The sequence below is a fragment of the Argiope bruennichi genome, chromosome 2 (assembly GCF_947563725.1).
Source record: "Argiope bruennichi chromosome 2, qqArgBrue1.1, whole genome shotgun sequence".
NCBI lineage: Eukaryota > Metazoa > Arthropoda > Arachnida > Araneae > Araneidae > Argiope > Argiope bruennichi.
The window spans coordinates 101,593,635-101,665,723 of NC_079152.1; the positions used below are offsets into that span (position 1 = coordinate 101,593,635).

At 27.4% G+C, this 72,089-nt stretch overlaps 2 protein-coding genes across 4 annotated transcripts in view; one reads left to right on the top strand and one right to left on the bottom strand.

Annotated features, from left to right (window-relative positions):
* Nucleotides 1-11,682: 11,682 nt before the first annotated feature.
* On the top strand, nt 11,683-43,348 carry LOC129961849 (ras-related protein Rap-1-like). Its single transcript, XM_056075440.1, has 2 exons — nt 11,683-11,790; nt 39,524-43,348. Exon 2 carries the CDS (start codon nt 39,647-39,649, stop codon nt 40,331-40,333), a length of 687 nt encoding a protein of 228 aa, XP_055931415.1. The 5' UTR covers nt 11,683-11,790; nt 39,524-39,646; the 3' UTR covers nt 40,334-43,348.
* A 13,278-nt stretch (nt 43,349-56,626) lies between these two features.
* Nucleotides 56,627-72,089, bottom strand: part of LOC129957675 (transmembrane protein 184B-like) — a 25,398-nt gene continuing 9,935 nt past the window's right edge. For 2 of the 3 annotated variants that reach the window (XM_056070135.1, XM_056070127.1), the window contains exons 4-10: nt 69,527-69,617; nt 67,960-68,035; nt 66,031-66,122; nt 64,821-64,990; nt 61,583-61,809; nt 60,211-60,477; nt 56,627-58,591 (exon numbers count right to left, since the gene is read on the bottom strand). In XM_056070135.1, coding sequence (XP_055926110.1) covers nt 60,220-60,477; nt 61,583-61,809; nt 64,821-64,990; nt 66,031-66,122; nt 67,960-68,035; nt 69,527-69,617 — 914 coding nt within the window. In that variant the 3' untranslated portion in view covers nt 56,627-58,591; nt 60,211-60,219. The remainder of the gene's footprint in view (nt 58,592-60,210; nt 60,478-61,582; nt 61,810-64,820; nt 64,991-66,030; nt 66,123-67,959; nt 68,036-69,526; nt 69,618-72,089) is intronic. The other variant, XM_056070144.1, reaches the window with a different exon arrangement.

Genomic DNA, 72,089 nt, shown 5'->3' on the forward strand with positions numbered 1-72,089 from the left:
CAAAATACAATTTTGTTTATTAATAGAATTTAAAATAGGTAATTTCTTAAGGTGATATCAGCCGTAAAATTTAAGTATTCAGATGCTAGTAGAAAGAATAGCAATAATTTAAAAATATTTCCAGAAGATTAAAAAAAAGACCTTTAGACTAAATGGAATATAGTAATAGAAGAAATATATTTATAATCTACTTATTTCAAGAATTGAGCAGTACTTTGCGATCCATTTGAAGAAACATTTCTAAATTCTGAAAAGCTTTGCATGTTCTAGTAGTTTAGAAAAATAATTTCAAATACATTACGTTGAAGAAAATGTCAACTGTTAAAAATGGTTGGTAATTCAAAAAATGTTTTTTGCGATTATAAAATGCACTAGTAAAATGTGCATTTTAAGGTACTTATAAATTGTTTTTACATCAATCTGAAAAAAAAAGCAGCATTACATTACATCATTTGGTTTATTTTTCGAGACTGACAGTTTATCTCAGTTCATAAGATTTCGATTTCGCAGTAAATATATCTCTGATCTAATAATAGATCAGATTTAGGAAAAGTAAAAGCACTTTCATTGGAATTATAGTGTTTTATAATTCGGTTGGGTTTTTCTTACTTACTCTTAATCTTATGTAATGTTTAAAATCTTCTTGAATTCTTATTTTTTTTAGTTAAAACAAAAATCTTTTTTTTGGAAAAACCAGAGAATTTTCAACATCATTTGTTTTTAGAATTCCTCGGTTAGACTTTGACAATATATTTCTAAAGCGTATAACTAATTTAGAAAATTCCGTTCGAAATATTTTGAATTTAAAACTGTGTTATTAATCACATTATGTAACTATATTTGCGAAACAATGTCCTTTTTTAATTTTAAATTTAAAAATATTTACTCTTATATATTCTAAAATATTTTTAAAAGTTTTAAAATATTTTAAAATGTGTAAGTATAAGTCTAATTCTGGAACAAATCCGTCAAAGGATAAAATATATTTCTTCCGGTCCTTGTTGAAGGTTTTTGTAAATATTTTTTCATAAATTCTCAAATATTGAATGTTTTTAAGTGCTAAACTGTTTCTAGTTCATCTTTTTTCTTTCTACTACTTTCCTTCTCAAGCATTAACAAATTCATTGCTTTTTCTTTTTACTTTCTCATATATGTAGTATAGAGAAAGTATGGCAATCGTGAAAAAACTCTAACTCGAGATTTTTGACGAATTTTCATGTTTTAGATCTCTCTGAGTTTGAAAAACATATTTTTTGAAAATATACATCTGTCTATATGTCTCTTTGTGACAAAGATAACTCAAAAATGATTTAATCTAGACGACTGAAGTTTGATATACGGTCTTTATATTAAATATGTAGATTTCTATTACATTTTGAGCAAACTCCACCCAGTGGAAGTCTTTCCGTCCTGCTGTTCTAATATAATTTAACGAGGTAACTACAAAACGAAGAGAGTTAGACAGAAAATTCGATACTCAGAATTAACATGTATAGTCTTGACATCTGTCAAATTTTGAGTCAGATTCAACAAAGGGTTGACCGTCTGTCGGTCTGTACTTTTAGAAACATGCAAACGTGATACTCAAAGACGCAATGACTTAAATATATGAAATTTGGTATGTGATTTTGTGACTACAAGTGCCGTTTTGTGTCAAATTTTTGTTTCAATCAGTTGGGAAAAACGCGTCTAAGATAGAAATTTGATTTTTGGATGCTATTAATAGTATGCCAGAGATTAATCGATAAATAACTCGCCAAAGATGACACGATAAATTCAATAAAAATGCTACATTCAAGCCAAAAAATAATATTTCGTAACAATTGCCCGCAAATGCAATGCAAGGCATTCTATGGGATAACACTTTTAAGAGATTTAAGCGAGAAATCAGCCATTTAACTCTCCGACCCGCCACGAAGGCACACGGAGTTAAACCATAAAAACTGAATGACCGGAACGCCGCAAAAGCAACATTGCCAGGAACTGTGGTTGAGTCCTAAGGGCCGTCACCGGCCACGGCACAACCCTCCCCGAAGGAAGTACGTCCCGTCATCGATGGGAGGAGTCAGATCCCCCACCTATTAGTGTACCCTCCAGGGTGGCGAGATCCAACCACCATGCCGGAAGCATCTCATCCTCATTTCGAGGTGCCCCCCGGGGGGTAGATTTAAGCGAGAAAGTTTCGGGGAGGCAGTCCCCCTAGTTTGTAACTATACCAATTTTTGATTGCAAAACATATTTGCTTTTATACCTCAGATCCTTTACAATGCAACTCTTCTCATAACAGTTTCTTGTTTTCCATATAATGGAATGTTTCGAAGGAATTTCAACTTTTAGTCCATTTGAACGACTCATAACAAGTCACAAGTTCCGTGAGGAAAAAAACTTAGTGTCATATCTTTTTTTTTTCAATATGTAGGTCAGATCCTTAAAATTTAGCATCTAGACCAGACATAAAATAGGACATCAATAGGACATCAATATCAATATTGGAAGTTGCATTTTAGATGCAGTCAGTCAATTGGAAGATGATTAAACTGCAATTTTGAGTCATCACAGCAAGACAAATTTAAACACAATATCAACCATATCATATAAGTATTAGAGTATAAGTATTATATTTTCAGAGAAAATACTAGCTGATTTCATCCAATTGAAAAATTAAAAATATCTCCAAAATCCTTGAAGTACATAAAAAAAGTATTGGCGTTTACTTTTTTTTCTTCAAAATCTTTGAATAAATAAAACAATATGTACTTAGCATTGTAATCTATTTGACTTCGATAAATTTTATCTCATTTCTCAGTCTTTTTCCTATATATTTAATCCTAAATTTTAATATGTAATCATAATACATTACAAGAATTCGTTTTTTTTTAAGTTTCTTTTCGACAATTATTTTCTAATATATCTCAGATTTAATTTAAATATAAACCTTTGCCATTTAAAAATAATAATCCTTCATCATGAAAATTGTCGCTCGAGTTTTACTAAATTAAATCAATCAATTTACTACGAGGGAAGCAGACTTTGAAATAGATTGTATGCTACTGACTGAATTAAATTTTTGTCGTTGAAAAGAGAAATGAAAAGAAATTCTGGCAAGTTTCAAATGAAATTGATTTTGCTCCCTAGAGTATTTCAGCCGATAAAAGCTCTTGCTCTGAATTTGATATACTTAAAATTCGAACTCTTGATGGTAAAAGAAAGAAAAATAAATTATTTTCCAGTTTCATTTGCATAATTGCCATTTTAGTAATGAGCTTTAAATAATTCCAATGAGGGTTCTTTTTTTAAATTGTTTCTGACTTTAAATAGTGCGATGTAAATTCAGGAGGAATTCAAGAACTCCTATGCTATTTTAGTTTTAGCATTTTCACTTCTTCAAATATATTTTAAGTGAGAATTTTTTAGTTACCAATTTTAATTAAGAAAATTATATTTTTAACATTTTTATGTAACTTGATTTGTTTAATATTTGTGAAATTGATTTTTCTCTTACTTTCTGATTACTATAAATTTGAAACTTTAGAGATTTGTGTGTGATGAATATCAATGCGATGTTTTTCTGTCTTCTTAATTATGAATCTATCAATTAATTTAATTAAATTTTAATTATAAAATAGTGGTGAAGTTTGAGAAAAAAAAATGGTTACAACTTTCTATAATATTTATAACAGTGGTTTTTAACCTTTTTAAGCCGCTACCCAAATTTGAGAAATATGTTCATGTCGCGACCCAAAAAAAGTCAAAATGTTTTCATTGCTTTATTTTAGATCGGATTTTTAAAAAATCTTCAATCCTACAATGATGATTTTTTTTAACTTACAAATTTTTTATTTATTTTTTTAATAATAAAGATAAACAAAAGTACTTTTCGATCCAAGGAAAATTTAATTAATAATCAAGTGTTTTAATAATTTTTATTGACCAAATTAAAATATATTTATAACTTTTTGAAAATAATTGATATTTTAACTTATTCCTAAAAAAAGAAATATCAATGCATATGTTAAGTCTTTTAAATTTTAAATGCAAGTCATACAGTTTTAATGAGAACCTTGTACTTGAATACATTTTCAAAGATCTTCAAACCTCGGTTGAATGCTTGTCAAGGAGCACCTTATATCTATTTCAGGATTTAACTTGTTCCAGTAATTATTTTTGATTACACACAGAGCCGAAAAACCAGCCTCACACATATATGTTGTTGCAAAGGGCAATAATACTTTTAGGGCTTCTTTAACAATTATTGGCTTTTCGGTTTTTAATTTTAACCAGAAAGCACTTTGTATTTCTATTAATTGTTCTTGAAATTGATTAATATTAACAAATTCCTCATGCAAATCACTTACATCAAAATTAAATGGCATTCAAATATTTGGAGCGCTTCTCTTGTACGCCCTCGCCAGCTTTGTTCCATTTAGTTCTCACCGTTATTATCATCACACGTACTTTTTTTGCTCTCGCTTTTTTAATCAGCTGATATTTTTTGATCTTGTTAATCACATTCATTTTCGATTGTTGATATTTATTCAAGTCGTCATTTCTAAAATGTCTGAAATTTGGTGTATTACTAACTTTTTTGGTTCGACTCAGCGCGACCCAAGAAATATGCTTCGCGACCCATAGGTTAAGAACCGCTGATTTATAACAAAGAATTATAAATTAGAGACTGAAAAAATGGGGGAAAATAAAAATAAATAATTTTTTGCTTTTTAATATTCTTGAGAAAAGATGTTTTAAAAAAACTTTTTCCATGAAATGTAATATCTTTATATTTTATTTAATCTAAATATCAAATGTCTTACAGGAGCTTAAAAGCTGAAATATTTTTGCAGTAAAATAATCTCATACACAAACTTTCCAGTTTTTATCGGAAAAGATGTAATATTATACACTCTAATTTTTGGAAATCTAACCCTATTCAAAGAATTCGTTCTATGAAAGAAGTAAAAATAATTGGATCAAACCAAAAATATATATTTTTTTATAATGAACAATCGAAATACTTTTCTTTTTATAACTTACGTATTGTATGAAATCTTCTTATATATATATCCGATATTGCAAATCTTATAAGAGATTGGGAAATAAGACTCTTTTATACACTACCACATAAATAAAAGATGTATAGAATAGAAACCAAGATCAGAGTATAGATATAATGTAGATTTAATTATGTTACTGTAAATTTTTTTAATTTGTAAAAAAAAATTGCATTATTTTTAATTATGAAAAGATTTTTATCTTGAATATTCTTAAAATTGATATTAAATTTTCAGTTTAGTAGCATCATGTTCGTGAAGTATAGATTAAGTACTTCTTTATATACTTGGTACAGTGATTCGATTAAAATAAAAAATACGACTTCAAAAATTCGAATTACAAAATATTGGGTCTAACATTAGAGCAGAAGAGAAAATGATAATCTTTATACTGAAATTGGCATCAATGTTTTTTTTTAAAAATATTTCACAATTTTAATAAATAATATGTATTTATGAATATTAGATAATTTCAATAAATAATGCTAATTCGGGTCAGTAAAAAAAATGTTTGTTTAAAAGAACAATAATTCTATGCATACGTAAATTATTTTAATAAACAAACTGTTCAAAAACTTTGAAGACAGAAATTGTATTCAGTGTTATGAACAAATTTTAATTAAAAGCTAATACGGTTTGTAAACTTCAAAATGAATAATTATGTGAGAATATGAAGAATTTAAAGTATTTTTTAAAAGTTAAAATGTTTTGTTGTTTTTTTATCCTTTATTATATAAAAACAATAAATTTCTCCAATAAATTAGAAACCTTTAAACAAAATTTTCTTTTGCCATCACTTGGGATACAATGTTTGAAATTTAAATATAATTCAGACTTTGTGTTCCCAACCCAAGTGACGACAAGTAAAAATTTAAAAATTGACAATTTTGAAGTTTAAATTCGAAATATAGACGAAATTAAAAAAGAAGACAACAGATGAAATTCATGTAAGATAAAACAGATTCATGGAACCTGAGAAAAGCCAAGAATTTAAATTAAAAATTTTTGAATTAGACAAGTTCCATCTTATTATATAGTATTTCATCTTCAAAGACATAACCCCTGTGGCGTGGACTCTAGAAATGATATTTCTTAACCCTACCTATAATTCCATCACTTAACAAGCAACACCGCGTAGCAAATTTTACGAGAGAGGAAAAAAAGAGAACCGAATTTTTGGCAATCAATATCGAAAATCGAAGTTTTTTTTTCTTTTTCGTTTTTGGTATGAACGGGAGATCTTGCATAATATATCGACCATATTTGTTATTAGTTGTAAAAATATTCACTATTTTCCTCCTTCTTGTAAAATTTAGAATATTGTGATAGATAATGTTGTTTTCAAGTGACTATTTATTATAGGCATACAAATGCCAACTCATTGATGAAAACAATTTTAAAATGTTGAAAATGTACATTTTCCATCATCTTCCTTTAAATTCTGCAACAGTTTTGAAAACTCGCAAAATCATTTTTTTCATCTTATGAATCAAAATGTAATATAATGTAAATATGATTGATTCGTACAAATGTAAATAATTAATTCTTTTAAAAGTCTGACAACACAATTTGAATCCCTAAATCAATAAAAGTACATATATAATCTCCATTTATATCAGCCGAAAGTAAAATAATTCATTGTACTGTTTGTTGTACTTTATAGTACTTTCGTCTCCCTCCTGTATAGAAAACTTTAAGAAAGAAGTCATATACATTGGTAATTTATTAGAAGACAGATCACTAAAAATGCTTTTTTTAAATTTTTCCAGCAGTAAATCCTTTTGTTGACTTATATGATGCCTCTGCTTTTGTGTGTGATGTACGATTTTTTTTATTTTTCCTATACCAAGCAGGCAAAGAAGAAGCATTGCGATTGTTCAAAAAATATTGACAAAATTTCTTGTTTTAGACATCCCTTAATTCTAAAAACACATTTTTAGGCCGATTCTGCCTTCCTGTCAATAACGCAACTCAAAAGCAGAACAAGCGAGACATGTATTTAGTATGAGATTTTTACACTCAATTTAGGTAGTAAATTTCAGGCAAAATCTATCAACATCCAGTCTGTGTAAATTTTTCTCCATGTTCAAGTGAACAAAACGAAACAAAAAAACAGTGAACTAGATGAATGAAATTTGGATAACAACTTTATCCCCAGAATTTTAGCCATGTAACGAATTTTGGACTTAATCCTACAAAATATTTGATTTTCTATCCATTTATGTGCATGAAAACAGGTTGAAACAATATGTGATCTACAAATTCCTGAAATTGTGAACCTATCATATAACGAATTTCTGCTCGATTCTAGCATACCATATTAGGAAGAAAAACATGCAACTCATTTTACCATGTACATTTACGACGAAGTTGCAACGATAAATCTGCCACTGTTTTAACGAAGTACACTAAGCAAATAAATTTAATAGAAAAGATATTTTCTAGCAGAGCTGTTGAGGAATTGTATGGCCGTTTTTAGTGCAATTTCTAACTTTAAAGATACTTCTTTTTTTCTAATGCAGTTTAAATGATACAAGAATTAATTTTATACATGCCATACAAGAATTAATTTTATACATTATGCGATTAGAAAGATATTTATAGTTATTCATAATGTACATTTTAATTTTATTAAATCAATGACATTTTTGCTGGCTGGATGTTTTGTTTATCCCAATTCTCCAATTCAGTTCATGGACTTTCCATGTTTTTGACATTCCAACTTTAGCTGACTTAGATCATTGCCCCTCTGTAAAACTAAACGAGAATCATTTTTAGAAAGGGCTGCCTAATTTTAAACCGGAATCACCTAAAGAGAACAATATCTGAACCACCACTCTACTCTTAAAACTTGCACTCCAAGCCAATTTGAAGATGATTGGTCCATCATAACAGATTATCGCTTACAATATCGACGTAAACAACGAATGTTTGGCAGAACAGAGTATCAAACGCTAACAGAACGGCAACAAGGAAGTAGACTAGAATTTCATTTCACATATTCATTTTCTATACGTGAAATATTGAACATCCTTTTTGTTTTACATAAAATAATCAGCTAAATTTATTTAACTCGTTAATAATTTTTAAAAGTGAAAGAAACTAGTATTATATGAACTTTTACTTTTTTTCAATTCTAATAAGGAATCAATTGATCGTCATTCAAGGATGCAAAACGGCACATAAATGAAAAGGCTTTTAATCGAAATTTTAATGAATTACTATGATTCTTATAAATTAAGTTCTGCCTTTTCAAATTTGTCTAAAAGTAATAATTTTTAAGATTTTCATTTGATAGTTTCCTATATTACTTGATACCCTTAAAAATAATAAATAGAGTAATACTACTGGGGGTACTGGATCAGGGGTGATCGTTCTCTGATTCAGGTCTAAATTACGTACTGTGGTTGAGTGAATGAAATGCGTGAATAAAGTCCGCCCCGTAAAAAGGATCGTGACGTGTGTGTAGCTAAGTCGTTCTCTTGGCCCCAGATGGCGCTACTATAGAAACAAGAGGCGCTCCTTCTCAGGCTTAAATCGGCTGTTCTCGAACAGCGGGCTTGCCCATGGCAAGTGCCATAAGAAACAACAACAACAAAAATAATAAATAAATTTTAAGATGAAACATTTATCACAAAAGAGAGAAACTTCATACGCTTATTGTAAATCTTTACAACTAGTTACGCATACATAAATTTCAACTTTAACTTACTATAAAAGTGCTTTACGCTCTCAACATATTTTAGATTTATTTAAAAAAAAAACGACGATACTTGGGTACTCAAAATGTGGTGTTCAAGGCAAAATAATTAAAGAATCGCTTGTAAAACAGGCCAGTCTAAGAAAACGATCTTCCTCTTTTAGTACAAAGGTAGGCAATAAATACACATACATTTCAATACAGCGAAAAGCAGATAAACAGTCTTCTCTGTAGCAAAATTTGTTATCCATTTCCAATCTAAATATAAATCTATACTCCAAATTTGTCGTGTTTAACTCGTTTATTTCCAAGCGCTCAGACATATTCAAACCCTTTTTTTTTTTAAGGTATCGAGTGTGACCACAATGTGACTAAGGATTGCGAAGAAACTTGAAAACACAGTTCGAATCGTTTTCTTCTAAAATATTGGAACCAAATTTTGATACAAATCTATCATTTGAATGTTAAAATTATACCCCAAATTTCATTTATCTTGTCTGTTGTATTTTCTTTTTGTTTGCTGCTCCTCACGAAAAGATAGATAGTTAATTCTTTGGTGAATTTATTCCCAAATTTCGATACAAATCATTAATACGAGTGATAAAACTTTAAGCAAAATTTCATTATCCCAGCTTGTTGTGTTTGTCATTTACTGCATTTATATCCGCATGACTATATGAACAAAAGTAACAGAATACATTTTACATTTGAATTTACCAATATTTTTACCAAATTTTTTCAAAAAAATTGAGCCCTTAAACTTTGATTATGAAAAGAATATACTTGAATTCACATTTTTAATATGAAGATTCAGTCGGAGGTGAATTTAGAGGAATGATCAGAAAGTAATGAAGCATAAATTGATTTGGTCTCCCCCTAATATTGTAATTTGAAACTTTCAGTTTTTTTTTCTAAGAACAGTATTTAAACATATTTTTTGTAAAAATGACACAAAAAAGAGTATTCGAGAAAAAAACATCAAGTATCTTTTTAAATCCAAATTTTTTCCCATGTTTTTTTTTACTTATAACATATAAAACTTTCATATAAGCTATATGAAACTTATATTACGTTAAAATTAAAAGTAAATACGTTTCATAATCTTTAACTGTGCTTGCACTAAGCATAGCATTTTTTCTCTCTCATAATTCGATATCCAAGTATATTAAGTGATTTATATAAATTTACAATTTAATAACATTGAGATTCCGAAAGATATTATCTTGCTCTCTTAATGAACTAAGTAACTAAAGAATCGTAAAATTATAATTTTGTGGCAATTCCACAAAATTTTATTTTTTAAGCTCTAATAATCGATTATTGTAGTGAATTGTATAACAGTTGGAAATGTATTAAATTGTCTGGCATGCTTATAAATTAAATGACTAATTTAATTGCAGTAAGCCGTCATAAAAATTATAAATTTTATTACATTATTTGCACAGTCATCATAAGTGTAACATTACGTACTTGATATACCCTATGTAATTAAAAGCATGTGTTTATCTTAATGTTTAATTCACCTTCAAAATCAAAACATACGTTAATTTCTCCCAATAAAGGAATCTCAAAGAATACTGTAGAATGGATTACGATCTCAGCCATTATATCCATCAGTAACTGAGTTTGTAAGTTTTCTTTCTTTTTTGAGAAAAAATCGCAATTTCTTCAAAAATATCTTAGAAACTTGTGGATATACTTCCTCCGTTGCATAGCAGCTCTTATTTTATGGAAAAAGTATTTTCATGAAATGAGAGCTCTCAATCCCCACCACATATTAGCAATTGATCCGTTTGTAAGGTAAGCAACATTGAAAAATAATTAAAATTCATGATTATCAAATCAATAATAATTTTGGCAATGGAATTTAAGATTTGACTTCATTGGCCTTTCCCTAAAGGTTCCCGGATGCTTTCATTATACTTCAAATTTAGATAATGTTGCAATTCTGATACTAGCGCAAATAATGAGAATAACATAATAAAATTTATTTTTATTTATGATGCCTAAATAACCGAAATTCAGCCTTCTATTTTTCACTGTTAGTCATAAGCAGCAGGTGTTTTAAGTGGTAAAAGAAATCTGAAACTCGAAAATGTTTTATATGGTCATTATAATCATGATTTCAAACACAGATTCCTGAGTAATTATTAAAATAAATTTCTAAGAATTAATTAAATTAATTAAAACTCTGGAAAACATAAATATATTATACATATACAACTCATTTAGTATATGAATCCAAAAAAAATTTTACTACATTTTTTTTTATTATGGTATTGCCAATTTAACTTCTCAAAAATCCATTTTTTTCTAATCATGATATATAAAAAAAAAAATTTAGGATTGAAATAGGTTTATAAAAAGTTATTCATTTAGCTTATCAGATGGACTTTTTTGATTGATTAATTAATTTGGTTAATTAATAACTAAGCAGCAAAACAAAGCACGCCATTTTGTGTGAGATAAGGAACTGAATCATTCAAGCTTCAGTCTTATTGAAAATTATGTCAGTACTTATTCCAACTTACATAACTTCATACAAAAATTAATGAATTTGGCAGGAATCCTACTTCCCAAGGTTCTAGAAAGGGTTAAATGATTAAATTGCACACCTTATTTTATAAGTAAGTAAGGTCAGGGATTATTTTCTTTAATTTTGATGATTAAATGCATTCTCTTTGTATACAAATCAGTAAAAAAATCTTTTTGTATATGTTTCTTCACCGTTTGTGAATTGATAAATTAATAATCAAAGAAATCCTTGGTAAAGAGAAAGGAGCTCTCGAATCTCCTTTCTCCTCTTTAGGATGGGAAGAGACGACACCTGTTAGAGCGCAGGAGCTGTATTCTTCCGCGCACTTTGCTTCCTGATTGGTTCCCCATCCTGCCGTCGAGTTCGGTATTTAAGCGTGTTTTCTGAGCTTTGATATTAAAACGGAAAGCGGTGTTGGTCGGAGAAGTTCAACTAACAGAAGAAGCGTATCCTTGCAATATAAAGCGTCTTTGCACCATCTTTTAAAGCGCCACTTAATTGACGAGGTAAAGTGTTTAATTTTTTAATCAAATTGCTTAGTTAGAAAATATTTTAGTGGTGCACTCAAATATATTTAATTGTTTTTATCGCATATAATGGAAATTTTACAAATAATAATAATATTTATAAACATTAAGTATTTTTTTAAAAAGCACTGAATTGTTTTAGTAGCATATAAGTAAAATAACGCAATTTTTTCAAATACTGATATTAATATAAATGGACCTTAACTAATAATACGATGAAACTTATTTAATAGCATTTAGCAAAAATATTGTGTATTCGTTATGATGCACTTATTTAAATGAATATAAATTTTGCATTCAATAATATTGAAAAAAAATTGAAATATTTTTTTTAATAATTTAGATTAATTATTTTGAAATAATCATAAAAATAGTAATTAAATTATTTAATTTAATTTAAGAATTTAATTTCATTGCATAGAAAATTCGTACAATGATTTCCAGATGTGAAAATAATTTTTAAAAAAAGGATCATTCTGCAGCAAAAAAAATGCAAATTATGCTGAAATTTTTAAATATCAAATATGTGTTCAATGCATTATTAAAAGTAACTAATTTTAAAGGATTGAATTTAAATTTAAAATTCAATTTTCATTTAATAAACTGTTTGACTAAGACTGTTTGAAATAGAACATGCTTTTCATAACGAATAAATATATTTAAATTAATAATTAAAGAATTTAATAACAGAAAATATGTTAAATATTTATTACATGTTGTTAATAACTTCTATATGAAAGTGCTCTTAAAATCATTGGATAATCTGCATGAATATAAACTCTTTATCAAAGTGTTCAATAAAGTAAACCCATTTTCTCTTTTAAGCTTAAAAAGAGATGTAAATTTTATATCATTAGAAAATTTTAAACATTTTTTACTAGTTTGGTTCATATAATTTTAATACTGTTTAACCGAAATAATGCGTATTATAAGCTATTATCGTGATGCTCTATTCAATTGCAGATATATATTCACGGTTAACGGGGTTTATCTGTTATTATTAATAATAATAGTAAAAATTATTAATCGATTTATCACATTGACAGGTTATTATAAGTATTAGATGCATTTATTATTAATACTCACTTTGATTAATATTATTAATAATATTCGGTTATTCATATTGGCTGTAATGTATATATAGTTTAAGAATTTTATTTAACCTTCCATTGGGCGCAACTAATCTGTGAGATGAAGTCACGAAAAAAGTGTTTTGGAACAATTTCATGATTTGTTCAAATTTATCAATAAAAACAGCAAAGAAAAATTAAAATGTTATCTAAAAGCCTAAATATACTCAAATGTAAGTGAAAAGTTCTTTTTAATATGTTTTTTTAACATACATTCAAAAATTGCATTAATTGAGTACATTAATCTCTTAGATGAATTGCGCCGATCGTATTAGGATTTGCATTGCGCCCGACGGAAGGTTAAAAACTTTTCAACTAAAAAAAAAAAAATTGTGTTATGAATTTGATTTATAATTTAAAGGATTTAAAAAAACGCTAAAAAAATCGAATCTATAGAATATAGATGATTATGCATATACTAACCTCTTGAGTTATATTTTGACTTGGGATAAAAACATATAACAGCAATTTTCTTGCTTTATGTTACATGGTTAACCGTGCAAAGCAAATCAATATATTTACTCCCAGATATCGGACCAAATAAAAGAGAAATGCGGTAGGAGAAGTTGAAACTTCGGGAAGAGGGAGGATGCGTTAAAGAATATAAATATAGTAGCCTATTTTGAGCAGAAAAGCAACGCAAACGCAGCAACTTTTAAACAAAAAAAAAACTTATATTCTATATTTTATCCACATTTTAATATTTCCATAACAATTTTGATTGTATTAAGATGATGGGTTAAAATGTTTGAATAAGAGAGATAAAAATATTTATGCATAAATTGACAGATAAAAATTATCTCTCGTTTGCCATGGTAATACTTTATATGCTCTAATATTATTAAAAACAAATAATGGAGATTGTTGAATTTCCATGAAAAAATTTTTATATCATGAAACTTTTGCCAACTATAATTTTTCATATCAGATGTTTTGATTAATTTTTTTCATAATTTGTTAACGAAATCATTCCGGCGAGGGTTGTGGTACTTTTATTCTTAGCTGGTTCGTTGTGGTTTAATATTAAACAACAAATTATTAAAATTGAAATATTCATTATAAACAATTCCTAAGTGCAAACCAAATATATTCTTTTTGCTCGGAAGTCTAAAGAAAAAAAATTCATTTATCTTTATAATTTCCATATTTAATTTCACAAGAAACTATGATAACGAAAGAGATAAGAATAGAAAATAACTAGTAAAAACTTCCAACGAACGCATGCTAAGGTTAAGAAATAGTCGAAATTCGGTTTGATAATAACCTATTTTCTAAATGATTGTAGATATCGAAAAACTTTATGTGCAAAGGTTTTTCATTTTGCAATGAAGCAGTAATTTACCATATTCGCATTAATATTCGATCTTCAGTAATAAGGGAAATAGTGAAGGAATGCAAAAGTTTCCACTTTTTATCAATTGGAGGATTCATCTACGAATTAGATTAGGTTCTTCAGCTAGATGATTCATCTATGAGTTAGACTGACATTTGTATATAAATTTATATATCTTTAAACGGAGGTGAGGTATTATGAGCTTTCGGAAACATAATCGAACAAATAATGCAAAAATGTTTTGGAAAAGCTGGTGGGATCGATGAGAAACAATGCAATTAATAGTCTGCCTATAAGAAATCTAGCTGAAATTAATATTTTACTTTGCTAAATTTGGTAATGTTGTATCGGAAAGATTTATACAAAAGGCGTTGTACTTTTGAAAAAATAAATAAAATAAAAATATATGTATGTTGTTTCATCATACTGAGTGAGATAAATATTATTTATTACAATGATTTTTAGAGACCGGATTCGAAGAGACACATTTTTATTAAATGCATTAATTTATTTTTATAGTTTTTGATTAAATTACGATTATATTGTTAAGTTATATTCCATTACGATCACGATTATAACAACAAGACTGGAAGAAAATCATTTCCCTTACAACGATGATAATTTACAGTATAATTGAGCATGTTCTCGCTTCTTCTGTTAGTATAGTAATCATGCTTGTCTGTTTAACAGCTTTACCAGTATTGGCCGATCATTCCTCATATATGCATGCAGATAACACAGGAAACACTGCTAATGGAATTGATTTCGGTCAGCCTACAATTCCTATATTTCTTTTTTGTTGAGGTTCAGTTAGTCAAATTCACCGTAACGCTTCAAATCAGGAGAATAATTTTGTTCGCTTATTAATTTGCATTTTAAAAAAAGTTTATAGTTTAAATTAAAGCGATAAAACTAATTTCAGTTACGCTTGATATAAATAAATATCTTTACATGGTCTAAGAAAGACAACATTTTATTTTATTCATTCAAATTAAAAGGAACAAACAGAACTCTACTTACAAAATATTCAGATTAATTCAGAATATTTCACTTAGATTTCTTTATAAAATATTTTTAAAAATAATAAATGCCTTGCGAAAATTTATATAAGAAAAAACTATAATTCAAAAATTTCCTATTCTATCATTTTGATTTCGTTCTTAATAGTTAGCATTGTACCTTAGAGAAGGGGGGGGGAACCACTGTGTGCTTCTACTGTAATTCCATTACATCACCGGGAAGTGAACAAACTTCATGCGTCAGATACTTCTAAACATCGATATTTATTCAGTTACTCACTGAACATATTTAATTTCCAACAGCTGTTCCTGTTTCTGCTTGCATACCTGAATTTCTCTCCTATTTTCTCATAGATTTGAAAAATGCTAATTTTTTTTCCATTCATTTTTAGTTCCACACATACGGAGTATGAAAAGAAAAAGTGTTGTAATCGTTAAAAAATATTCAAACTCGATATTTCCGCAAAAATCCACATTTCAGACCTCTCAAAGTTTTTAAAAATACATTCTCATTTAATTATATTTATCTATTTGTTCTTGTGTGCTCAAAATTTCTTTGAGCTAGATGGATGAAATTTGGTTTTTGAATTTTACACCAAACCTTCTTTCTGACACATTTTGAAAGAAATCCTTTCAGAAAAAGTCTGTCTGGCGATACAAGTGAACGTGATAAATGCATAATGTAATAAGAAAGGCACACATACTTTATATCAAAAATTGCGAACCATCTGGGGTCTGTCGGAACACACTTTCGCGAGCATATGAACATGATAACTTGAAAACGAGACAATTTAAGATAAAAGAAATTTAATACACAAAGCACAAAACTCTTAAAATGAAACTCCGAGCATTCTTTGCGCTTTGCTCAAGATCCTCAATTTTATGCATAGAGACGATACCTTTAATCGAAAGTTAGCAAGAAAGTTTCGGAGAGACTGTTCCCATTTATTTGATTCCAATTATGCCTAATGTTAAACTTTTTACCAAACACAAAAAAAAACAGCTCAATTACGTCATGAATCAATTTTCAAAAACTGCAAAAACAGAAAAATATTTTTAGTTTGAGTCGTATTTTTGGAATCCCACTCAAGAGCATGTTTGTTGCATAATAGTAAATAATTGGTAAAAATTTCAGATCAATATTTGCATTATTTTTTTTAAAAAATACGACTTTGTTTAAGAAAGCAGGGTCGTCGAATAATGGCTGTACGTACTTTTCAGTCAATCAGAAATCGTGGACCAAAATATTAACGTATTTTAAAAATGATGTTCTTCCATTTCAAGTGATATTATATTAATCGATTTCAAAAAAAATTGTGAAAACTAAATTTCAAAAGCAAAATAAAAGTATTTTAGCATTTAAAGACTTAAAAATTAACTAGTAGTGTAAGCGAGTATAATGGTTATCGAAAAATTCGTTCAATTTTCACAATTGAGACAAACTGTTAATAGAGGTTTGATTGATTTGTATATGTTTGTATTGAGCGATTGTATGAAGAAAAGTTTTATATCTACATGGAAGAAGCTTTGGCCGGATAACGTTGTCGAACGCAACTCCGAGGAACTTGTGCAAGTGTCTGTCGAACCTTAATCGACCATATTGTGTTTCTGACGAACATAATGGAGCTAGATGTAGATAGTAATAGACAGACATAGATAGTAGTAGATGTAGATAACTTTTGTGCAATGATGTATTTCAAAGTTATGGCGGGAAAATGTAAAAACATTCTACCATCATTTCACGAATTTTTTTAATAGGACAATTAATCCCTATTAAAAAAGGCTAATTTGGCTAAAGGCTAATCCCTAGGCGAATTTGATTTTGTCAAGTAATGCGGAATGGTTAAAGAGATGGACAAATGACATTCAGTTTCATGTATATAAAGGCATCAAAAAATTTAAAAAAAAGAGATTATTATAAATTTTCCAATTATTGCAAATGTGACTCTTTAATATCGTCAGTAGATGTTTCTCAGGTTCACGGTTGCAGATTCGATTCCAGAATTGTCACAAACTGTACAAATGCTTTGCGTACTGGCCTTTTTTATTGTATTATAAGTTGAATGCCGTTTCTTTAAAAAGAGGAATTTAGAAATCCAGCGCATGTTTCATGCTCAACTTGTCATTGTGGTTTAGAACTAAGAATTCCGTCCCAAAATAGCTCTCATGCAAATTTATAAAGAAATAAATTCATCCACAATCTTTACTTACATTGGTGAGATATGTGACAGAGAGAATTATTGCCCATCTTTCATTTGAGGTCTAGAAGGAACTCTATATATAAAAAGAAAAAAATCTGGAAATATAAGCGTAAGCTATCCCAAAAGATATGTAAATGGTGAACATATTCCTCTGAAATGCCATCAGGTGAACCGTATATAATGCACATTTATATTTCTCCTCTCTGTGTAACCATAGCAACATGTCAAATGTGTTTTATCCACTCTACAATCATGAACCGTATAAATAACGTGTGCTGGCTTCTGAACATATGACTTCGCGAAATTTTATGTAGAAATTTAAAACTACATTACAAGTACATTTGACGGTAGTGCAGAAATAGTACGTGGTTATTGAAGATAAGGTGCGGAGTATGATGAAATCTCTCTTTTCCAAGAACTTCAGTGTGTTTTCAAAGAAGTATTTCAGAAAAATAAATTCACTAAATACCAACAAAAGATGTGTTCTGTGTATCAAGGACCAATATGCCGACATGAAAAATAAATGTAATGATACTGACACTACTAGCAAATATTTATCGTGAATTAATCATCAAACAAATAAAGGGTATCCCAAAATTAAAGCAAGATTTGAATATTGCCACCATTCATTCAGTAAAGTGTTGGCGAACCCTATTTTTTTTAAAAAAATCATTTGCCAGCTGATAGCTTAGGGTTAGTAAAAAAAAAGGGAGCGTTACACGATATCACAATGTATTAACGAAAGATTTGAAATAAACAAAAAACACAGGGGTTTTTTCTTTTAAGTTGTTATATTTCTATTGAATCATAAAGTACACAGAATACGTTATGTATGGCATTGCACATAGGGCAAATTGCCTCCACGGCTTTGCTGTCACATACGCACTCTTTTGTCGAAATTTCCCATGACCATTTTGCATAAATGTGGCTAAATTTCGTTGATGCAGCGTTGAATTTCATCATTCCATGCACGCTTGCATTTAGGCTTGTTATCATAGGCCTTTGACTTCAAATAACCCCTTAAAAAGAAATTCGATGGTGCTAAATTACACGATCTAGAGGGTGAATTGTCAAACTTTTGAACTGTGGCAGCCAGACTTTCATTATTTTTAAAATATTGTTCAACAATGAAAACACTCTGTTCTAACGCATTACGTTCCATTTTTACTAGCCGTAAACTATTAGATGTCGGACGGTTTTTAATAGGGTTGCCAACACTTTACTGCACGAATAATGGCAAATTCAAGTCTCTCCTTAATTTTGGGACGCCATTTAAAAATAATCAATTTTTTCCTGTCATCTCTACTATTAATGAAGACGAATGTGTATATCTGCGCGTGTACGTTGGCGCTCTTCAGTACAAATCTTTAGATTAATAACAACCAAATTGCGTACAGATATGCTTTGGAATGCGGGAATGAGCACATCGGAGCGATTTTTCGGAAATTTCATTTAAAAACTAAACTAATTTTTTAATTTTTCTGCTATTACCCCTAAAATTATTATTGTGCAAAAGTGGTTTTTACATAATTTTAAAATTTAAATAAAAGCTGTATTTTTAATGATAACAAATATAATAGGCTAGCAAATTTTTCTTTAATTTTGACAGTTTAAAAAAATCCGTAATTTCATTATTGAACTAAAATGCAAACTTTCATAATCTCATCAAATACTTCATTGCATGATTCATCACATGATTTTATTGCTGAAAACTCAGAAAGAATAATTATCTGTAATATCTGGGAGAAAGAATAAGGAAGTGCAGCTACAGTACCGCGAAATTTAGAAGATAGGTGAAACGCGCATTTACGATTTTAATAACAAATGACGTCACTGATTCCATTAGGAATAAAGAATATTCAAATAACATGACTTTAATGACTGCTATCATTTAATAATTAAAACTTGTTTTGGGAATAATTATGAACATCAAGCTATGCATAAGAAAGCATAATCACTATTCCTGGTGAACTAGCTGGTCGTCAAAGACGGCTAGTATATTTTATATCCAATGCTGTATTTCACCTTTCACTCTGTTTTAAACCAAATTTATTAGAGAGACTGAATATTTTCTTTGCAAGAAGGTTTAAAAATACCTTCATTTTTTTTTCTAGAAAAAATTTACTAATATTATTTTTTACAATATCTCCTAGCTATTTCCGAATAATTATATTAAATATACCTGCATAATTACATATAATCAAAAATTCAATGAATGCTAGAAAAGTCCTGTCATATTTTGTCTAGATTTCGTGAAAGTAACTATGAAATACCCAGAAAAAAATGAAACCCGGAAACTACAGATTAATCAAAAGAAAATCTGAATGAGACATAAGGAGAATATCAAGTACATGAAAGCTTCAGTACCATTTCACTCTCTGCAGAAACGACTTACGTGACTTGGTTGCAATGATTGCACTAACACAACTTCATAATCCTTAAATCTGTCTTATTTCGAGTGCTAACGTAGGAAAATAAGACATAAACATTTATTTGATGAAATAATTGAAAACCAAAAACTATCAGCTATTGTTATGCCAACTAACATCTGCAAGGAGGGTTTTTTCATCGAAGAAAATGAATAAATTTTTAGCTTAAATTTTATTAGCTACATTCTTTTCCAGAAGTTCACAGTGTTCTTATTCCTAAGTAGCATGTGTGTGTGTGTTGGCCTTTTGAAGGCCAATTTATTACTGTACTATTTTTAGTTGAATTGTTATTAAATGTTTTCAAAAAATTAATGCAAACGATTTTGAAATAAGAAAATATATAGGCACTCCTTTTCTAAGTAGCCTTGTAAGATTTTGAACTACTCTACTACTAATTTTTTAAAATTTATATTCCATTTAACACATAAATTTTTATGTTAATGTATTTTTTTAAAGAAGTGATTTAACGATGCCTGAAAGCAAGCATAAATTAGTCATTCAAACGAATGCAAGAATAGTAAAGCTTTTGCCAGCAAACGAAACAGGTGTTTGATGACAGCTGCAGCTTCAGCCTGTGAGGAGATGAAGCGATAACATTACAAGTAGTGATTCGGGAATTTTTAATTTACTGTTTCAAAACGTTCACTAAACTCTTCCTTATACTTAGCAAGATTCGCTGTATTAATATAACAAATAATAATAACTTATGAGATTAATAAGCTATCGATGGTTTTTAAAAATCGTCTCTTTCAACAGATATTTCAATTTTAATTTTTAAAAAACATTTTAGACAGTTAAAGGATTTTGCATATTGTAATATTTTATACAAAAGGAAATTTTACGTTAAAAATATTACACATGAAATCTTGAGCAACACCATATATATCAACTAGTTGAAAATAAAAAGCGAAAAAAGTCATAAAAACCAGATCATCCACGGATGGAATTTGCCCAAAATTCAATGCGCAATAATATTTCTGATGCTAAAACTATGCATCAACTTTCATCCTCCTTGTCCTTTGCATTTCTAATTTATCGTATTTTTATACATATGGACAGACAAATATTCTTTAGATTTCAAAAATTCACATAATTCTACAAATTTAGCATTAGGATCATATACTAAATTTCAACCATTTAGATTGTTTTTAATTGCTTCGATAAAGTAATTGTTAATATAACTAATTTAATACCCTTCATGCTACTAAATGGTACTTTTTCACAGAATAGATTATTTTAGAAATAATGAGGAACTATTCAAAAGTCGCATATGAGGTGGATATATTTTTATTCATTGTTTATTTGTCAGGAAATTAATGAATCTCAAAGATAAAATCTTTAATAACTAATTATAAAATTAAAAATCTCAAATCTCAATTGGTTAATAAAATCTTTAAAAAATTAATTATAATTGGTAATAATAGTTCTTAAAATATCTTATTTAATAATATCATTCGTTATTAATTGTTTGTAAACAAAATTCCACCATCAGATCATTCTAGTGCCACAGCAATTTAATTGTAATTTGTGAACAAATGTTCTAGAAATTTTAAAAATTCCACAGATTAAAGCTATGCTAAAACAGGCTTTCAATAATTAAATACATTTCAACCCTTGGTGAATAGAAAAATTTAATAAGTAACTTCTTGAACAATTTCGAGCATGAAATATTCATTAATTTTTACACACGCTGTATGTAGAAGCAGCGTATCATATAATTTTCTATTAACTTTTTTTTCCCTGTCGCCAAAAGATTTCTTCGAAAAGAGGAGAATGCATACACAGATTTTGGATAAATATGTTGGCAAGCAGGTGCAAAAAACACGAGCTTCCAGAGTGACGTTCTACGAATTAATTCCTATGCAGGAATGATTTCGAAAAACTGATGTTTACACCTTGAAGAAATACATTCAGTGAGGAAATAGAAACTGCGCATATTATGGTGGAATAAATTTGTTTCTCGGTTTTTAAAATGAGTAAACAAAAAAAAAATCACTTTCTAAAAATGCAGTTTTTTTAAAAGAATTCAAGCGAAAGGTGTGAGTCATGTAACGGAATTATTAATGAGTGAAAGTCCACAAACTGAAAATCTTTAAAACATGGAAAAATTTGAAAACATATTTTATTTTTTAGAGTTTGTCTTTATTAGCTTTATTGAAAACAGAAACTTCTTTTAAACAGAAGGTGTTTCCGCATTTTTTTAAACAAAATGCAATGAAGCGATTATTATTTTAAAGAATTGAATATCAATCCTGCTTTAATATGTTCCATTTCTTTCTATTTTATTCCAGTAAGACATAAATCATCAGAACATAGAATTTTAAAAATACAATTTTTTCCTGAAATTGAATATAAATACAACTTATGTGATTTTTATATAATTGCATACTTTTAATGTTATATATACGTAATAATGGTATATATTACATACGTTCTTAAAGTAAATAACTCCAGAATAGGAACATCACTAATTCAGTCCTTACATAGGAATACATTTGGTCTAAGATTAGCCGCTTTTAAAAGTGTTGATTCTTTTAATAAACACAAAAACTAAATAAGAGTAATTTTTATCTGTAGAAATCCTTTTAAATACATTTAAAAAACATAAATAATCAATTTCAAATGTGTAATATGATAATACTACTATGTGATTTCAACTATTCCTGAATAAACTCGATTTTAATAAAATAAATGTTATAATTCAATGGATAATATATTCATAAATAGGTTCATTTATTATTACTGAATTATTTCATTTATTATTAATATATATAGTAGCAAATTAATATTATTCATAACTAGAATCATAAATAAATGATGTGGGACCGAATATCTAGCCGAATTCAGAAGTCATAGGCTCACGATAAAATAGAAAGTGGTATCTTCTATTAGTCAGGGATATTCTGTTAGTTAAGCATCAACTGTAGTTCAAGATAAAGGATAAGCATTTTCTATTAGACAAAGATATCTTGAAACATCTAGATATCACTTAATATAGAAATTTGCTTCATTTTCTGAGGGGAAATTATAACCTGTTGGTCTTTCGGGGGAAACTGGTTTACATTTGCATTTCATCCGTGACCAAGTCAGAATAATCACCTGCAGCCATTTCAATTATAGTAAATAAATCATCCTTACCTAATTTTACATGCGATTTTCTGGGAGAATAAAAGTATCGCGAAAACACTGACAATCCGTGTATATCATTCATTCTTCCAATATGAATAAACAAAAATGTTTTTGAGAAAAAAAATCTTAAATAATTTATTGAAATTTTATTCATTTATTTGCATTTTCCTTAAATTTCTTTTTTTTTTATTCAATAAGTAAAAGAACTCGCAAAGAGTTGCTCGTGATATGATAAATGTCAGCGAAATCGAAATCGCAACATTAAAAAAAACTATGAAAAGGAAACAAAAATAAACAAAATTGATTTTGCACATTTATTTTCGTTTGTGACTATTATATTTTCTGGAGAACTTCAGATGTTAGAAATTTTCTGCTAAAATAATTGAAATAACTTAAAATGAAAACAGCTAAAAATAAGAGAACGAAGTTAGACAATTTTCTGCAAACGGGTTATTAAAGAAATAGATTTGATTTAGGAAGGTTGATAGGTTTAAACAATATGTTGAAAGTTTAGTTACTAAATTACTGATTTCATTATCATTTTACTTATAATAGGAATAAACAAATATATTTTGAGGAAAATAATCTTGTTTTCTAAAGATTATTCATTATCATCATTAATTTTTCTTTAAATTATGCCAAATCACATTAGTAATTTTATTAATGCTTTATTAATATGAATCCCCGTAAATGAAAGAAAAATTAATGGAAATTCAATTATTTTTAATATGCTAAGCTTTCGTATTTTTGAGCATCGACTGAGAGAAGTTTTAAAAGCCTTGATAATAAACATTTTAAATCAATTATTTTATCTCTCTGTTTGAACATTTTAATGGAATTTTGTTTCAGCGTTTTGAGAAAGAAAAAAATAGCATGCAAATTTTGCAAACGGTCATGCATAACAGCTTGCATTTTTCCTTTACATCGAGACAATAATGAATCTTTTTTTATTATTATTTCACCATTGCGTTATTTTAAATACTATGTAATAATGCAAGTTGTGCGAATTTTGGAGCTCAATTTTATCAGTCCACTTTTGATTTCTGAAAATTCTTTATTTAATTAAAAGCTAATTTTAGGTGCAATTGCTCATATTCGAAATAAATCTTTACGAAAGTAGTTAATTAACTGAAGCAATATTCATTAAGACACATAATTAATAATAAATTTTTAAAAAGTAGTCCCAAATATAAATGTTCATATATTTAATAATAAATATGTTCTATTCATAAATATTTATCTTAATAAATAATGTGAGTCATTTTAATTACTTTATTTTTTTTCTTGTCAAAAATACTTCATATAAATTTTTAAAGCTCTCTTTAGTTAATTAAGAACTTTATATTTCCGACGGAAATTGGAAAATAAGTGAACTGTTTATTCTATGATTGTTAAAATTCCTTAGAAAAGTTATAATATCACTAATACACGAGCATAATAAATCTTTGATAAGCCACCCATTTATGAAAACCCCATACAAGCAGTTAATCTTGCAGCCGTGTAACTGTATATCAATTAACAGTCTAACCGTTCTATCCAAATTCAAAGTACACTCAGATATCTGAAAAGAATGTTTACATGATAAACCGCCTTGGTCGGAGTACACTGGCACCAACATACCTGCATTTGCATCGTTTTCCACTATTAGGTCAATTTAATGTTAATAATGAAGTACCGAATTGGAGCCTTTGGCTATTTCATAGAGGCATACCGCATTAGAAAAATAAATTATTTTCTGCTTTTTTTTACTTTTTCATTTACGAAGTAGACAAAGAAAAAGTTTTGTAATCGTCAAAAAATTCGAAATAGAGATTTTGACAAATTTCTGCAAGTTGATGTAACAGCTGAAAATTTTGACTGGCATTTGTATATTTTTTGGCGCGTTCGAAATCGGTAGAAATTTTCAAAAATTCCATAAAAAGTTATTCGATGTGCGAAATTCACTTTCCTTTGTATTCATTAACGTATAAAGGCGTAAGATGCTCTTCAAAAAGGAAATGTAGAAAAAGGTAGCAGAAAAAAATGCTTTGATTGGAAGTGAGTTTTCAAATATTTTTAACATTAGTGATATTTTAAAAAGGCATTGAATTTCTTTATCTTTTTTTTCCTTAAGCTATTGTAAAATAATAAAAGTATAAGGCAATTACGAGTTTACAGTATTTACATTCACACTTTTAAATAACAAATGCTCACAAAGCTGGTAATTTTGTTCTTTGTATTTGGCTTATACTATTTTGAGTTGTAAAAATTTTAGATATCGTATAATTATTAAATATCTTTCTATGAAACCCAAATTAAAATTAATAATTTTTATCTTCATCCACTCATAAAAATTAAACTTGATTCCATAACAAAACATATGCGACTGTTTTTTTATTAACAATTATTGGTATGTAGTTTGGGCCTTAAATTGACAAAAATGTTTATTTTTTGCCATAACAGAGCAACATCTTTACAAACCAAATCTGAATCGGTGAAAATATGAACAAAATTATTTAAAATTCTGCCATTTTGAATTAATTTGTTCAAAATATAGATCTATATACTGAAAGCGAAAGCACCACTATATCAACCTTCATTAGTTCTAACTTGAATTAACACAGAAAAACGTTATTTGCTGTAATTTAAAATTTGATTACCCCGAATTTAGAATTGTGGTCTATTATTGTTTTTCTTTCAGTCGATTCATTTATGAAACAAGATTTCGATAGAAGATTTATCTTTAAACACAATAATCATCAGAATAAGAAGTTAAAAAAAAAGAGGGTAAAATCAGTTTATTTCTAAAAAGCATCATTTGACTTCTTTTCAGATATCAAAAGTTCATATCTCTCATTTTAGAAAATCTGTGCTTTTAACATGTAAACGATTCTCAATGACTGCATATTTATTCTTAATATATTCGGGACCAGATTTGTTTGATCAAAATTCCTGCTATGTCAATATTTAAAATATTCGCCCAAAAATTCAATTCAAAGTTTTCAAAAGTGACTCTTTGCATATTGTTTTGTTCTTTAATTTTCTTTAATATTGCAGAATCATGAAAGTGCCATTCATTTTATTCAAAAAAAAATAACTCTGAACCTGTCTAAATCAGTAAAATAGTATGGGGAACCGAGAAATTATTCTTTATTTCCTAAAGAACTTCCATCACTTTTGTAGCAGTCTATAAAGTATACTCATACACGGCAAAAATTCGATCTTTTTGCGAACGGATTATTTCCGCTTTTCATCTCGGAGAAGGCAAAATGAAAAATATGCGATGGAGTGCAAAATGAATTTTACACTTTCTATTTTTGAATTTTATGTTGAAAAAAAAGTGATGGTAGAATAGACGAAGTGAAACTGCCTATTTTTCTTACTTTCTTTCCCTGTATGTGATAGAATATCTTTGAGTGATATTCTAAGAAATTTTGATAGCCAATGCCACTATTTGATTTCATTTTGAAAAGATTCTTATTAATTTTTTTTTTTTTTACAATTTCGTAAGAATATATGCATAGGAAAATAGATGTGTGCAAATAGTACAGATAGAATATCTTTGAAATATAAAATAATAATACTTTAAACAAATTTTTGTCACGTACAATATTTGAATAATCATAAATGTAATGCAAATTAATGCGAGATTAATTATTCTAATTTCAACGTAGCATGTAAAAGTAATAGACATAAAAAATTATTATGATGCCAACTCAAATGTGGTAACCCTTTAATTCCAATACATTTTTCGATTTTTTTTTCAAGTATTAATTCATATTCTGCTTTATCGTTATAAGAATCAGTTTTTACAGTTTGATTAGTGATTCAAAAATCATTGAATCATTTTTAGAAAAAGCTGATTATTTTATGATTTTATAGCGGAAGGGTCATATTTACATATAATATATCCAATTAATTAAATAAAAGGCCAAAAATTTTAAAAATATTAAAACTAAAAAAAGCTATATTTATTAGTTTTCTAGCTTTTAGCATTATATCTCTACTTAAAATATAAATGAATGTCTATGCCTGTATGTGTGTATACACTTCTTATTTGATATAGAACCGTTTGACATAGAGCTACTATACATGGTACTTAAATACTTTAGAGGGTGGGAATGTACAGCTCGTAGAAATATTTTCAATTTTAATTAAATAAAATGTAAGCACACTTTTCGCGTTTTTTTAAACAATTTCTGAAAATATTACAGCACAAAATTAATTTTTACACCATTTTAAAATTTAAAAAAAATACCTTTTAGTGATACAAACCAATCTTATTAATCTTTTCTATTTTCTATTAATTTACGAAAATTATTTTAATTATATTTTCCGATAATATATTTCACTTAAAATAAAAATAAAATTGAAATTACACACGCATGTTACGCGTCCAAAAAAAATGTTTAGCCTTTATCAACATGTAGCTATTATGCCAAAGACATAAATTATTTCACTCTCACTAACTGCTGGAGTTCCAGAACCGTTTAATCGAAAATAATAAAATTTTGATATTTTCTGAATTATGATATTCAGAGCTTTCTAACTCAGTCAGATTTAGACGCAAAAAATTAACACTTGTTTTTATTTGAAAATTAGAGAGACAATAATGCTTTACTGAGAATGATTTATGTTACTAAAGGACAGTATAAAACTTAACCTTCACAATTTTTTTCAGTACATTTTTTAATTAAAGTAAAATTAAATATTATTATTCACGCCATTTAAATCCTTATGAAATTAAAACTGAAAATCATATTTTATAATAAATCAGAAAAATTTCTATTGAATAATCTTTTAAATTATTGCATAAATTATAAATCCTTATTCTCACTTTTCAAAAAATGAGAATGGTTTTGTTTCAGCAAAAAAAAGTGCATTATTGGAAGGTTAATTACTTACATTTCAAATTATTGTTCACATTTTATGGTGAGATAATAGAAAACTAAAGAAATGCACAGTACAATGAGCAAAACAGTGTACTGATATTTTTAAATAATATCAATTCCATGACTACAAAAATCTGAAGCTTAAAAATATTTTTCTGAAAAAATCATTAAGACCAATTTATAAAAATATTTAAATGAAAATTTTTGCGACCATCAATCCCAGTTAACCATCTGGTCGCCAAAGGCGGATAGTGTATTAGGATACCCACTGGGAATTTACCCTTTAAACTTTGGGGACTCAAATAAAAAATACTGTAATGTATATATTTGATTATAATATAGTTTTTTTTAATTATTATTATAATTACTCTTGCCGTTTCAATACCTGCTAATTAATACATTTTCCTGCGCTTTCTTTTTATTCATTTTAATAATATTTTTGAATACAAAATCTTTATAAATAATTAAATTAATTTGCATGGTTAAAAAAATTCAGAAATCGATTCCAAAAAATAATTGTTTGCGATCTCTAGTTAAAACTTTTTACAGCTTTGAAAGAATTTTTATTTCTAAAAAAATGTTACATTCTTTCATACATATTTCAAATTACTCAAATAAAATAAACAGTATCCTTTCAATATATTTTTCATAAATTAGTTTACTCTTTTATTCATTTCTTTAAACCTGACTCTTTAGAAGACTAAAAATATAAATATTTTTAAACTTTAATTATTACTAGGTTCTCCAATCTTTCTCTTAATTAATAAATATAATATTTAAATAAGATTTTTCTGTAAACTACGTTTGCCTTATTTTTTCTTTCAATAAATAACTTTTAAGTTTTCATCCTTTGAAATTCTTCATTTCTTTGAAACTGTTGCATATTTTTTTATCAACTCTATATTCAACTCTATATCTATTTATCAACTCTATCTCTCTTTTGCACTAATATTTATATTTAAATTTACATAATAGCAATTATTAGTAAGAGACGCTTTTTATATTTTTATAACGCTTGCTGATGAATTTGATCTTTTATACCCCGCTCCTTTTTAGAAAAGAGAAGAAAAAACTGTACAGATGCTTTGTTTTTATGTAGTCATTTGCATCTTCAAATGTATTTTTTAAATGATTTAATATATATATATATATATATATATATATATATATATATATATATATATATATATATATATATATATATATATATATATATATATATAATTTTGAAGCAAATAAATGACTATCTAATTATTTTTAAATTTCCGAGATTTTCCTGTTATTAGAGTTTTTAATCTCTATATATGAATCCGGATTTTATAAATGGTTATCATGTTTATGGGATCCTGTTCAATATAAACATTTTGTAAATCAAATATTCTATTGTTAGTGCGGCTTGGAAGTTTTGGGTCTGAGATATTGGTATATGTTTAAACTAGTCCTCGTCATTTGATCATGATTTAAAATTATGAACCCAACGCTATAAAAGAATTCGTATGGCTTCAAACCGTGAAAGTTTGATAGATTAATTAATATTAATAAAATGTTTCAGACCACATTGAAAGGCTTTAACCCTGGTCATCATTTTTTAATCTGTATGCATGATTTTTAAGGGTAATTCAATCACTCTTATTTTAAATTAAAACTATGGCTGCCTGGGTAATGTTTATAAAATGAAAAACATATGATTATTACTTCTATTTATCCTCGAAAATATTTTTAAGTATCATAATTTTCATTTACAAATTTAAAATTTCATAGAAAATCCTTTTTTGAAAATAATATAATTAGTGCAAATAATCTAGCCACTTTTCTGTATTTCTCAATAAATCAATTTTTGATAAATTTTATTTCAACTAAGAAAGGATTGAAGTGATAAAGAATACGACTTTTATATTTGTATAAAGAAAACTTATTCATTTTTACTTGAAATAATTCGAATGTAAATAAAACAAATACCATAAACATAAAAAAATGCATTAAAAATTCGCACGATCAAAAATTTTAAAATTATCGCTTAAAGGCATAATGAGGTAGCACAGAATATAAATTTAAATTTAAAAATTTCTTAAATTTTGTAAGAGGATGCATATACAACAATTATTAGTGGTTTTATTTTCCTATAACTATGTTTGTGTCTTAGGTAAAAGAAATAAATATTTTCTGAAGATTCATCATTTATTATTGAAGAAAATTAGAAATTCTAATAGATGCACTAATAAATTACGTCTCTTCAAATCAATAATTATACGGAAAAAAAGGATAAATTTACAAGATTTAAATAAGATAACTGCCGCTCTGAAAGAAAAGTAAACAGAGATTTCCTCATACACAGGGAAGATTATTGGAAGCTGAAGCTAATTTCTTTTCAAGATAAAAGATTTTTTTTTCTTGGTAAAAGTGGAACTAAAGCTGAAACCGCCAAATGGTAATATTAGTAACACTGGTCACGTTATTCTCATGTAATAATTATATATCAAAGTCATGTCAAAATCTTGTCGCTATTATTAATCGGAAATATTATGTAAAATGGTTTTAAATATTGCTAATACCTTCTTCTGAAATATACCTTTACATATGTTTAACATACAAAAAAATTAAAATACTGATTTAAAAGTAAAACAAAGATAAGTTAAATTTTATATCAGTGCGTGGGGAGGGGTGCGTGATTGCGAGTGTATATTGTGCGTGTAAGTGTATGTGTGTGTTGTGTGCATATATATATGTATGTCTGTATTGTGTGCATGTGTATATGTATGCGTGTATTGTGTGCGTGTGATGTGTATATGTGTTGTGTGCATGTGTTGTGTGCATGTGTTGTGTGCATGTGTTGTGTGCATGTGTTGTGTGCGTGTGCATGTGTGTGTGTGCATGTGTGTGTGTGTGTATGTGTTGTGTGCATGTGTTGTGTGTGCGTGTGTGTGTGTGTGTGTGTGTGTGTGTGTGTGTGTGTGTGTGTGTGTGTGTGTGTGTGTGTGTGTGTGTGTGTGTGTGTGTGTGTGTGTGTGTTGGAGCCACAAAAAGATTAATCATTATTATAAAAGACACTTTTCTCTAAAATCGAAGTCCTTTACAAATGGTAAAATGAACATTTCTACAAATCTGTATTTTTCAAAAATATAGCTTTGTTAGAGAAGAAAATACTTTTGTTGAACAAATGCTGAACTGAACAAATTAGTTAGCACAGAGCTTACAAAGTTTTCGAGTCTATTGTCACGTTTCAAATGTTGATTCGATATTTTTCTAAACCAGCTTGTTCAACTGTTTGTTGACATAAGCGGCTACGGTAAGTATAATAGTTTCAAAAATCCTCTTAATGCAGATGATGGCTTAGCCGCAGACGTAATTCACCTCAACTTATTTTGAAATACAAACATGTGACTCACATGAGTTGATTCTGTTTTATCGCAGACTGAAAACATTAAACGGCCATCTCTCTTTCACGTTTCACAGCAGCTGATGCACAAGCTTAAATAAACTGAGACGAGATGTAAACAAAATTCAACATCTTCGTAACATTATTTCGCATTTTTATTTGAGAATCGTAAATTAAAACCAATTACACTAAAGGTCGATTTGATTTAATAGCTGAAAAAAAATCTCCAAAATGTTCTCGCACTTTGTCCAATAAAGGTGTTATCCCAGAGGACACCTTGCATGTTATTGTTGTTGCTTGGCAAGGAGTACAATAGTCTCGAAATATTAACCTTTGACGTGAATTTAAAATTTTTATTGAATTTGTCGTGTAATCCTTGGTGAATTATTTGGCGATTACTCTCCAAGATGCGTTAATAGTATCCGAAAATAGAATTTGTATTTTAGATGTTTTTTATCTAAATGAATAAAGCCATAATTTGATTTAGAACTACAATTTTAGACACAAACTCTCTTACCAAATTTGATATATTTAAGCCATGGCGTTTTCGAACTATATAATCAAGCATTTTAAGGTTTAAAATGTGTAAGAAGCATTTGTTGATCAGATTAAATCATATACTTAAAAAGTGACCCGAACAGAAGTAGAAAACACAAAAACAAATCTTATTTGAGCTCGAATGAATGATCAGAAACGACATTAAAATTAAAAAGAACTTTTTCAGAATAATTAAAATTTTCTCAAAAAAATCTCACTTTCTTCACAAAACTCTGAAATATTTTCATAAACAATTAAAAAACATTAATTTAATTTTTACAAGGACATCTATATCAAGAGTTTTCTATAGAAAATGAGTAAATTTCTTTGTATATGAAAATATTTCAACGAGTTTTGTGAAGAAAGTGAGATTTTTTTGAGAGAATTTTAATTATTCTGAAAAATTTCTTTTTAATTTTTCATAATTGATGAATTTAATACTACACTAAATGATTTCTTTATACTAATAATTAATTCATCGTTATAAAGCTCGTCTTTTACCGAGCTTTATAAAGATGAATTAATTATTAGTATAAAGAAAGTCTCTTTCGACCAACATTTAGATACCATTCATAGAATTTAGTATTATACAAAAATACAAAATTTAGAAACAAAATCTTACATGAAATCTAGTATTATAAAAAATTATTTTACTTACGCAAGATGATAGAATATTAATTATAATAAAACTATCTGAAAAATCCCTATAGGTATTTTTAATTAAATCTTCCTTAGAAATTAATAAAAAATTTCACATTCACACCAAATGAACGTTGAAACATACTTTATTTTCATACTTTACTTTATTTTACTTTATTACATACTTTATTTTGAGAACCATTATAAGCATCTTAATAACTTTAAGAAAATAATATTTTTAAAATCACGCTATGCAAATTGAAATAAGGAATAAAAAATAATAAAATGATTAGAACTTCATTATTTGCTCTACTTTCTACGACCTTCATCTTATTAATAACTTTTAGAAAGGTTTCCATTATTAAACCGTATGTGTAAAATAAATGTCTTCTTTATTAGAAAGATTTTATAAATTCAAAAATTTTAAGGAACTCACGCGTTCATTATTAACTCCTTATTTTTGAAAAAATATTATCTTTAGTAACATAATTTTATAATCTGTCACGTTTCAAGTATTACTGACCTAAATTATCTTATTTAATTATATATTCTTCAAATATATATCGCTAAATCTTTAATGAAACCAATATAATGTGATGAAATCTTCAGTGAATGAAAATCAAGCAAATTTTTAAATTAACTAAATTTCATAATTCAAATTTATATAAAATTTAATTTTTGATTAAAAACATTATTAGCCATAAATATCTACAAAATATTTTTAATGTAAAGTAATGCTTACAATTTACTTGCCCATTGAAGTATGGACATTGCTATTAAGGGTAAAATAAACTCTTATTATTTTGAATGGATCTTTAAAAAAGTCTACACATAAATAATATTACCATCAACTGAATATGACAAATATTTTTAGCCGAATTTTTGCACAAGATATTCGAAATCTTCATCACGGTGACTGATTACAATTCACGGTGACTTTTCTTTGTTCTTAATTGAATTTGATTTTAGAGCAATTTCTTATCTAATTAAAGTTATGAACATTGGATGCAAAGAATATGGAAATATAAAGATCTACCCCAACCTTGCCTTAGTGGTAGGAGCCTTAGTCTCTTTAGTTCAAATATCTCCCAATGTCTTCATGATAAAATTTATTTACTGCTAAAAACAATTTAAAACAAAACAGTTTCTGTTTATAAAGTGAAGCAATATTCTATAGAGATTTCAAATATTTCAAAATTTCGAAATTCTAGATATTCTCTGATTGATTCTATTTTCTTCTTGAGATTTATTAAAACGGGTAAAATTCATACTTATAAACATTCCCTTCAAAATGTAAACAGTCTCAACTTCTAAATCTTACGATGATGTGGAAATGGAAAGCACTTTCGGTGCCAGTCTATCCCCAGACTTTCGGCAATTCGAATATTCAATTTAAGATTTCTGATCTTGAAATAGTAGCAATCAACTAATCATGAATTTGATATTCTTTATCCAATATGACATCCAGAATCTAATTCTGCAAGCCATCACCCTGGGATTTCAATAAGTTTGTTTACAAAACGATAGCGTGTGTGGATTCTCTTGTATTTGGCTTAGAGATTCCTCTCAAAGCAAACACGAAATATTCATTTGCAATATATTTCTATTTATATTTCTAAATTTAATAAAAATGTTTACTTAAAAAAAGTAAATAATAAAAATTTTTATTTATTTAAAAAAATAATTTAAAAATTAATGGAGGGGAGTATTTTCAGAAAGTTTTAACATGTTGACCTTGATTCTAATACAAATTGGAAGTTATTGTTGAAATTATTTAATTAGCTAATAAAAATTGAACTATCGCAAGTTTTCGTTCAAATTTATTCAAATGATAATTATTACGAAATAATTGTTCTATTCTTTTTAAAGGCATAACACAAAGTCGTGAAAAGAAAATTATTTGTTAATTATTATTCAAATTATTCAATTTTAATTTATTCAAACTTAAAATGTTTTTTTTTTCTATTTAAGCATTAGTATTATTAAATCTCTAAAAGATACCATAGCTTATAAAAGAACTACATTCGTACTATTTTATAGAGAAATTATTTAAGCGAGAAAAATGTATTAAAATTTCAACAAAAGAAAAAATCAATAATTAGAACTTTTCTATTAGCAAGTTCTAGAAAAATCCTGTCAAATATTTGTGATAGCTATCTCAAAAATTAATATTTGTGCCAGCGGAACAACGCCAATAGTCAAGCTTTAAAGAGACTGTGGCCCAAATAATAGATCATACTAATATATCATACTAATTTTTTGTAAAGTTCTGTTTGGGCATGATACAATCGGAATTTAAAATATTTATGCTTTCTCAAACGTAGCATTTCCGGATTAATTTGGGAAAATAAACTCTCATTTTTCCCTAATCTCTTTTACATGAGGGATATTTGATAGAGTGTAAAACATCTTGATGAATGATATCCTAGATAATATATAAACTGCAAGAAATAATTCATTTTCAGTAAGCAAAAATGCATAAGTAATTTTTATTCAGTAAAGAAAATCTTTCTTAAGATCTTATTGCTGAAGAATTTAAGAATAATTTACTAAATCACTGGATGGCCCACCACTTTCACAATAGACTAGTAGTTCTTCCTCTCCTATATCAGCAAACTCAAATTCTAATGTTATATTTGAAAAATTAATTGGAAAAATGATTGACATCATCATAAAAATCAAACTGAATTTTTAATTGCGAACAAAGAAAAACAAAAAGCCATAATTTCCAGAACTGAAACTCTCCCTTTCCAAAAAAACAAGATAAACTTGACAAATATTTTAAATCAGCAGAAGTGGTCGCGCCGAAACTTTCTCGCATACTCTTTTTTATAATGGTGTTATCCGCTCCCACCACTGCAAAATACTAGAGATCTTGAAATTGAGGAAATTTTAGTGAATCTTGAATATTGTGGAAATTCTAGCCAGACGTTAATTTGAAATGTTGTAACAGCTTTATAAATAAGCAATTAAGAGATGCAAATTATAAAAGAAATTGAAGAAAAAGAGAAAATTAGTGCTGTAATATTTTGTTTCAATCTAAAAGCATAAGAACGTAAACCAATAATTCGATTTATAAGTGTATTAAATTAATTTAAATTTTTACATGTCAATTTGTACTAATTAATTATTAATTTCTGTTATTAATAAAATTAGTAATGGCATAATTTGAATATAAAAATCGTTATCAAATAAATTCTATACTTTTTAAAAAGTCTGATTTTAATAAATTTATAGCAGACGATACTTTTCAGCAGAAAAGAATTTCAATAAACCTTCGTCCAAAACTGTAATAAAAAAAGAAAGAAAATGATAGGCTCGTCAGGTAACATTCATTGTTTATTTATTGCTAATATTTTTTGTTACAACAACTTTGGCATCTCTATAATGTTATAACAAGAAGAGAAAGAACTTAAGCAATTAAACAACTAAAAATGAAAATAATAATTTTTTTAGGAGCAGAAAAATAAAAGATAATTTCAAATGAAATCTACAAAATTCCAAAAATACCTTTCCTGAAATTAAGAAACATGATCTAAAAATAACCCCGGTAGTTGGTTATTAATTCTTAATTTAAAAAATATATTTTTTTAATCCTTAATTATTAATTGGTATGATTATTTGCCTTATTTGAAAGTCATTACTTTGCTCATAATTATAAGAAATTCTGTCTGAATTCTGTGTAAAATATGTGACCATTTTTTTTTTTTTTTTTTTTTTTGGAATTCCTTGAAATTAGAAAAAAAAAACCTAAAATTAATTTCGTAAAAAATATATAATTCTTAAATTGATTAAAGTAAAACATTCAGGAACCTAAAAAAATACCAAAATAGATTCTATTTTTCTCAATGTTCTTACTCGGATTTCATTTGCACTTTTTATTATTTTCTAAGTTATTATATTATATTCTATTTTCAAAATAAAATATTAAGATAGATAGGTGCATTTCTTTTGCCTTTTTATCTTCTGCGTCTTCTTCTTGAACTAAAAGGGTTTTTTTTTTTTATAACTTCCAAATATCAGAAAAAATTTCTTAAGCAGACATAATTTATTTTGAATGCTGCAAATGGTTTCTAATGAACTAACGTGCATTTCTTTGTAAGTCGCCAATCAACAGAACATTTCTCGGAACATTTTCTGAAAGGACATGCAATCAGAAATAGCATCCAGCTATTGATGAAATGAAAGAAGAATAAACATTACTTTTACCATTTGTAAAGTAAGTTTCGGTAGAAAAAAGAAGAAAAAAACAGTAATTTGCGTAAGATTCAAAGAAATGCATTGATTAAATTTGACTGCAATATATTGAAAATAAAAATAAAAAGTGCAATTAGCGATATGTTAGGTAATATTCTCTTCTTATTCTTTTTTATTTTTTTTTTTTTTTTTTTTGCATTTACATGAAAATGAATCCTTTAATTTCTATTTCAAAGAAGTCGATTCAAGTACCATTTAAATTACTTAAAAATGAACCTATTGTCCGCCTTACTTTAGTTTGAAGTATTACTTCTCTTTGGCTACTACAAAATGTGAATAGGATTCTAAAATTAAATTGTTGCATCATATTTTGTGTGCATTATATAATCACGAGTTGATTTTATCTTAAGCAATTTTTCATAGTTCGATAGCAAATTCCTATCCATTTCAAATAGCCTAATGCGTAGAAAATAATTAATCTAACAAATTATTTATATTACCATATTTCGGGGCGCATAAATAGTTTTGATGTTTTTCTATACAAAGAGAAAATATTCTAATCTTCTAAAATCGAATTCAAGAAATTTGATGAAACTCCATAATTCAGACCACCCTGATTACGAAAAATATATTTTTTGGAGATATATCTGTTTGTCAGTTGATTTTTCAGTGGAAACGATAACAAAAGTGCATTGAGCTGGAAGAATAAAATTCATTATATAAAGAAGCGCCAAAAATATAGATTTATATCAAACTTTATTTGTATACTTTATGGGGAAGTGCGTCTAGCTGTCCGAGTACATATAAACTACATAACTACAAAATGTAAAATGCTAGATGGATGAAATTTGGGGCACAGATTTAGCGCCTAATCTGTAGTTCCGTATCAAAATGTTAAACCAAATCCGTCGAGGGATTGGTCGTCTTTTGATCTATATTTTTCATGCATATGAATGGGATCACACAAAAACGATCTGATATTTTTGTGTGGTCCATCAGAACATATTTTAACGTTACACGCTTAAACATTAAAAACTTTTTTAATTTTCTTTTTTTTCGCCGCCATTTTTTTTTGATAAATTTGCAACAGAGTTTATGTTAATCATTTAATAATAATTATAACATCGATTGATCAATATTTTGCATATTATATTATCGATTTGTCAATAATTGTGGTATTATATAAATTTATAAGCTCACTTTTCAATCACAAATAACATACGTATAAAATAATAACTGTAAATTGACACTTGCATCGCTTCTATTGAAAATGATAAAAGCTTTTCAATGTGGAATTTCAATTTCTTTCGTCGAATTTTTAAAATGCAACAATGAATCCGTCAAAAAATTGTTTAGCTCCTTTAGCTATAATTTTTTTTCTCTATATAATAAGGAACACGCAGACATTTTTAATACATACTTTCTAGAATTTCTTTAATGCTTCTTATTACAAGAAAATAAAATTATTCTGTTATCTATGAATCAAAAAGAAATTCAGAAGTGAGGCGATTGTAACTATTTGGAATAAAGTAAAACACGCTCTAACTATTTTTCTCGATTTTAAAAAAAAAACATCGATAAATAATTTAGAAGTGTTTTTTTTCTCATAAAATTATTGGTTTTATTATTCATTTTAAAATGTTTTGCACAGTTATCAGTTTTATTAATTTAAATTTCAACTTATATATTCGGTACATTTTTTTTTCTTCAGTACATTTTTTCTTTGAATTTTAAACCTAATTTCTGTCAGTTATGCATTCCAATCATCGATACAAAAAATTCGAAAGAAAATGTAAATGAAGTCGAAATTAAGCAGAAATACTAAGAAAATCATGGAAACAAACTTTTTGAACTAGTTTTCATAGGTGTTTATCATACTTTAAAATTCCATTAAGTCTTAAAATAGTATTTTGAGTCGTATTTCAGCAAATAACAAATCAAATCGTAGCATTTCAATATGAATGAAAATAATATTTATAAAAATAAATGAATCCCATATGCAGAAATAGTTACCGTGACAAGGATCTAGAACCAAAGCTTTTGTAAATTAAAAGTAAATTTTGTAAATTAAATTAAAACATTATTTTTCCCAGTATCATACTAGTACTAAAAAATAAAGAGGTTTAGGAAAATTTTCAAATCTCATTCTTTTCCGTTTACTGTTTGTAACACGCTTTTATTAACTCATCTTCTTATCCGTCTGTTCGGTACAAATTTTTCAATCGATTTTAAACTAACTTCCAAATAAGCTAGAGACATGAAACTTTAAATATAGCTCAGAGCTGGATGATAATGCAATATTAATTATCATCTTATTGTTTGGTGCAAATTTTATCATCGAACACAGCTCAATGGAAAGTTAATTTAAAATCATTTGCAAAATTTAGACACACAAAACTAAAAAACAGAAAATTATTATCTAAATAAAAAAAATGTTAATATACCATGTTTTCAAAATGGACTAGAAAGTGTAACTAATTTCTCCTAACTCCATTCTGATTTGTAACCCCGTACAGGCCATCACAAAAATATAGAATCTCCTGGTTTTGTACTATTTTTCTGGTTTAAGCAAGAATAATTTTTAGTAGTAAATTCAAGAGTAAATATTATTTTCTTTCATATACAGATGTTACAAAGTAATCCATGCACGTAAATTTGTTATATTTTCTTGTTTGATTCTGTTTAAAATTTTAAATAATTTATGATTTTAAATATTATAGGGAAAACTTAACATGCAAAGTTTTTTAAAAGATGAATATAACTCTGTGTAGCATTGAAATTATTTATGCCATATCTTTTAACTAATGTGTTTTATTTTAAGTGATCTAATATCTTTTTTTTTTAATTTTAGATAAGTGAGCAGCTACCTCAACGGCGATAAAGAACAAAACAAATGATATAATATCATTTACTCAACAACAAAAATCGCAAGGCCAAAAAATAAATCTCTGAATACAAATATCCTTATTTCAAGATGCCAAGTATTCGCACAGAATCTCTTGTAGAGACTGAGAGTGTGGCAAAAGATGCTAAAGCCAGCGATCACCCACGTGTGGTGATGCTTGGAGCCAGTGGCGTTGGAAAAACTGCTATTGTTCAGCAGTTCTTTTATGGCAAATTTCCTGTAGACCATATACCAACGGTTGAAGAAATGCACAGCACTACCTATAACATATCAGGTTCCACATTGGCTTTGGATGTCCTGGATACCAGTGGGTATTATGCATTCCCTGCTATGAGAAGACTCGCCATCAAGACAGGAGACGCCTTCATTCTGGTGTACGCTATCGATGACACAGAATCATTCCATTATGTATCATCTCTTAGAGATATGATCTTAGAAATCCGCCAAAAAGGAGAGGATCCCGTTCCTATTGTGGTTGTCGGTAATAAGAGTGATCTTGAAGATACCAGAGTGGTGTCCAGGGACATCACAGAGTCTGTCGTCACCATAGACTGGGAGGTGGGCTTCGTTGAAGCGTCAGCAAAAGAAAACGTAGACATTGCACTGATCTTTAAAACCGTCTTGACTCAAGCTCATATTTGTTATGCACTTGGAACCCCTATGGAACGCCGCAGGAAATCCTTGCCGATTCAGTCAACCTATCCCAAACTGAAAAGAGCATTGGAACAAAAGAGACACAGTTGCGTCGTTCAATAAGTTGGTTTCATTATTGAACTTTTACATTTTGGATGAATTTATTATTAGTTGACTAACATTTTGAGAATTATGTTGTTGTTGTTGTTTCTTTTCGAATCCATTTCTGAACTCCTGATTTCAAGACACTTGAAGGGTTTTTTTGGTTTATTGTTTGGTCTCTGCATTTGTCTCAACTCTATTGCATAGTATAGATGTCTTGTCTGATCACTTTTACTTGGCATAAACTATGGAAGCAAATATGCTTTGCTGTCAATGATAAACCAAACTCTATTGCATAATATAGATGTCTTGTCTGATCACTTTTACTTGGCATAAACTATGGAAGCAAATATGCTTTGCTGTCAATGATAAACCAAACTCTATTGCATGGTATAGATGTCTTGTCTGATCACTTTTACTTGGCATAAACTATGGAAGCAAATATGCTTTGCTGTCAATGATAAACCAAAGTTGTGAATTAAATTATTGTTACATGTCACTAGTTAGTAGATGTGATGATGTTTGTTCAGAAACATTCAACTGCTTACAATTTATTTATATGTCCAATTTATGTATAATATGTGTCGTGAACGTTTTGATACAATCTTTCGCGTAAGTAACCGAGCTTTTTTTCAGACTATAACTTGGTTTTATTTATAAATCTTTGCATTTTAATGAATTTAATGTTATTTGACTAAAATTTTGAGAATGATGCTTTTTTTCCGAGTCCACTATTATATACTCCCGATTTCAATACACTTAAAATATTTTTACTTATTTCCTTTTTCTTTTACTTCAACACTATTGCATAATATAGATGTACAGTCTGGTCACTTATATTTAGAATTAACCATTAAAGAAAATAGGCTTTAGTGCACGTAATAAACTAGAAGTTAGAATTGTGAATTAAATTGTTGTTAAATGTCATTAGTTAGCAGATGTAATGATTTTTATTCTGAAACTTTCAACTGTTTACAATACTTCTTATATTCTAAAAACATCAACTGTTTATAATATGTACATGCAGTTTATATATAACATATGTCAGTGAAGGTTTTGATACAACAATCTTTCGCGTAAATAACTGAGCTTTCTCCAGATAATATTTTCCGGTAAAATATGCTTAAAAATTTTGAAGAATTTTAACCATTGTAAGGAATTTTTCAGATTTCCTTAACATTTCATAACTATTTGAAATAAAATTAATATTGGATTTAGAATTCATGAATGAAATTCTTATGGTGAATATAGCAGATTCTTCTTACTATAAAAGTACGGATAGTCACTATATTAAAAATAAAAAAAAACTCGCTAATTGCAGTATTGATAGTGGTTGTAACCCCATATGGTCTAGCATATTTAGTTGATCCATGAATCAAGAATTCATACCAAGGCAATTCATACCGGATAGTCACTATATTAATAATACTTGTTAAATGCAGTATTGATAGTGGTTGTAACCCCATATGGTCTAGCATATTTAGTTGATCATTGAATCAAGAATTCATACCAAGGCTATTTCTAAGCAATGATTCAGAATTGAAATTTAATTTATTACCGGATATGACCCATTTCCAAGTTTGTTTATTCAAATTGACTGAGTCGAATAATTGGTATAATAACCTACTATTTCAAAACCCCTTCAAATGCTCATAAAATTCCTTGGCTTCGAAATTTCCTTAACCTTCCAGCTTCCTATAACTTCTTTTTTAAATTAATTTCCCATATCTTTCCAAATCCTCATACAACAAGATTGAATAACAGTGATGATTAGCTGCTTAGATGCTAAAACCTAAAAAATTTCATCATTACACAAATGCAAACTCGGGCAGAAAACTGAACTCTACAGATGAAGAGCCTTGAATTTAAATTTCGTTCCGTTATAAATAATTTTTCCATAATATAGTTCAATTCTTGTTGAATCAATGTAAGATTTTTATATTTACAAAAATTTCTATTTTAATCCTCCTTTCTCTATTCTTCATTTAACACTCTATTTGTAAAATCCCAACTAAACAGTCAATGATACTATTCTCTATATAATAAGCAGAAGTCCCTCAAGAGAAAAGAGATTTTGTGAAATTCAACAGTTTTGCTGTTAAAATTTTTAGAGATCGCTTGCTCTAAAGACAATTCCTCTCTTCTAAATTTCATTTCATATAATTTTATAAAACTTCACCCATTCTTATTGCATAAAATTTAAAAAATTAAATAAATATTTGCATGTTCTGTTCACATCCATTCCAAATTAATTAAAAAGAGGCCTACTCTGTAGGAATGGGTATGTTACATGGTGTAGTAATCATAATAATCAGAAGCTCGTAACACAGTGTATATGGCATATGTATATGCTCTTTAGATTGTATATGCTCATCTTCAGTTGGTTAAAACACCCTGGGACATTTGAGATCAAGTAGCTCTAATATATGGAAGTAGATTGCTCTCCTTTTCAAAGAAAGCTAACCTATATTTATTTTTGCTTGAGGGAAACATTCAGTGGCCATATCTATTGCATTGAGAGATTCGTTATTAAAATACGTGTCGATCTAACACTCGATAATCATTGATAAATGGTATCCGACCCCTACCATTTCTGTATCTACCCGGTAGCAAGAACCAACCACTATTCCGGAAGCATCACGTCCTCCTTTCTGAGGTGCCCCTCACAGGTGGGAGTATTTATATACTTAAAAAATTTGGAATGCAGCTGCTGCTACAATACCTATGCCTGAGCCGCTTCTGTTCTTCACATTGTATTTTATATGTGTAGTCACGTGCAATATTAAATAAATGTTGGTTTCACATTTTCTGCAAACTTTGCAATTGTCATCATAAGAAAGGTTATGTTTCGTCCAACTTTCATGTTCAGCTCAAATGTATGAAACTTGTATTCTATGAAAAATGTAATGTCTTTGTCGTTTTCAACATTATAAAATTAGTCTACTGTATTGTTTGATGTCATTGTAGTGTCAGTTTAATGTCTTGAATAGTGTGACTAAATTTCATGTTTCATGCAATTTTCAGTTTGTTTTTTAACAATCATGTAGTTTTAATAAAAATTATGATTTAAAAAAAAATTTTGTTCGACTTCATGTTTATTATCATTTCTACAATTTGTCAGAAGATTGCATAATCCCCCTAAGGGAATACATGTTATAAATTTTTCACAATTTTCTTACTAAAAAGTCATATGTATTTAATTTTTTGGAGTTAAAGAAGTCATAAGCATCTTCGTATCTTTTTTTATCTATTTTATCCAAAGCGCTGCTTCATCCAATATTCCAAACTTTAGTCATTTAAATTGTTTTCAATCTCCTCCAATACTTTTAAAAATTTTAATAATTGAATTTCCAAAAACTGTTGATATTACACTTGTCGAAATTTTATACTTTTTTGTTACCTCTTTGTTTTTCATTTCATTTTATGGGGTTTTTTAAGCTGAATTCTTCTTCCACGTGCAATGATTCCCTATATTTACCATAAATAATTTAGCATTAAACTGAATTTATAATGGAAATCAAGCTGCTGATTTAGAAACTTAGATTTAGAATTTCGTCGAATAGAAACGAATAACAACAAATAATTCCGGTAAGTATTTGTTATTTTTTGAAAGGATTTCGTAGAATAGAAACGAATAACAACAAATAATTCCGGTAAAGATTTGTTATTTTTTCCAAAAAAAAAAAAAAAACCTTTCGGTATTCCGAGCGAGATATTTTATTTCAGCACAAATGGATGGAAGTTTTTTCTCTTTACTTATATCCTTTCATATGAACAAAATAAAAGGTCACTTTTTGACTACAATAGTATTATGTTTCTATCTGAAAATGTTTTCTGGGTATATAGAAATTTTTTTCCGATTCGCAGAAAATGTTTTTTGTTCTGAAAATTCGAGATTCTAGAAAAAAAATCAATATATATTCGTTGTATGGAAAGTTAATTATTTATTTTTTTTAATTATTGGACAAATTAATACTTTATGCAACTTTCAAAATAGTAAATATTATTACCTATATTAATCAAAACGCACTTATTTAAGTTGAAATGTCTGGTCAACCAATTAAATAAATTAAAATAATTAAATGTAACAAATGTTGTATTACCAAACAATTTGATTTTAAATTCTAGTTCGGTTGAGGTCATGACTCATTCAATTTGAACCAAGAATATTCTAACATTAGGTATAAAAAAATATTTTATAATATGTTTTACCAACTCGAATTTGAATTAACATTTTATTTTACTTCAGTTATTTTCTTTTCTGTAAACTGACACATTTACTTAATGAAAATTTAATTCTACAAATACGATGATACAAAAAAAAAAATCTATTTTGTCCAAATTCACATTTTATAGTTAAAAGAGTTCTTCAAATAATATGTTTCAATTTATTTCATCTCACTTATTAACTAATAGATATTCTGCAAATTTGTTAAATAATCATATTTAAAGAATAAAATAATAAAATTTTTCGTCGGTTTTCACGCTAATATAGAGAATATAATCAGCACAGTTTATAGCATCAATCAGTGATTCTAAGTCTCTTAAACACCAATCATTCGCCCTTCTGATTTTCTGAATCTTCAGACCGCGTAGAATATATAGAAAATAATTTTAGTACGAACGAACTGTCATAAAAAATAAAAAAATGTGGGGGGAAAATTACATAACAGCAATTTATTGGTTTAAGTTGTTGGGCTAGCGATCAAAAGGCAGTCTTCTAGATTTGGGACAAACAAATTAACTAATAAGACCTTGAGGAGGGAGGGAGGATTAAAGATAAATAGCTAAAAAAGAAATATTAGTCAGATTAATAGCTTTTTATTTTTTGCAATAATAAAAGCTATTAATCTGACAGGAAACATTTACATTATTTTAAATTTAGATAATAAAAAGATTTATAAAATAAGATATTGCACGTCGTGATAGTTTAACTAGGTGAAGAGTGAATGTTAAAACGTGTAAATTAGGAAAAATTCTTCCCGCCTTTTTTTTTTTTTTTTAATTTGTGCAAGATTTTTGGAATTTTACTTAAATACTTGCTAAATAGAAAGGAACAACTTCGAAAAATTTCCGATTATAAACAGATTTATTTTCTGATGAATTCGACTTCATTAGAAAACAAAGGGACGTGAACGATAATAAGTACTTTTCTATCAATCAGATTGTGCGCACCTGAAAAATTCTACTATAAACTTGCTATTGACAATTTTAAATAATATTATATTGGTCGATTTTCAAAAAAAAGTTGCTGAAAATTAAATTTGAGAAACTACAAATAGTAGTGTTCGCGAGCGAGCTGTTATTAACATTCGTTCGATATATTGATTCAATATATTCCATGTATATAGTAATTGAAGCAAAATATTACCTTCACATTTAATTTTCATCTCTTTTATTCTGAAAACCAACTATTATAAAGCCATCTGAAATCGTAAAACATTCTTACAATAGGGTTTTTTTGCTGTCGGCAAATGTGGACAGATAAAAAAAAGTATTTATAAAACGACTTTCAGAATTAAGAAAAAATAATTCAGAATTATAAAAGTATTTTCAACGACTTAGTTTTGTTTTCAACAAAGTTAAATTTTTCAAACAAATAATATAGATATCGGTTTGAAATTTTTATCAAGTAATTCCTTCTCTATCAGTGGAATTGCAAAACATTTATCTTGAATTCAAAAATATTTTTTAATTTACGCTTTTTTAAAATTTATTCCTGATCTAACTCAATACCGCTTATATATCATATATATTGAATAGTATTAAACAATATTCGTAATGCTGCATAATATAATATCGCAAAATATTGTACAATGTTGGGCAACATGCTACACTATTTGGAAATTAAGCCAACTTTACCTTCGATGATTCATTGCATAAGTCTTTTCAATATTGATTACTTTTTATATTATAATTTTTACTTGAGATTAAATCCTCTTATTTAAATGTAAAAAATAAACAGATTTTGAAACATTTTCAACTTATTTCCCTCCATTATCTGGTTCTAAAATCGGAGTATATATAGTGACTTGATAAGGATAACTAATTCAATTATTTTATCTAATAAAATTGATGTTATGTATTTTTTTTTTCATGTCAAAATACGATTCTACAAAGCATTCTTATAATTTAGCAACAATTCTTTTTAAAAAAGAAATAAAAACAATCTCTAACAATGCGGTTTTATCATTGCCCATATATGTAGAATCTTTTATATTAATTACATTTTACTTTTTCTTTAATTTAGAATTCAATAATATAAACACTGAGGAATTTTAATTCTTTTTAATAATATTGTCTCGTTTTTAAGAAACTCTAGGGCTATGAAGAAACGATCCTCATAATCTTGAACCTCGATCAAATAACGAGGGTGATGCCTGGACATTCTTATTCTGCGAATGTGAATGTCTTTTTACATCACTTTCTTAACTGTTTGCAACTTTAATCAATGAAATACGTTTTATTCAATATCATGTGAATAAATGAACGTACAACTGCTGTAAGAAATATGATTTAGCAATTATCATAATCTTAAAAACATTAATAGCATCTAAAATTTTGCAAAAAGGAAGATCAAAATTCAGGCCTTCATTGACTAAAAAAAATATTCGGTTACAGTCCTAAGCAAGAAAATCTCAATGGCGAACGATATCAATCCATACTTAAATAGGCCGAGAATTTCGCTTGCAGACATCAAATATTGCGCAAAATGAAATGGCAGCGAAAAAGATGCTGGTAGTGTAGAATGTCCTCCTCAGTTTTCAATGCCACAAAAGATTTTCATAAGAATCTAAGTGGATCTGTAAAATGATAGCATTAAAGCATAAGTAAAACAACAGCGTAATAAAGAATTCAGAAGTTTAATAAGGAGTATATCATTATTTCCAACATAAAAAAAATAATTGATTGATAAAAATATGAGGTTGAAATGTTTCTTTCGAAATGCCTTAGAAAGAAGAATTGATAGTTATTTTATTACTATAGAGTGCAATAAGATAAGGGTGGGGCGGGGATTTAAAATCTTGGCAGGTATGCAAATTTATTCGCAGAATTATGAAATAAATTCAAAAGTGTGCTACCTTTTTACTTTTTAATGGATATTTCGAAATAACATATCGTCGTTTATAAATAGTATAGAAATATCAATATTTATGATTATAATAAAAGTACCATTATAAAATATCTACTTACTAGAAAACAGAAATTCGGACAAAAAGGTTACATCAATTAAAATGGACAAAAGAATTGTCCGTTTTTTTTTCAAAATATACACATTTTTATTATATATATATATATATATATATATATATATAGAGAGAGAGAGAGAGAGAGAGAGAACTGAATAGTAACAAAAAAGGTTAAAATGAACGTAAAATACACGCTGTAAGACCATGATAATGGTTTTGTTATATTTCTTCCCTGCTAATACCAGTTTGGAAAAAAAAACGAAAGAAAGAAAAAGAAAATATAAAAACCTTGTCTTGCATTTGGAATTAATTACATTTTCTTCTCTCTCACATAGTTAAGGGCCGCGGTGGTAGGATGTCGGCTTCGGAACCGGACAGTTATAAGTTCGAGACCCGATTCTACCGAAGAATCGCTATGTAAGTGGATCTGGTGCACGTGAAATCCATCGGGAGCAAAACGTTCTCTCTCTGGTGTGTTGTGGAAGTTTGGAGAGAGGGGTGTCAGCTCATTTGCTGTCCTCATCATCTGACCGCTATTCAAACATACGAGATCCGTCCTAAAATAGCCCTAGAGTTGCTTTAAAATGGATTTTAACATAACTAAACTGATCCCTCACATAGCTTATTATTTCTAGATATTGTTTATATTAGCTTTAAAGAATTTATTTAATACGAGGAATTAAAGGCAATTGCGGTAATAACTTTCATATATAAATATTTCATATTCAATGAAATTTTAGAATACATCATTCGAAGATATCATCCTCCTAGTATAAGAATTGATCTGATATCCATTCCCTCGCAAATAATACTCGGGCAAAAGAATACAATTCAAACTTTTTTGCTTTAACACAATACATGTATAATGAAATCAATACTTGCGATGCTACAGTCACATGACAAATATAATTTGCGTGCTTATCAAACATGAAACTCATTTCTTTATGTCACTCCTGGCTAATGCCTGTGATTTAAGTCCTTGAATTGTATTTTATATTTTTCAAAAACTTTTTGAATAAAAAAGAGGGTTATTTATTTTTTTATCTTTTAGATTTTATGCAAAAAGGCAATAGTCATCAGAAAAACTTTTTTTAAAGTTTTAATATAACAATTCTAAATTATTAAAAACATGAAGAATGAAAAAGCAAACGATTTTTATAAACTTCATCTCAGTATTCTGTTTGGCATAAATGTTTTTCGATTCTCGGGAGAATATATTTTAACGACTGAAAAAATAAAAAATAATAATCCAATTCATTCAATGCGTAATATTCCAAGTATAATAAAACACTCTGAATTATTGTTACAATGGTGAGCAATTTTGCGAATTTGGCATTACTTAGAGAAAATAATGCACAATATCTTTGTATTACTATGAGTGTGTGATATTGTAAAATATATTTTTTATATTTACAAAAAAAAAATGTGTTAATGCTTATCTCCAATAGACTTTCTGACTAGACACCGCATTGGTCACACCCTTCTAACTCATAAACATCTTTTACTTAACGAAAGAATTCCTATTTGCTCAAGTTGCTTAGTAACTTTAACCGTTGTTCATATTTTGATCGAATGTCCCGATTTTAGTTTTCATCGTCAACGCTATTTTAACTGCTTGTCATTGGACATTCGAATTCTGGTGGGCGAACATCCCCATCAAAACGTTTTTAATTTTTAAAAGCTATTGGCTTTTATAATTTTATCTAAAACATTTGACTTCGTAACTTTAACTTCTTGCTATTCTTACTATGAGATAGCATACAAATATATTATATTTTAATACAATTTCATATTTAATAATAATTTTTATTTATATAAGTATTTTTCAACTATATACCATATGGTGGTGCAGTATAGCCAGATTTGGCTCTTGTGCCACTAAATACTACAAATCCAATCCAATAGGCGTTAATAATTAGGTTTAGTAATTAATCATGCCTCGTTAATGCGAATTTGCAATAATGAGGAAATCTGATTTCTAATCACGTCACTGTTAGCAGGTGAAACTCAGTAGACTAAAGTGGAAGTACGACAACATCAAAAACACTCCACTTTGTCAAAACAAAAGGCAAATTTTTCGCTCAGTGAAAAATGCAGCTGCGTAAAACAGTTTAACAGATGAGAAAACGATAAACGTTGATGCCGATAGTCCTGTACCTTATATTTAAGACCTTACTCTTTTTTTTTTTTTTTTTCCTTGTGCAGTAAATTAGCTCACCGAAGAGCTTAAATTCTATATGATGTACTTGCATACGAATAATTAATTTTTCCCTTTTTTTTACTTAGTTCCAATCTTTTTACTCACTTTCATTTTACATGACTAATTTCATTGGAATTTCGTAATCGATTTTTCGTTCACTTCCTGGTTATGAAATTTTATACACCTGCGTATTGTCGATGATTATGCATTGCTTTAATATTTTCAGAACTTAATCTTTTTATTTTCAAATTAAATTAAATTCTGTTTCTCTGCAAGTAGCGCATTTTTGGTTGTTTACGTGAGATTTCAAGATACTTTAATAATTGTGATAACAGATTCTAAATTAGAAATTAAAAATAATTAAAATAAAAAGAAATCCTCATTTTAATACACTAATCGAAGTGTGTTTTAAAAATTGTTTTCTTTTTCCCCAAATTTTCGATGATTATACTATTTTGTAACCCTATATCCTAATCTAATAAAGATAGTATTTTCTGGATTGCTATTCGCATTTTAAGATAAAGGTATAACACAATTTACAAATTCATTAACACCGAAAAAAATTAACTATATAACTAAAAATGAAACTAAAGCTATTTTATATATTTGAATGTACAGTGGCTCCCAAAAGTGTTCGTACACTAAAGAAATTTGCAGAAATTGTGTTCTGTACTTCTTAATAAGGCATTTTATTAGTTGGTTTTTTTTAATTAGCATCTTTAAATAGTTCTTAATAAAACTGAACAAATATTTTTATAAAAAATCAAGTAGTATTGTTCTAAAAAATAAATAAATAAAAAATGTCACAAAATTAGAACACAAAAGTCTTCGTACATCCAAACAATATTTATTTAAATTCATCATAAAAATATCTTTTGCGGCTTATTTTTCTTCTAATTGAAAAATACACTAAAATCGTTTGATTTCAGTATTTAATATCACAATTATTTATTCTATTTACTTTATTCTTAGATATGACCACGACCTCCGTATTACGGAGGTCGTGATATGACGCGCATTCGTAAAGAAACGAGTTTAGACGTACGAAAATTAATTATATTTCATTTTAAAGCTGGAAAATCAATTAGAGGCATTGCAACTATAACTATTCTACCTCATTCAACGGTGCAAAGTATAATAAAACGTTACAGAGAGGGAAAAGGGATTGCAAACAAGCCTCGTAATGGTCGCCCTCAAATTCTGTCAGCTAGAAGTCAAAGAAATATTGTGAGTAAATTTCTAAAAAATCCACGTCTGAGTGAAATAAAGTTTACTTCATAATATAATGAATCAAATGGAACTTCTATTTCCTTTGAAACTATTCGTAGAATTCTTCGGAATGCTGGTATACATGGCCGCTCTGCACGAAGAAAATTCTTTTAAGTCAGAAGAACAGAATTGCTAGGCTTAAATTTGCCAAATCTATGATAAACCAGCCAGTGAGCTATTGGAATCGTGTCTTATGATGAAAGTAAGTTTAACATCTTTGGGTCGGATGGGAGAATCATTGTATGGAGAGAGAAAAAAAAACAAAACAAAAAAACGAAGAACTTAATCTCAAGAATTTAATTGGAACAGTAGAACATGGCGGTGGAGGTGTCATGATTTGGGGGTGTATGCCAGCGGCTGGAGTAGGCAATTTAGTATTCATTGATGGTATAATGGATCATAGAGTTTATATAAATATTCTCAATAATAATTTAAAAGTGTCAGCACAAAAATTGGGCATTTTAAACAACTTTGTGTATTACCAAGACAACGATCCTAAGCACACGGCCATGAATGTTCGTCTTTTTTGCCTCTTTCATTGCCCTCAAACCCTTAAAACTCCAGCTCAATCACCGGATTTAAACCCTATAGAACATATTTGGAAAGAATTAGAGGTGCGAATAAGAAGTCACGACATTAAATCGAAAATTCAATTGAAAGCAGTAATGATCGAAGAATGGAACAAGATCGGTGCAGAAGTAATCGACCGTTTAGTTAAATCTATGCCCAAACGTTTAAAAGCTGTTATAAAGAATAAAGGATATCCTACTAAATACTAAACATTTATAAAAATTTAGAAAATTTCATATTTAGTGATGTTTTTTAAAGTGTATGATCACTTTTGTGTCCTATTTTTGTGCAATTTTATTTATTGTCATTTTTAAAAAAATAATTTGCATCGTAATTAAAATTTATTCTTCACTGCTTTATTAAGAACTGTAAAAATATGCTATGAAAAAATTTTCATTTAAAAATAAGAATATATAATGGTAAATAATGAGGTTTTTAATTGATTCTTGTTGGTGTACGAACACTTTTGGGAGCCACTGTATATCATCATATCCGTACGCCAAACTGAGAAAATTTTGTTTAAATTTTTGAGAGAAATCACAAATAAATTTAAAAATTTTAACTCACATTTTAACACGGAATTTTTTTTAAAATTATAATATGCAGTCATTATTTTTGTAACATCCATTATGTTATATAATATCCTTTAAAAATTTAACAAATTTGTACATCTAATTCTAAATTTTCTATGCACAGTTGGTAAAAATTCTAACTCGTGCGTGTCCGCCAACTTAAAAATTTTTATTTGACTCTCTGTTGCATAAATGTATTCAGTTACTATTTACAATTAAAATAGTGTTTATTTAAATATAATTCCTTGGTACCTAATTTTAAAAAAAGGCTGAACGCATTATCTTGTGAAAATAGACCATAGTTTTTTATCCTTCGAAGAAAAGCAAAAAATGTTAAATACAATTCAAATTTTGATGGACAAGAAGTCATCTAAAGCAGTGCTATTATTCAAAATATCATTTTAAGTTTAAAATATTTTTTAAGCTCAAACTGATGTAAAAATTGTATACATATTCCAGATTTTTTTTATTTTTCTTGATAGCTTTAAATTTTTTATGGGACTTTTTTCCAATTTTCAAATATCAAAAAGCAACGCATAAGTTACTTCAGGCATTAAATCACCAATCTTAAAAATAGTTTCTGAAAAAATACCAGACAGAAATGAAATTAAATTTTTAAATGGTGTCTTAAATATGAGTTACATCCTGTTAAAATGTATACTTTTTTTCTGTAATACTTTAAAAAATGTTCTTCGAGTGGAAAATTTTATTTAAACAATAAGTATTTTTAAGTGCCTCAGGTAAAAAAAAAAATTATAACTTTTAATAAAGAACTGAAAGATATCCTCAAAATCATTTCAAAATTCGTAAATTCAGTTCTTATTTTCTCTTGTAAAGTTATATAAATTCATTTTTGTTCAATGTAAAACTAAAAAGAGAAAAAAAGGGTAAATAAAAAAATATTTTAAATGACAAAAAAAAATTAATAATAATTTTAGTTGACTGAAGATAATTCGAAAATTTTTAACTGAAGTAGTTTCCTAACTCCTACTACTTTTGGCTCAATATAGGTTTTAACAGAAATGAGTTTTTAAGATCTAGCGTGCATCCTTGTCTCCAAACTTTTTTTTATTTTTTTGTAAACTTGAATGCTCTATTTATCCTAAATATCTGCCAATTACTAATTTAAAGTGTGCTGCTACACTTGCGTATGCGGCTGCTACTCTATGAAGAAGATTATCGTCTAATTTTTAGAATATTTCAGCAGGAATCGTTCGACATTTTTTTTAAATTTTTTATTCATAATATCTGTTATTGTTAACATCATGATTTAAAACTGATGAATTGATAATCTTTTTATGGCACAAGCTGAGTCAAACGCATGCTAATTTAAAGTATGTAGAAATCCTAAAGCAGGCAGCAAAAACCAAAAGTAAAAAAAAAAAAAAAAGGTGGCCGAATGTAATAAGAAATTAAATGCTATGCTATGCTTGAAACTAATGCTGCAAATAAATGAGATAACAAGGATATGGTTAGATTCGACCAACACATTTCTCAAATTAGAGTAAGCCTTTCTGAAATATTTTATTCTTACGATATTTAGAGCATTCATATAAAACATTTCAGATAGAGTGGATTGTACCGCATGTTGGTGATGAATCTGAAGGAAATCGATGTTTTTGAATGAAAATGTATGACCAAAGAGAAGTCTTGCTAGCGTGCCATTTAGGCGACGGTTGAGACAATCAGCTTTAAGTCGGGCTTTAAGTGGTTGGTTTTGTTAATATTTATGTTTATTACAATTGTTTATTTAATATGTATGCTGCCATATCAGCAGTGAATTCAGTTTTAGTACACTGCCCATGTCCTGAAAGGAGCAAATGTTTCAATGTTAGCATTTTTTTTTTTTTTTTTTTTTTTTTTTTTGCTGCAACATCGGTTACCACTTCATGCTACCATGTCCCAGAACCCAAAAGAATAAAATGTCAAAAATATTGTCTAGAAGTTTAAAATATAATTATATTGTGCTAAGAATCACAAGATGATTATTTTAGGGTGTATTTAAAATTGCTTCAATCGAACTTTTGAAATTTTTATAGATTATCCACTTTTTCTTCTGTAATAGCCATTTCTTTAAAAGCTGTATAATGTAAAACTTGCTAAATTCTCTACAATTAAAATTTAGAAATGTTTCTTCAGCTTCCTACAAATGTCAACGTGGTTAAAAACAACAGCTGAATCAACATGGTCTGCGAGTTCAGAACTGTCAATAAAAACAGTACCATATTTCTCAAAGCTTTGTTTGTGATAATAGAACACTCGCATGCAAACGGCACAGTCGATGACTTCGACAATTCATTAAAATCATCAATTATAAATATGTTTCTGCTTGTCCAAGACAGAATTTCATTTTCTTTAGGTAAAATCTCTAAGGCGTTATGCTAATATTCTTTAAAATAGAATGTATTCTGCAGTCAAAAAACGGGAATAAATTAAACCTTTTTATCAAAGAACTGATCATAAATAAAATTCACAACTGCATATAAAGAATAAGATGGAATTTTTTTTATTTTAAAATAATATTTGAGAAAGGGCTCCTCACGTCGTAACTATAAACATGGCTCTTTTGTAATTACATAAAAGTTTTTAACTTTGCTCAGTTCTTGCTGCTGAAGGAAAGAGTTTGGTACCGACTATACATCATGCTAACATAATCAAGTTTCGATAAAATCATTCTGTAAATTTTTAAAAGAATTGAGCAATTACAACCCCCATATAGCATTCGATAAAAAATTTTAAAGACTTATGACACTTTTTTTCTTTAATGGGAAGTATGAGAGCAGAACACAAGTTTAGAATATGAACATATAAAAAAAATTACTTTCTTTGCACATAAATTTAAAAACAGACTTTTCTCTTTTATTAAAATACTTGTTAGAGTTTTGACTCCCTCCGGTGGAGAAAAGGGGAAATTTTGTTCCCCTAACCAGATGTATTCGAGACGCCGACGCGGCGACATGTACATACTCTCTCTCCCGTCCTTTGTGTTGTGATGTGTTTGTGTGGTTGCTTAGAAATGTCCGTGTCCATATATGTGTGAAAATAAACCTATGAAAGTTCAACTCCTGCTTCGTCATTTATGGAATTGTCATGCACTGCCTGAATAATACTATTTTAATAAAAGAGAAAAGTCTATACCTATAAGCACAAAATATTAGGCGATATTTTTACGTTTTTCGATATTTTGGATATTAGAATATCTTAAAAATATCGTAACAATGTTGCTGAGCATTTTGCGCTAATAGGGAAATCAAATTTCCAAGTATTTCCATCGCTTAAAGGACATCAACAAGAATTATTACCACTAAATTGACAACAAATTTATTCCACAAGCAATAGAAAACGAATGATTGCATTGTGTAAACCATAAGCATGGCGATCTCAAAACACAGAAACCAGCTGGAAATAAAATCAAAGCTCAAAAAAAGTGAGGTGGGGCTTTGGTTGAAATTTTGATTATCTATTTGCATCTGAGAAATGAAAATTGAATTTTTTATTTGTATAAGAAAAAAATCTAATATTTTCTCAAGAATTTGATTACAATTCGTATTCTGATTATATATAGAACGAGCATGTAATGCTTAAAGCAAAAGCATAAGTATGAGGATGGAATACTAGTTATTAGTACTAAAATAGAGCTTTCTTTATCAGATTACAGATGACTTGCAACATATTGCTTTCTTTTCAATTACATTCATTTTGTTTAAACCTTCAGACAAGATATTACTCTTACTTCCTACCATAACATTCAAAAAATATTTCATTTTAATGTTACCATCCACTGAAAATATACACCTACATACATATAGGGACTAAACAAATAATAAAGCAAAAGTAATGTATACAATAGTTAAACAATAATTTAATCCACTTCTTTCAAAACAAGATGTACTTAAATATCATAATATCATATAATCAAAGTGTTGCCAGAGAAGAGTGAAAATAATACTAATTTGCTTCTTAACAATTTGTCTTGAATATTGGAAATAAATCAAATGTCCAACCAATTATAATTTTGTTGCTTCTGTGATGTAAAAACAGCAACATTCTTAGGTTGTAAGAGACAATTATTTTCCTTTTCAATAATGCAATAATTAAATGTCAACATGCATGTATTATTTTATTTATTTTAATGCCCAATTAGCTCACTTTTGGTCTTTCAAAAATCTTTTTCTCCAAAAAAAGTCACTTCTTGAAATGTAATTAACAATCTAATCAATGAGTTCAAACGATGTTCCTCAAGAAAATATTTTCTGTTTATTCTCCTATATGTGTATGTACATGTATACTTCTTATTACAATTTGTGTTTGGATAACAGGGATTTCATATCTTGGTTTTCACTAAGTTCTGAAAAAATTTATTTTTCAAGTTTATCCCACCCCCTCGCCAAGTATTGGGAAATTTTGTGTAATCCTTATCATCATTTAATTTATAAAGAATTCTGAAAATAAATTTTCAAAATCTGTTATTTATTTTGAAAATTATGATTCAACAAAAGTACAACAAAATATATGCAGCTTATACAATTTTATTTGTAAGCAATGATCACAAAACCAAAGAAACAATGGCTGCTAACACACATTCTAGCAAAAGATATCTTAAGTGTAAAAGTAATAAGATATTTGCATACAAAATTTTCTGTTATCAATAAAATAGAACATATGGCTGAAAGAAAAATGAAGGAACATATGCAGCATTCAAGAGTTTTGCTACAGTACATTAATATTACAAACAAGAGGATTTCTTTATAATAAATATATCTGTTCATATACTTTTATTTACATAAATATTTTATTTTATGTACAAAGGATAGATTTATTTTGATATTATGCAGATCATACATGATTAAGTTTGAAGAGATTCTGAATGAATATCTGCTACATTCATCAAAAATATGCTAATTTCACAATTTTTTTATACAATGTATAATGCATAATTTCAAATAAGATTAATATTAAGTACCTGAAATATATTAAATTGAAACTTTTTCACTAAACACTGAATATCAATAGATTTTGTAAGTCTCAAACTTGCTAATAGTATATATATTTTTTAATCTCATTGGTATTTAGATTACAAAAGTATAACAAAATACAAACTGAAAGTAGCCATCAATAAAATAAGGTAAGAAATCGAATTCAATATACATTTGATAATGACCTCCAAAACATCATCTCTAAAAAATTAAAGAATTATTTTTAAAAAAATTTCTGTACACACTTATTTTACATCATGACAAATCTAGATTGTTTAAAACATCTAACTTTGTAAACAAAATAGCTAATATACTTTGGCTTTGCTTTTCAAGTTAGAAAAAGAATGGAAAACATTCAAAATGTAACAAATGAAAATATAAATCTCAGGACATATAGAGAAAGATAGTAACTTAAATAATAATAAATGTTACAAAAAAAAAACTTTTTTCTGAGAGACACAGAAAATTCTAAGAATAAAATAACCTGTATTTAATATCAAATTTCTTTTTATCTCTGCAATAAGTCAAAAAGCAATATGCCAGTGCAAAGATGAATTTGTTTAGGGCTGTAAAACTATTTAAAATCTTTTTTTTTTTTTAAAAATAAACAGTTGATCTATAATGAAGCTACAAAATTCTGATTAATTTCCAAAACAAGTATACACCATAAGGCTCACATTATATGTTGAGAAACTTCTTTTTTTTTTTTTTTTTTTACACATGAATATGGGGAATATGTAAGCCAATAATGATTATACAATCAAAAGATATAATTTAAAATATTATTTGTAAATATTCTGCAAAAAAGAATACGAACAAAAAAATATCTAAATAATGTCACAAGTGCAGGTACTTAATCACAGATTCAAACATAGGAAATGATTTAATAATTAATGAATGAATCAATTAAGATTTCCAAAAATCAATTACATAAATCAATGATTAAGAATAAAAAAACTGAATTTTCAACCACTTAAATCTATACAAAAGTATTACAAATGTAAAAAAAAGGAATGTGTCTTGAATTATATCTTTACATGACACATTTGTTTATATTTTTTAAAAAATGGCAATTATCCTCAAAAACCAGTATCTAGAGTAGGCAAATGAAAATGGCAGTTTTAATAGAAATTTACAAAATTGCAGCTGCTTCTATCTCATGACGAAAGCTGCAGACACTTTCAAACTTATCAAACCAAACAATATAAAATCATCAAATTAATTAAAATTTGAATATTAGGTACATAACATTAAAACATATATTACAATGAGTAAGTACATCGTATTATCTACATAAATGTAAACAATCCAACAACTGCAATAGCATCTGTGACCAACTCAGCCGATTCACTGAATTCAACACTGTAAGCAAAATTCAAAATAATCATCACATAAAAGCTTTCAAATAACTATTAGAAAGACATATCCATATTTCTAGCATTTCACAATGTACTCATTAGACAGCATTAAATATTCATAGTTGCATTTACAGCTGCAGAAGCCTATAAAGATTAGAAACAGTATTTAAGAATTGTATATGAAGCATACAAACAAATTTCTAAATAATAAATCATAGAAAATCTGTGTGTATTTTTTAAACAGATTTTGCCAAAATAGTAATTGAAAAGATTCATGAATTGTTTAAAAATATAACAATGTACTGAATTTCAGATGACAATCTCATAAAAGATGGAATTAATACCAAACAAAGGTGACCATATTTTTTCAGTATTGAAACACTATAATTATAAATTAACTTTAAAATTATTCTTGTTTTGTAATAATATAAATATTTCAGAAATTATTAAGATGAATATTTTTTTTTCTGATTAAATAAATAAAAAGGAACAAGTTGTTAATTGAAAATAGATGTAAAAAGTAATTGCAAAAGAATAAAAAAATACATAAAAATGCCACCCAAAATTCAGTTTTTGAAAAAAACAGCAAAGGAAAGAGTTTTTACTAAAATTCCTAACTACTAAACATTTTGTAAAATTTCCAACCCATTTCACAAACAAATATATTGCAATTTAAATAAAAGCAAATTACAAAGTAAGCAAACAGCAAACTTTATATTAAGTGTTCAAAATAAAGTAACAAGATATTTTGGTGCAAATAAAAATAAAACAAGCCATCTTTAGTGACCAGCTTGTTCACCCTGATTGTTGACTTTTTAGGCAATTAAATTATTAATGTGGAATAGGGGTTTCTTTTTTTTGTTTGTTTGTTTTTTGCAAGAAATTGGATAAGACCAAAAAAGTTTAATTTTATCAGTCTACTCAAATTACTGCATGTTCAAATTGAAAAGTATGTGTAATGTGAAATAAAACCAAAAGTAAAAATCTTACTTCAGAGTTACTGTCTAAATAAAGTAATATTTATTATTTTAGTTTGGATATTGGTGAAAGCATAGAACTGAGTATGTTGATAAATAAATATGAAAAAACATCATTGCAGTTTGTATGTCAAGTTAATTTTTTAAAAAAAATTAAAGAAAGAACAAATATATTGAAATGAAAGGAATATCATTAAAAATGTAATTTTTTTAAGTTTCAAAATAATGCAAAAGCCATTTTTATGAGTTAATAGTTTTGAAAGATAAGATCATCAATTTTCTTAGATAAGTTATAGCAATTAACCAATTGATGACAGTTAAGCTTATTTTCCCACTTAATTGATCTCTCTATTTCATGTCTATTTCTTGATTTTATTACATTTCCTTTCCTTTAACCAAATAGACATTTTCAGAATACCTTTTTCAGAACATTTCTAGTAATAATTTATATCTTCATTAATATCTGAAGCACTGAATTAAGTGCAGTTGTAAAATATTCTGTAAAAATAAAAATTGCAGCAGTTTGAAGATTTATTTACATTTGACTGCTGCCATTCAATAATAAGTAATAAGAACTACGTCTGCACCACTTACATTAGAATTTTATTTAGAGAGATTTAAAAATTAAACTTATAAGAGCTTCATTCAAAACTTACACTGATTTTAAAATAAGAATATTCCAATACAATTTATATTTCTAAACATTTCATAAAAAGAATTACAGAATTAAATTTATACATAAAAAATTAATTCAATAAAAGTATTAAAAACTAGCTTTATATATACCTATTATTTTTACTGAAATTCATCGTCTGAACTAAGAAGAAGAATCTTTTCGCCATACTGCAGAGGAACGGGAGTAGCTTGTGCATTGTTTGTGTTGCTGCTCATTTGTCTATCATTAGAGTTGGGTTCAATTCCTCCATTAGCTGTGGTGTCCCCACTCATTCCTGGCAGTGGAGGTGGAGGTGCAGTATACTGAGTATACTGCTGATATTGAGGATGAAAATTGTGAATAGCATCGTTCATTATATCCTTAGGATTTATGGTTTCCTTGAAAAAAAGATATAAAAAATTAGCAATACAAATTTACCAGACAAATATATTTATATAATTGATAAATTTTACCCTCTTATTTAAAAAAAAATTATGTAATACTATATAATGTAAAGTTAAATGTAGAGCATGTAATTCCGTATGTGAGCCATATAAAAATAACTTCTTTAAAATTTCATTTCAATACAGGGAAAAATGCAACAGCTTTACATAATAATGAAAAGATAATATTACTTTTCTCATGTTTCTTTACAGCTGTAGTAAAAAAGAAATATCATGATTTAATTTATATTTACAATGCAAAATATGATAAAAAAAAGTATTATAGAATAAATGATTGGTAGTGAAAAGATAAAAACTAATGATATAGTTATAACTTAAATAATGTTAGAAGGCTTTGATTTGGATGGTATAGTTTGGGTATGGATAAAGGACAAAAATGAAGTAAGTGGCCAACAAATCACTCCTCAATAAATATTTCCTAACATATAAAATGCATATTTTATTCGAATACTGAAATTATAAATAATAAAATGTTAATTATAATTAATGAAAAATATAATTTGCGGCTATTATTTAATATTTTATTTTTAATAAATCATTAAATAATATATACTATTTTCATCATAGTTTTTCAAAATCAAAACTAATTGTTTAAATTGTTAAACAATTGTTTAACTGAATTTTAAACATTACAATTGTTTAAAATTCATTTAAACAATTGTAATTTTAATATTGTATTTTTGGACGAATGGGTGGAGGGGTTCTGTCACAGCTTGCCAGTGACTTATTACTTTCATTAATTTGAAATATTGATCAGGTTTTAAAATATAGGGATAAGACAAAAACAACATTGATTTAAGAAGATAACTTTTATTTTTTGCATTTTTGGGGAGATGTGTCAAGTCTGTTTATAATAAAGATAAAACACAACATAAGTTACCAAAATTTATCATACGAAAAATTCTTAATACCAGAAAGATAATGAAAACCAAATAAAAATAGAAGGAAAAAAAATAAAGCTTTCTATAAAATAGTTATTATACCAAACAAAATAAATGTCTTAATTTTACTCACTAAAATAGTTATAAAAGAAATTCACCTTTAAACTACTAGAAATGCTTTGCATGGTAACTGTTCTGCCATAGCCATCAGTCTGAAATCCAGTCATGTATACAGTATGAGGGAAAGCACATCGGAGTGCCAATGATGCAAAAAACATCTCAATGCAGATCAAAAAATTCTGGTAACCAGCTGATACAGTTCCAGCACTCGTGCCAGGAATTGATGATATTACACCACCTTTTTCTAATATAGCTAAAACAACACCTGAAATGCCAACAAATAATGTTAATCATGCATGAAGGAATGGCACAAGAATCCAAGTGAAGATGCTTTCACTTTGAATAGATAAATTACAAATACTTGGAGCATAAAATGTAAACAGACATCAAATTACAGATGTAATTTGAGAAAAATTAAATACTCAAAAAAAAAAAATTAAGATAACATTCTATCTTGCGTCCCTTTTATCTTTTAAGAAAGGTAGATTATTTTGATCATTCTTTATCACACAGTAATGAAAGAAATTCTTCCATTATGGTTATGCAAATCAGCCATTGAAAATCTTTTTCTGAAATTATATATTTACAGCAATAGTTTTAAAATTAAAATACAAATTAATTTGTATAATCAATGCTTAAAAAATTATGAACACATGCATTTTTTTTCATAAAAAATTAATAAACATATCTTTTAAAAAATGTTTGGGTACCTGCATTAAAAAAAATTAATTAAAACTAAATGGAAAGAATCAAACAGCAAAGCTTAAAAAAAGGTGAAAAAAGTGATATTTACAGAATCTTTCATACATTTAAAAAAATTTGTTCAGTATATATATAAATGTAATGATATTTTAAACTCTTAATTTATACCAAATTAATTTTCAAAACTTTATCTTAATTTATAGCCCATTGTAACTTCATTCTAAAATATTCTTTTATTTCTTGATCCAATTCCACTTTTAGTCTAATTAATCCCTTTGCAAAAATAATGCACCATCAGAACTACGTATCAAATGAAAGCAATATCTTCTGTACCCTTCAAATGGTGCCAAAGGTCACACGTGTATTGAATTGGCACCTGGCCAGAAATCCTATGTAATATAAGACTAGTGATCATTTGTTCGTCCCTTTTTGCCTTCTGTTTTTGTGCTGCGCTGTGCCTTTTTGTAAATAATCATGTTTGCCTCCCGAGAGAGAATAAAACAGAATTAAAAATACCAAGTCTCTTCACTGCTTCGAACCTGCATTCTACTTAAACCAAAAATATATATACATACTAAATTCTAACAAGTTAATTCATATCAAATATGATAATGCTGAAAAGTCAGATTTCATTTATATCTAACCTAAACTTTCTTATATCACATCAGCAATGGATCCTAACCCATTATTAATGTATTTTAAATGAATATGAAAGAATTAACAAAGAAAAAAAAAGGCAGAATTTAAATTTCGGAAAATATTTATTAACATCAATTAGAGTCTAGGTAACACTTCTGATGAAATGAAACTATTAATCTACATTGATACCTTTATTCCTTGTAATTTACAAAAATAAAAAGTATTTCAGTCATTGCCAAAATAGGTAATCAAATTTATCTTACAAAAAATAAGCACTGCCTAAGCAGCTTTAGAAAAAAATATACAACATAAGAATCAACATTAACATAATATTTTTGATTACAGAACTATGTATTACAATGAAATGAATTAAATGAAATATTAATAATGTATCTAATTTTATAAAATATAAACATCAAATACCACCAATAATTGCTGAATATTTTTAACCAATATTGAAACTAAATTATTTAAAATATTTTTAGCAAGCTAAGTTGTTGTCTTTTTGAATTATCATGCATTTATATAAACATGAATGCAAGATCAAAGGATGGCTGGATTTGATTCAAAAATTGATTATGATCTATATTTTAGAAGCTAAAACTATCCCACAAATTTTACCAATATAGCTCTTTGTGTTTTATAAAGTTATGTTTGCTTACACTCAAACAAAACAAACAAAAAAATCTTGTAAATGATTTTTATTCATAATCTGATAGAACTCTGCAAATCTGGCATTAAAACAATATAGCAAATTTCCACATCAAGCATTTTTGAGTTACCACAAGCATAGACTGATGTATAGAATTCTAAAACTATGTTCCATGGAAAGCTGAATCATGGAGAGAGGACAAAATTTCAAACTCACATATTTTGATAATAACAATTTTTTCTCTCTAGATACTTAGCACATGAGAAAGAAAAGAGGAAGATTAATGGTATTAATTTATGTTCGATATCATGAACAGAAGTAACAAATGGCTTACAAGTAACTTTGGATCACTACGAACTTTTCTGCTTTACTTTTATTTTTGAAGGCCTTGAACAATTATGTGTGTACCTTTTACCTACCCACAGTATACCTTTTTAATATACTTTATAATTCACATTTAAAATTCACTTTTAAATTCACATTTTCTCACCATATTGGTAAAAAGTTCTTTTTTTTTATTTGTATAAAAATATTTAAATGATAATGAACACCCGTGACTATTGACATAACTAACAATTGCTCGAAAAGAAAAGAAAAGCATCAACATAGAAAAGAGATAAAATTATCCCTACAAAAATGATTGTCCCCCCTATATATACAAGCAAATAGAGATGAAAGAAATATATTTTCCCCATTTATCAGCATTTGCTTAAATTGAAATAAAAATCTTTTCGAAGGCTTCTGGATTTCCATTTTAAAATTGTAGGATCAGGTATTGTAAAGAAAATGCAATTATATAATTGGGAAGATCTACCTTGGTTCTGTACTGTAGTTAAAATGTTTTTCCCCCTTTGTGGTTCAATAATCCACCCCCTCCCCCTTTCAGAACGAAAAAAAGCATTTTTAAGTCTCTTATATAAGTACCATTAAAAATAACCAGTTTTTAAGAACTTTTAATGGTGATATGCACCCTAATTACCTTAAACAGTTCAAAGTCATAATGTAGTAACCTTGAATAATTAAATTAAAGCTAATTTTAAGAATACAAGACATTTGTTTTTCTAAATTACTAAATGAAGCAGCATGAAAACAAATTTAGTAAAGATGAATATGAAACTAAATTATAATTACACTTAAGATGGACTTGATGAAATAAGTGACAAATTGACAATTCAGGGAATAACAATTACTCTTTGATTTTTTTAATATATGATAGTAGACAAGAAGGTTTCACAAGAAAATATCCAAATAAAACAAAGATATTAAAAGATAAACAAGCTTACCTTGCCAGAAAGAGAGAAAAATGACAGACTTTATTGTACAGAATTTCCAAACTGGTTCATAAGGTGATAAAAGTTCTTTAGTAGCAAAATAAAATAAAACAAGTCCATACAGAGCTAATGTAATGCTTATATTGTAGATGATTGTGATATAAAGATAACCACTGTCAGGTCTATAAAAAAAATGGGAAAATCATGTCATAAAAAATGTTATAGTATGCTGTTGTTCTTTAGAATTATCTGCAAATGCTTGAAATTTAAAAAAATAGGAAATAAAAATAAAATTACAGAAATATTTATCATATTGACAAATTATAAAAATGGATGCAATCTTTTATTTTCACATCTCGATTATAGCTATTAGAATTTATTTATTTTTAATTTTCATGCAACAAAAATACTTTATTTACTTCTTTTACATGAGTATTAACTTCTTACACATGAGATGTATAGGCTACCACTAAATTCCTAATGAAATGAAACCAACCTCCACGATATGATGAAAGCAAGAAATTTGAAAATCTTTACATTCAAAAAGAAAATGAAATATGTGATACTTTAGAATCTAAAAATCACTATTTTTTCTAAATTTAGAATAATTTCTAATTCTTATGATAGAAATTTTCATAAACAACCTGTAAATATTTTACAACAGAATAATATCAAACATGCCCAAGTATTAAATTTTAACTGCAAAAAGATGTATGGATCCCAAGGATAATATGCATTAAAATAATAAAATTTATTATTATATGAGATTAATAGCTTTTATTAAAAATGTATTCAAAAGAAAATTCAGTAGAAAGATTAAATGATAGTATTATCTTTGCTTCATTTATTTTTTTAAATACTCTGATAAATTATTACATTTTTTTAATTATAAATTTTTAAAATTTAATTATACGCAGATTACTTTTCAATAGATTCAGATTCATTAAATAGCTAATTTTCTTTTAGTTTTAAAATCATATAAAATTTTTCTGAAATAATTTTTGGAAAAAAATGCATAAAAACATCAAAATCTAGACTAATTTTTTAATTAATAGATTTTTGAATCAATTTTTGGACTTTTTTTGGAAAGTTGATGATGGTCATTCTCTCATTTAGAAGAGCACTTATGTCAAATTTCATTAAGATTAGAAAAAAACTGTGTGACTAGTAACAGATATACAGACACTAAGCTTTTTGTAATTATGTAGATAAAGAAACAAACCTAAAATCTCCATCTGAGTATTTTCCAAAAGGTTGTAAAATTAAGGTAATAACAGACATCAGTGGCTTCACAGCACAAAATTGAAGCGTGGCCTGAAAAAATATTTTTTTTTAAGTATTGTTTATAAATTATTCAGATGGAAACTATCCATCATACCAATATACAATTTTGATGAAGTACATATTTTTTTCTTTTAAAAAAAATGTGCTAATCTTAACCTGGTATATTTTCATACTTATTTTTCAGGTGAAAAATAAAAATTATTTAACATCCTGCATAACCAAAAATTGTGTAAATCATTATTTTCAGAAATGCAAATTATTAAGTGCATAATTTGTATTTTTGCAAATTATTAACTCTATAATTTGTATTTTTGCAAATTATTAAATCAATAAAATGGAAATTGATAGCTTATTGCACCATTATACAATGAAGACTAAATATTCAAAATGTTTATTATTTAAAAGTAATCACAACTTTAATAGCAAATCAGTAAAAATAAATAATGCTGGGTTTACACTTGGCCAGTAGGCAGCACACCAGTAGAAAGGTTGATAAATGTTGTTTGGTTGATGGCAAGTAATTGTCCCGATGGGACAATAACATGCTGTTGTATTGTATTTTTTCTTACTGTGCTTGTTTTTGTAGAATTTGGTGGGTTTTTTTAACACGAAAAAAATTGATTACTTATCATAGATTAATTATATTTTTTTCTCTTTGCTCTTTCTGATACAAGGTTGTGGTTCTTTTTATTTGCCTTTTTATATATATATATATATATATATAATTTTCCAAATTTAGGTATGTTGACCTTCCTTTTACCAAGTCTTTTTTTATTAAATATCCATTATTTTAATAGGATTATAGCCAAGCACGGAATGCCTGAATCTATCTTATGAAATTATGCCAATCATAAATCAGCCCCTTTCTGCATATGTGCTGCCTACTGGCAGCCTTATAACTGTCCAAGTGTAATCTGGCAAAAATCTAAAAAAGTAAACTCTAATTAACATAATTTTTAAATGCATTTTTTTAAATAAAATACAGAGCTGGTCAGGCATGTCCTGTTTTACTATCAACCCCACCAAAAATATGTGACACATGATGAACAATAACCTACATTGAAATTTTGTTTTTGCCTTAAAAAAATTGTCAAAGGAAGCCTATTTAAAGTTGCAGGTAACTTATGGGGATCTTACACTAGAAGATGATTTAAAATACTAAATAAGAATAGACAATGGTTTTAAAAAAGAAGTAAGTCACAGTTCTTGAGACTACTCTAACAGAAATAAACATCAATACAACTGTATGATAATGAGAGAAGATAGTCGATTAAAAGACCTATTACAATAAGATTACTGACAATAACAGACCTATCAGAAAGACTGAACATTATACTACCAGACACTCACATATTACCCATACAGAAATTACACGACACATGCAAATGTGAAGTGGGTTCCTGAGACTGCCCATTCCTGAGCAAAAGAATGTACACTTGGAGAGAACTGGATTGATATCTGAACATTTGTCATGCAACAAAAAGTGTGCACATTGAAATCAATTGATATTTAAACTTGGTAAGATATGTAAATTACCTTTTTTAAATTCTAACAAATAGTTCCATGATAATAAGCCATAATCTTTGGATACTTTTAGCCTTCCAAATCTGTTTTTGTCAAGAAAATTAACTTAATTATAATGTTTCTTAACATTTAGATTTCTTTTCATTGACAGTGAATAATATATACTGGTTAATTTAACAGTTATGAAGTAACAATAAAATATTTCAGAAAAAAATAAAGTTATGAAGGTTTAATGGTATTAGAAAGGTGTCAGACCGAAAAAGATTAATATAGATTTAAGATTAATAAAATGTTTAAATTTTAAAGATATGTTATTGGAAATGCAAAATAAAAGACTACAAACCTGTTTACAAAACCTTAAAATGCCAATGGTGTAAGTTTTTCCACTGAGACAACAAGTTCCATACAAAAGACTGGATCTTTAAAAATTAACAAAAATGAGCAAGTTATTTAAATGTGTATAAGGCAATTTACTAAGAATTTATATCAGTTTAATAAATTAGACACCTTAATTTGTTTCATTTCCTACATTTAAATATATCAATAAATCTATTAAATATAACTTGTCTTAAATTTATTCTATAGTTTTTAAAGATAAAAGTCACCAACTTATAATATACTATGTTAATAATATAAGAACAATTGCAGACACTAAATACGTATATAAATATCAAATATAATAAATCCTGCAGGATATAAACATGGAGATAGATGAATTAAGCTAAATAGATGATTGTATACACAACTTGCACATAATAAATTATTTGAAATTATGACAAAAAAAAACTTTAACATTAGATTCCTCTAGATATTTTAAGCATATCAATAATACAAAACTCGATACATTTATCATAATGAAGAACAATATTAAATTTAAAAAATAAATCATTTATTTGTTAGCAGTTAAATATTTTTTTGTATGGGTGTGTTCCAAATTGCTAATTGCAGTCAGAATGTAAAGAATATATTTAAAACCGTTTTACCATGCAGTAATAGAAAATTTTCTTATAATTTCTATTTTACGATCAAATTAATAAACCTGAATAAAATCTAAATCAATAAAATGTAATGAAGTAGTAAGATAAAAGAACTGTAAAGGAATTTTATAAAAACAAAAAAAGGATTTATTATATAAAATTCATTATGTTATTCATATTATTTTGAGGAAAATCATCAATACTTGAAATACTAAAGAATTTTCCTGATTGATATTTTATTATAAAAGAGGAACTTTTTGAAAAATGGGTTTTTCCCCCCTCTTGTGAATAACAAAAGCTTTTATGCTAATCAATTACATCTCATAACAAGTGTTTAAGTTAGTGAAACAAGAATAAGAAGAAAAAAAATTTCTTAAATATGTTTAAATCCTAAATTTGAAGTAGCGAAGAGTAGATAATATTTATAAAAAGAAAGAACAAGATCAGTCAATTTTAAAATAACAATATTATATATATATAGTTAACTATATTATATTATATATATATCTAAATAATACACAGTAAAATAATTTACAACATTTGCATGTTATATAAAGTTAAAGAAACTTGCAAAAACACTCATTGTAATTAAATATTTAGCCTCCTAAATTAGCAAACCAGCATTTTTCAAATTCACTTCTAAAAGGGCTAACTTATTTTATTGGCAGACTTTCTTAAAAAGACCAACAAATTATAAGCCTCTATATATAGAAATATGTTTCTTCAAATAATTTTAATTATCAAATAACATGATTTATCCACTCTAAAAATTCAGAATTCTAAGTTATTTAATCAAAATAACTTATCACTTAAAGTTATTGATTTAAAGTACAATGCACAATATCTATATAAATATTACAATAAAAATAGGACAAGCTAGCTTTTAAATTTTAATTCTTTAAAATTTAACAAAATTACTGCTTATTTACTCACTTTATTGGCTGGCCTCGAATTTCAGCCATAATATTACTTTCACCACCAAGATACTCATAACACAAACTTAAGAAGTTATAGATCACAAATGCTACAAAATGAAATTTTAATTAATATAAAGACATGTCATTAACAAAAATAATTTGACATGAAATCACTATTCATTGATAATCTTAAGATATTAAGATGAGGATTTATGGGGAGGGGAACTAGAGTAAAAAAGATCAATGATTTATCTAAAACACATTGGATAAAGATATTTCGAGTGTAAAATTTAAAGCATAATTCTGTTCTCATTATTGTATAGATTTTTGAAAATGCACTGTTTCAAAATAAATAATCAGTTTAAAAGATTGTAAAACTAAAATTGTGCATGTGTGTTTTTCTTAAAAATGGAAATTCTTCATTTCATAGAACACAATCCGATATATCATGAAATAGCTAGATATTCTATGAAATGTGATTCATAATCAGTAATTTTATGAAATAACAACTTTTACTCAAATGCTAACATATGCTATATATATAATTTCAATTATTTCTATAGAAATGCTTAACATTCTGAAATGTCAATCAACATGTCTAATAAAAAAATTATTTTAACTTTATTTCAAAAAATCATTTAAACCTTCTGTACTTTTAGATCAGACTGACTAAACTATATCATTCTATGAATTCAATTTCATTTAAAATGGAGTTGTTCATTTTAAGCTTTTACTTCCAAATACAATAAAGAATTCTTTTAAGTAAATTTTAAGCACTGGTTTTAATTTTCATATCCAAAATTCCATCTAAAATTCACAGTTTATCATCAAGTAAATATTATTGTGATCGAAAAGTACTGGAAATGCTGTCATAAAACAAAATGTATCCATTAATTGTTCAGTATATATTATATATCTTAAAAACCAAATTGCAATGTAATTTCGGCAACACTTCCCTGATCTTTAAGATATGTTCTAAATTTTCATGAAATCTCTAAAGGTTTCACAGTTAATTTTCTAGTACTGCATCAATAAACTGAAAATTGTGACTTTTAACAGGCAATTTAAACTATAAAAGTACAAAAAAGTCACACAATTCTATAGTGAATGTAAAGCTTATGCAACTTTTTATGTGTGTATGCGTGAAAAATATTCATGAATAATATAGGCACTATGACAGCACATATTGTCATGGTGAAAAACTCATGATTTGTATCACAGCAATTCATATTGCCTTTGATACAGGAATTTAATTATTAATGTTTTTTAGAGCTAAAAAACAATATGTTCTCTGATCTTATCAACATACTAATGATCAAACAAAATTGATGGTCCCCAAGAATGTGATTCATTAATGACAGATTCTCTACCTTCTTTAAACATGTTATACCACTTAAATACTCTTTGTTTTTGTAAGACATTATCTTTAAAGATTCATTTTTGCAACATTTTGAATATTTTTGTAGTAGAAATTGCATTACAAGAACAAAGTCTAATGAAAATTCAAATAACGTAAGTAAGTAATTATGTCTATTATTTTGGAAAATTGGCAAAATAAAATTTCTAATAGCATTAAAAACAAATTTATTTTCAAATATTAATACAAAATTAAATATTGTTAGATATTTAAATGAGGAGTTACCAGTAACTAACATATATGTAAATCTTATTTGCAGAACAAAATTATTGGTAAAACTGTGAACAATCACAAGGACATTCAGTGATTCCAATGCAATTTAATAGTGTGCATAAATAAATATTGTTTAAATGATGTTTATGATTATGTCATCAACTGTAAAAGAATAATGAATGATAAGATTACTGTTAGCAAAAGATAAGGGTGGAAAATCCACTTGGAAATTATGGGCATTTATGGGACAGTGAAAAGACGATACAAAATACAGGTGGATTTTGTCAATGAAATAGATCTGGATGACCATTGTCCTCGTGTGAAAATGATGATGCAATCAATGAGAGAATCATTAGACGATGTGGAATGACATAAAGGAACAGTTCATCATTTCTTATGGAACTGCCAGGAACATTGTTCTTGACAAGCTAGGGTACAAGTTTGTTCACATTGGACCCCAAAGTAATTGTGAGTAAAGCAAACTGAATGCAAAATAGCCTTGAAATCTGATACATTTGCAGTGCTACAACAATGACTTTGTCAAGTATTGTCATAGTAAATGAGATCTGGGTATTGTACTTTATACCAGAATCAAAAGATGTGAATATGATATGGGAATATCCACTTTGCACACCAAAAAGAAGTTCACAATTTCACATCCTGTTAGGAAGCTCATACTCAAAGTCTTCTGGGACATTGAAAGATACACTACTAGTAAAATTCCTTCTCACAGGATAACTATCATTATGCTGTGCAATGCTCACTAAACCGTAATGTGCTATTCACAATAACTGAAGTATGACATATGGAGTGCCTGCATAGGGCTCGTTTGTATGTATCTCCCCTCCCCCCCCCCTTCATGTAAAATTACAAGGATTCAGTTGAGAATATTTTGAAGCCCTCACTAAATATATCAAAACATGGCATCATTAGATTTTCATCCATTTGG

What these genes read in the sequence shown, in the direction of transcription:
- LOC129961849 (XM_056075440.1), top strand. Translation starts at nt 39,647, where the DNA reads ATGCCAAGTATTCGCACAGAATCTCTTGTAGAGACTGAGAGTGTGGCA.